The sequence below is a fragment of the Gadus macrocephalus genome, chromosome 22 (assembly GCF_031168955.1).
Source record: "Gadus macrocephalus chromosome 22, ASM3116895v1".
NCBI classification, from domain to species: Eukaryota; Metazoa; Chordata; class Actinopteri; order Gadiformes; family Gadidae; genus Gadus; species Gadus macrocephalus.
Window position 1 is genome coordinate 7,399,589 of NC_082403.1, and position 72,089 is coordinate 7,471,677.

The 72,089-nt window shown below is 44.3% G+C and overlaps 1 protein-coding gene and 1 non-coding gene across 2 annotated transcripts; one reads left to right on the plus strand and one right to left on the minus strand.

Annotated features, from left to right (window-relative positions):
- Positions 1-15,663: 15,663 nt before the first annotated feature.
- On the plus strand, positions 15,664-15,782 carry LOC132451745 (5S ribosomal RNA). Its single transcript, XR_009524198.1, has one exon. It is a non-coding gene; the product is annotated as a 5S ribosomal RNA (ribosomal RNA).
- An 18,167-nt stretch (positions 15,783-33,949) lies between these two features.
- oprd1a (opioid receptor, delta 1a) lies at positions 33,950-47,561 on the minus strand. Its single transcript, XM_060043708.1, has 3 exons — positions 46,853-47,561; positions 38,978-39,333; positions 33,950-38,417 (listed from the first exon to the last, which is right to left on the minus strand). The coding sequence occupies exons 1-3, from the start codon at positions 47,083-47,085 to the stop codon at positions 37,888-37,890; spliced, it is 1,119 nt and encodes a 372-aa protein (XP_059899691.1). The 5' UTR covers positions 47,086-47,561; the 3' UTR covers positions 33,950-37,887.
- Positions 47,562-72,089: the final 24,528 nt, after the last annotated feature.

A 72,089-nucleotide genomic window follows, 5' to 3' on the forward strand; every position in this document is an offset into this window, starting at 1 on the left:
AATATATATATTTTTTATGGATGATTTTTTTCATGACGACCGATAAAAAACGACAGTGTTACCCCTTATGTTTTTTTCATGACGACAGATAAAAAACGACAGTGTTACCTGTTACGTTTTTTTCATGACGACCGATAAAAAACAACAGTGTTACCCCTTATGTTTTTTTTCATGACAACCGATAAAAAACGACAGTGTTACCCCTTATGTTTTTTTCATGACGACCGATAAAAAACAACAGTGTTCCCCCTTGTGTTTTTTTTCATGACGACCAATAAAAAACAACAGCGTTACCCCTTATGTTTTTTTTCATGACGGCCGATAAAAAACGACAGTGTTACCCCTTATGTTTTTTTCATGAAGACCAATAAAAAACAACAGTGTTACCCCTTATGTTTTTTTTCATGACGGCCGATAAAAAACGACAGTGTTACCCCTTTTGTTTTTTTTCATGACGACCGATAAAAAACAACAGTGTCACCCCTCATGTTTCATTTGATAAAAACGACAGTGTTACCCCCCATGTTTTATTCGATACATTTCGACAGTGTTACCCCTTGTGGATTTTTCATGACGATAGATAAAAAATGACAGTGTTACCTATTACGTTTCATTTGATAAAAACGACAGTGTTACGCCTTATGTTTTTTTTCCATGATGACTGATGAAAAACAACAGTGTTACCCCTTATATTTTATTTGACAGGGACAAATGTATTTTTTTTTCATATATATGTTTTTTTTCATGACGACCAATAAAATACGACAGTGTTACCCCCTATATTTTATTTGACAAAGATAACAGTGTGACCCCTTGTTCTTTTTTCATGACAACCAATAAAAAACGTTTTTTTCATGACGACCGATAAAAAACAACAGTGTTACCCCTTATGTTTTTTTTCATGACGACCGATAAAAAACGACAGTGTTACCCCTTATGTTTTTTTCATGACGACCAATAAAAAACAACAGCGTTACCCCTTATGGTTTTTTTCATGACGGCCGATAAAAAACAACAGCGTTACCCCTTATGTTTTTTTTCATGACGACCGATAGAAAACGACAGTGATACCCCTTATTTATTTTTTCATGACGACCGATAAAAAACGACAGTGTTACCCCTTATGTTGTTTTCATGACGACCAATAAAAAACAACAGTGTTACCCCTTGTGTTTTTTTTCATGACAACCAATAAAAAATAACAGCGTTACCCCTTATGTTTTTTTATCCCTGTCGACATATTTGCAGGGATCCGAACCTGAGCTGTTTAGAGTATTAACCTCCAAACTTATCAATGCACCATCAAGACACCGTATAAAAGCCAACACAATGGTTATACTTGACTTTATAATTCGCATGAAGTAGAGATACGAGTCTTCAAAGAGATGACTTCAACCGGACTTGAACCCCGGTCTCCAGGGGGTTAGGCAGAGTACACTCCACTGCACCACTGAGGCGACGACAATTCACAATGACCAATCATCAATAAAGAGGATATACATGACATTAAAATGTATGTGTGTTTTTGTATTATTTCCTTTATGTTTTTTTTTTCATGACGACCAATAAAATACGACAGTGTTACCCCTTATATTTTATTTGACAAAGACAACAGTGTTACCCCTTATGTTTTTCTTCATGACAACCAATAAAAAACAACAGTGTTACCCCTTATGTTTTTTTTCATGACGACCAAAGAAAAATGACAGTGTCACCCCTCATGTTTCATTTGATAAAAACGACAGTGTTACCTCTTATGTTTTTTTCAGGACGACCGATAAAGAACGACAGTGTCACCCCTTATGTTGCATTTGATAAAAACGACAGTCTTACCCCTCATGTTTCATTTGATTAAAACGACAGGTGTACCCCTTATGTTACCCCTTATATTTTATTTGACAGGGATAAATGTATTTTCTTTTCATATATGTTTTTTTTCATGACGACCAATAAAATACGACAGTGTTACCCCTTATATTTTATTTGACAAAGACAACAGTGTGACCCCTTATTCTTTTTTCATGACAACCAATAAAAAAAAACAGTGTTACCTCTTATGTTTTTTTTCATGACGACCGATAAAAAACAACAGTGTTACCCCTTATGTTTTTTTTTCATGACGACCGATAAAAAACGACAGTGTTACCCCTTATGTTTTTTTCATGACGACCGATAAAAAACAACAGTGTTACCCCTTATGTTTTTTTTCATGCCGACCAAAAAAAACAACAGTGTCACCCCTCATGTTTCATTTGATAAAAACGACAGTGTTACCCCCTATATTTTATTTGACAAAGACAACAGTGTGACCCCTTGTGGATTTTTCATGACAACCAATAAAAAAAAACAGTGTTACCTCTTATGTTTTTTTTCATGACGACCGATAAAAAACAAGTGTTACCCCTTATGTTTTTTTTCATGACGACCGATGAAAAACGACAGTGTTACCCCTTATGTTTTTTTCATGACGACTAATAAAAAATAACAGCGTTACCCCTTATGTTTTTTTATCCCTGTCGACATATTTGCAGGGATCCGAACCTGAGCTGTTTAGAGTATTAACCTCCAAACGTATCAATGCACCACCAAGACACAGTATAAAAGCCAACACAATGGTTATACTTGACTTTATAATTCACATGAAGTAGAGATAAGAGTCTTCAAAGAGATGACATCAACCGGACTTGAACCCCGGTCTCCAGGGGGTTAGGCAGAGTACACTCGACTGCACCACTGAGGCGATGACAATTCACAATGACCAATCATCAATAAAGAGGATATACATGACATTAAAATGTATGTGTGTTTTTCTATTATTTCCTTTATGTTTTTTTTCATGACGACCAATAAAATACGACAGTGTTACCCCTTATATTTTATTTGACAAAGACAACAGTGTTACCCCTTATGTTTTTCTTCATGACAACCAATAAAAAACAACAGTGTTACCCCTTGTGTTTTTTTTCATGACGACCAATCAAAAACAACAGTGTTACCCCTTATGTTTTTTTTCATGACGACCAAAGAAAAATGACAGTGTCACCCCTCATGTTTCATTTGATAAAAACGACAGTGTTACCCCTTATGTTTTTTTCATGACGACCAATAAAAAACGACAGTGTCACCCCTTATGTTGCATTTGATAAAAACGACAGTCTTACCCCTCATGTTTCATTTGATTAAAACGACAGGTGTACCCCTTATGTTACCCCTTATATTGTATTTGACAGGGACAAATGTATATTTTTTTCATGTTTTTTTTCATGACGACCAATAAAATACGACAGTGTTACCCCTTATATTTTATTTGACAAAGACAACAGTGTGACTCCTTATTCTTTTTTCATGACAACCAATAAAAAAAAACAGTGTTACCTCTTATGTTTTTTTTCATGACGACCGATAAAAAACGACAGTGTTACCCCTTATGTTTTTTTCATGACGACCGATAAAAAACAACAGTGTCACCCCTTATGTTGCATTTGATAAAAACGACAGTCTTACCCCTCATGTTTCATTTGATAAAAACGACAGTGTTACCCCTTATATTTTATTTGACAAAGACAACAGTGTGACCCCTTGTGGATTTTTCATGACAACCAATAAAAAAAAAACAGTGTTACCCCTTATGTTTTTTTTTTTCATGACGACCAAAAAACAACAACAGTGTCACCCCTCATGTTTCATTTGATAAAAACGACAGTGTTACCCCTTATATTTTATTTGACAAAGACAACAGTGTGACCCCTTGTGGATTTTTCATGACAACCAATAAAAAGAAACAGTGTTACCTCTTATGTTTTTTTTCATGACGACCGATAAAAAACAACAGTGTTACCCCTTATGTTTTTTTTCATGACGACCGATAAAAAACGACAGTGTTACCCCTTATGTTTTTTTCATGACGACCGATAAAAAACAACAGTGTTACCCCTTGTGTTTTTTTTCATGACGGCCGATAAAAAACGACAGTGTTACCCCTTATGTTTTTTTTCATGACGACCGATAAAAAAACGACAGTGTTACCCCTTATGTTTTTTTCATGACGACCGATAAAAAACAACAGTGTTACCCCTTGTGTTTTTTTTCATGACGGCCGATAAAAAACGACAGTGTTACCCCTTATGTTTTTTTTCATGACGACCGATAAAAAACAACAATGTTACCCCTTGTTTTTTTTTTTCATGAAGACCAATAAAAAACAACAGCGTTACCCCTTATGTTTTTTTTCATGACGGCCGATAAAAAACTACAGTGTTACCTCTTATGTTTTTTTTCATGACGACCGATAAAAAACGACAGTGATACCCCTTATGTTTTTTTTCATGACGACCAAAAAAAAACAACAGTGTCACCCCTCATGTTTCATTTGATAAAAACGACAGTGTTACCCCCTATGTTTTATTCGATACATTTCGACAGTGTTACCCCTTGTGGATTTTTCATGACGACCGATAAAAAACGACAGTGATACCCCTTATGTTTTTTTTCATGACGACCAAAAAAAAACAACAGTGTCACCCCTCATGTTTCATTTGATAAAAACGACAGTGTTACCCCCTATGTTTTATTCGATACATTTCGACAGTGTTACCCCTTGTGGATTTTTCATGACGACCGATAAAAAACGACAGTGTTACCCCTTATGTTTTTTTCATGACGACCGATAAAAAACAACAGTGTCACCCCTTATGTTGCATTTGATAAAAACGACAGTCTTACCCCTCATGTTTCATTTGATAAAAACGACAGTGTTACCCCTTATATTTTATTTGACAAAGATAACAGTGTGACCCCTTATTCTTTTTTCATGACAACCAATAAAAAACAACAGTGTTACCCCTTATGTTTTTTTTCATGACGACCGATAAAAAACAACAGTGTTACCCCTTATGTTTTTTTTCATGACGACCGATAAAAAACGACAGTGTTACCCCTTATGTTTTTTTCATGACGACCAATAAAAAACAACAGCGTTACCCCTTATGGTTTTTTTCATGACGGCCGATAAAAAACAACAGCGTTACCCCTTATGTTTTTTTTCATGACGGCCGATAAAAAACAACAGCGTTACCCCTTATGTTTTTTTTCATGACGACCAATAAAAAACGACAGTGATACCCCTTATATTTTTTTCCATGACGACCAATAAAAAACAACAGTGTCACCCCTCATGTTTCATTTGATAAAAACGACAGTGTTACCCCCTATGTTTTATTCAATACATTTCGACAGTGTTACCCCTTGTGGATTTTTCATGACGACAGATAAAAACGACAGTGTTACCCGTTACGTTTCATTTGATAAAAACGACAGTGTTACGCCTTATGTTTTTTTCCATGATGACTGATGAAAAACAACAGTGTTACCCCTTATATTTTATTTGACAGGGACAAATGTATTTTTTTTTCATATATGTTTTTTTTTCATGACGACCAATAAAATACGACAGTGTTACCCCTTATATTTTATTTGACAAAGACAACAGTGTGACCCCTTATTCTTTTTTCATGACAACCAATAAAAAACAACAGTGTTACCCCTTTTGTTTTCTTTCATGACGACCGATAAAAAACGACAGTGTTACCCCTTATGTTTTTTTCATGTCGACCGATAAAAAACAACAGTGTTACCCCTTATGTTTTCTTTCATGACGACCGATAAAAAACGACAGTGTTACCCCTTGTGTTTTTTTTTCATGACGACCCATAAAAAACAACCGCGTTACCCCTTATGTTTTTTTTCATGACGGCCGATAAAAAACAACAGCGTTACCCCTTATGTTTTTCTTCATGACGACCAATAAAAAACAACAGTGTTATCCCTTTTGTTTTTTTTCATGACGACCAATCAAAAACAACAGTGTTACCCCTTATGTTTTTTTTTATGACGACCAAAGAAAAATGACAGCGTCACCCCTCATGTTTCATTTGATAAAAACGACAGTGTTACCCCTTTTGTATTTTTCATGACGACCAATAAAAAACAACAGTGTCATAGATCGCTAACTAGCAGAGAGTTGTAAGCACTTTTCAGTGGAGGAATTGGACTTCCCAAGTAATGTTATAATTAAAAGGAGCAAGTAAGTTACATATTAATTTAGTCTTTCGGCCTGTAGCATATAAACAAAATGAAGCAACTGTCCCATATTTCTAACTGCATTTGAAGTAGACATTGAGACTCACAAAAAATGGACGCTATAGGAAAGTGATCATGATTTGTCTCAATAACAGAATAACAACAATGGGTCAAATAGCAATGGCTGGTGGAATGGCCATGAAGTAGGTCTGTATATGCAGTGTAAGCTTGTCCAGGCCCTGCAAGTCAGGATGTAGGCTATGAATCTGAATGAAAAGTAGGTAAATAGGTAGTGGCCATCCCCAAAATGCACCAGAATACAGGAAATCAAATCTATTAAATAAAAATAAAAAAAATGGGGGGGGGGGAACCTCAGACCCCCTGTCTGTTACTGTGCCCCACCAACATGTTTGATCGCCAGCCGCCACTGAGAATGACCAATAGAAATAATTCTCTGCACAATTTGAATTGTGTTTAAATATGCTACAGTGGTCATTTGTCTAGCCAATTCATGTAAAACAATGAGGGTTTTGATTGACCCGACCCGGCCCGCCAGGTCGGGTCGGGCCTTTGATCGAGCGTTTGTGTTTTTTGGGTTTTTTGTTATCATTGCTTTATTTATTTACAGCTAGCTGCTGTGCTTCTGCTGTAGCAGCATGTTCAACGCTTTGGACGTTGTCGTTCCTGTCTGTATCCTCAACATTAGCCGTAAAAAGTGTGTCATCTTTGGCAGCGCTGCCAAATACTTACCGGCGTCTTTTAGCTATATTCTTTTATATGAGCCGCTTGGGTAACTTTATTTCTTAACCCTTTTCCTAACCCTTAATTGTGTTTAGACTCGTCTTGCTTCGTCTCTGTTTGTGTATTAAAATAAAGAAGAAAAAGGAATGAACTTCTTTTTTTTTGAGGTTGGTTGGGGGCCCCCCTACTATGGGGGCCCCAAGCGGCCGCGGCTTACGCCTCTATGGTAAGACCGGCACTGCCCCTCCCCATTCATTTAAATTGAACGCTACGCAAACCAAAACAAGCAGGCTCACCAGCGGCTTGTCAGCAGCCCTTTAACCCTTCCTTAAACCCCTTATTCTTATGTGCTGTCTTGTGACACCTCCGCACAACCACCTCCTCCAATCAACGCAACATTCATGAAAAAGCACCAAGGTATTACAGGGGATAGGATGATTGGTCAGCTAGCATTGGCCTCTACCATATAGCCTCTTGGCAGCCATGGCACTGCAGGGGGGGGGGGGGGGGGGGGGCACACAGAAGGAGCTCATTAGCTCACTGTGCCCCCCACCCCCCCCCCCCCCCCCCTGCAGTGATAACCCAACTGGCAACTGCTTTCCTCTGTAACATGTGTTATTCGGGGGGGACCAAGTTTTGGCCCCAATTCCCCCCCCCTCCCATTCCCCGCTCACAGATTGAAAGCCGGTCAAGCATCGGGGAACGTCTGCCGGTTTTTTATTAATTGGGACAGCGGCCGTGGCAGACAACAGCAGCCCGCAGCATACGGAGCACCGCACTGATTTTGTGTTCTTGGTCGCTTGCCTCGCTAGTCGACAAATGAGCCAGTAAGCTGTGAGCCAGATTCCCATTTATTATGCCTCTCCATGGGGGAAGCATATGTCAATATATGGTCTCTCTCTCTTAGACAACACCTCATCAACGCATGACGAGAACTCGTTGGGAAGCCTGACCGTAAAGTCAACTGAAGAGCACCTTGTCAGTTTTAAACATTGTTCGATAGGGGAGCTTTTGTTTTGGCTGTACAGCGTGAAGTCAGCCGGGCCTTTGTACTCGTTCGGTTGGCTGTTTGGTAATTCATCTCTCAATCTGTTTGGTGACTCTAAATGTATTCCCTAAGAGCCAGGCTGTTATATATACATACATATTTAAAATTCTGCAAGATGGATTTTCAGGGCATGTGGACTTTAATTCATAGTAATGAGGGGTGATTGTTTGGTAGTATTGCTGGTTCAACTCTCTTGCCCAACTTGGCTGTTGTGAACTAGTTATGAAATGAAACACTATCCCAGCCATAATGGAGAAGCACATTTTAGCTAAATTAAGGTTTGATATGATTACTTATAGCATAATTCCTCATATCATAATCATAACGTTTCCCTTGGAAAACCTGGCCGCATGCTAATGAAAATCGAAATTATCTTTTTGCATTATACATGCCCCACAGCAATAACTACTATCGTTTAGATCTGGTTTAGAAAAGCATGGTTTTGTGGATTTCTTCAAAGTCCATTATAGGCATTGTAGGCCATTACTTTACATCTGATATGCATGGCTTCCCTGAGAGGAGCATTTCATTACCATGTAGGGGATTCAGAGGGGTGAGGGCGGGAGGGAAGTGCGTTCGTTTTTAATAGAGGCCAAAGGATGCTTGCAATGAAAGCAAATGCAGGATCAACCAATCAGAGAGCAGAGAGGCCCCCTCACCGAAGGGGACACAAAGTAGCGAGCGGGGGACTAGTATTGCTCAAGATTCATGGCAGGAGTGTGACACCATTGTATGGATGGACAACGTATGAAGAAGTCGATAAAACCAGAAGAAGTCTGAGTCTTACTGTCTGAACTAAGGGCAACCAAATGATCTGGCCCCTTTCTTATGTGGACCGCTGGCAAAGGCTTCCCCTTGGCAGAGGAGGGAACACAAGAGGTCTTTGATCATGTGTCAGGCCCAGTTGGACTTCCCCGACAACAACAGCTAAGGAAGAAAACCTGATGAGTGGGGGGGGGGGGGGGGGGGGAGAATTGACAGGAAAAGTCAAAAGAGCAAGAGCTGTTTGGCTTAAAGTAACTTTCTGGCTCTCACTTGCTTTCTCTCTTTCTTCCTGTCTCCCTCTCTCCCTCTCTCTCTCTCTCTCTCTCTCTCTCTCTCTCTCTCTCTCTCTCTCTCTCTCTCTCTCTCTCTCTCTCTCTCTCTCTCTCTCTCTCTCTCTCTCTCTCTCTGGCTGCCCTCTCTGCCTTTACGTCACCGTGACCGCGCCTTCCGTCCATCCGTCTGTCAGCCAGACATCCCCCGGGAGAATTGGAGGGAAGAAACCGTCGGCGCGGTCTGGTGGGGTCAGGGTGGGAAGCCCGGAAGTTAAAAACACCTTTCCTCCTATTGAGCTGTTTGTCTTCTGAACTGTCCCTTTGGTTCCCTCCCTCTCCTCCTCTTAATAATAATAATAATGGATTGAATTTATATAGCGCTTTTCTAGACACTCAAAGACGCTTTAAAGTGAAGGGGGAACCTCACTAACCACAACCAGTGGTTCTTGCTGAGCGACTGCATGCTGAACGGTTTCTGTCGTGGGGGAGGAGGACAGCGTTTGAGACATCCCTCACCTTTAATTCCCTGTCACTTCGGCTTTCATCCGTCGTGATTTGCAATTACGGGTGGCAGCTACGGTGCGGTGCTGGAACCAGATAGGTCGCCGAGCGTTCGAGGCCATGGCAACCATACGACAACGGACACGACGATGAAGTGTGTGTGTGTGTGTGTGTGTGTGTGTATATATAATCAAGGTAAATAGACCTTGATTATATGTTTAGATATTATTATTTAGTGCTTTTCAGACCTGTGGCCACTCAAAACGATAAACAATTATTGCCTCACATTCACCCAAATGTGACGATCAGCGATCAGCTGTTAGGGTTAGGGGTCAACATAGCATAGAAGGAGCCGGGGATGGAACCAGAAACCTTCTTATAAGCAGGCAACCCGCTCTACCTCCTATTGCACCACCACATATGCCTATCCTAAGCGATTCATGAGATGTTTAGTGCAGGTATGTATGTGTCCTGGTATCACACCCCTTCCTGTCAGTTTGATGAATGCATCGCTTCCTTTTGAAGAAAATACCAAAATATAGGCTGACAATTTCACCTTGTGCTTTTCTGAATATAATGCACATACTGCGGTACACATCGCCCTATTCCTTTAAGGTTAACTTTCCTCCAAAAGCACAAACGCTCAGCTTTTTATCTTATATTCTGGACTTTTTTGTTCCTTTATGGATGAATAGGGAGGAGGGCGACATCGGGTTGAGGAAGATATTGAACGACGTGTAGCACAGGACAACATGTGGCCATCGAAGCCCGGGGTCCTGACAAAGGGTGCTGCCCACATGGTTCGCTTGCTTGTGGGTTGAGCCAGCGACAAGCCGTCCAATTCCAATCCAAACAGAAGTAATCCAGCTTCACTTGGGGACCGATCACTCGCTTCTCTTTCATTGGGAGACACCTCAAACCCAAAAGACCATCACCCCGTCGCCTCTACTGATTTGAAAAGTTGAACCAAACATGGCGTCGCCTTTAGAAAAGAAAACAATTTGAACAAAAAACGGGAAGCAGAGCAAGAGGAGAGACAGTTTGCACCCATGGCAACACAGTGAGAGTCCTAACGACTCTGCGGTTGAGCCCACTTGATCTCCTCGCTAGACATCAAGCAGACGGCCGGCCATCTGCCAGCCATACGTTCAGCGCCGGCGAGGACCGGGTTCGTCTGGGTAGCCGGAGCGTGCGGTCCTAAGGGCGCCGATAGCACACAGACGTTCCCTTGGTAACAACGCTGCGATGGCCGCTGACTCACGGAGCTGTCACGAACAATCAACAGAAAGCCAAGAAAGGCCAGAGACATGAAAGTTGAACCTGTATATCGGTCATGTGTCGCCTTCAGAAATAGATCCCAGGGCGTAAGACACCGGCTGGTGTGTGAGTGTGGGTGGGTGTCTGTATTTATGTGTCTGGGGAGTGGGGAGATTGCGGGGGGGGCGACATCAGCGAAGTATGAATGGCTACCATGTTCCACGTCGAAAAGTGCGGGCAGCCAAGCAGTTCCCTTGAGAGGGAGAGAGAGAGGAGCGGAGCAGAAGGTCGAGCTGAGGAGAACAGCTCTCCGAAGACCAATGAGCTGCTTTCAAAATGATTTAAGATAAATTCAAACGGCTGGGTGGAGATGACATTTAAGTAGCCGAGCTGTTATTTAACCTTTCCGTTAAGTAACCCCGTTCTCTCACATTCAAGGCGCTGAACGGGAATTTCCATTGAGTGTTATACTTCTTTAAAGTTTCAATGTCTCAACAATGATGACCTTACAGTGCACTAGCCAGCTAGACACCCAGGGGAAATGGCAGCGACAATAATACTAATGTTGGCTTATGTGTGAGTCTTTTTAGATGGAGCAGTTGTAAGGTGGGGGGGAGGGGGGGGGGGGGGGGCTGCCCGTGTTACAAAGACACACCAGGGATGTAATGGTAGGCCATCAGCACTGTCAGGTTTCAAAGCCTGTGCAGTCCTTTAAACATAAATGGCACGCATGCACAAGCAAAAGCACACGCAGACAAACACGCAAACAGCCACGCTCTTAACTTGGCACAGTTTCTGACTCGGTTTCACTCTTTATCGATACCCTCCTCTTTAGATATGTACATTTATAATTATATATATATATATTTATTTATAATGATGCTGTATATTCTCCAACAGCATGTCAGCCTCTCGCCTCAATGTAATAAAACAACAACACAGTATAGCATGAAAGTGTTGCGAGTTTCATTGTTGTACAGTGTCCTTGAGTAAAAATGAAATGTGCTTCCAAATGCTACACATTGCTATTACTAGTAATAGATAGCTTTTACTACTGGTCTTGCTCTGCCAGCTCCTGTGACAAAAGACTTTTCATTATAATGAAAAGTTTTAGTGAGCGTGCAGAACCTTTTTTTTTATTTCACAGTGTAAAAGAGATTCATTGGAAGGTTAAAGCCTTCAAACCCGACAAATGGCCGCCCAGTAACAATATTTACAGCGCTCGTTAAATATGTAAATTCTAACAGCAACAGCCATCATCAAAACCCACATTAAAACCAGTGGCTTAAGGTCAGTGTGGGGAACATGGGGGCTGCAGGGTATAGGAGACCCCCTTGCATTGAAAATACCCATCAATGCCTCAACAGTAAAAATATTCAAGAAATGATCTGTCACTTCAATTCTCACCGATATATATATTTTTAAAGCTTACTATGTCAAGTAATCATTATACAAATTGCAAAACATCTGTTCACAACTATGAAAAGGTTTCCTTTTATATTGTCATTGAAAACATTGTTGTTTCTGCTATCGCCTTGTTCCATTGATTGAGCTGTTGTACACAATCCAAAGGTTTTATGGGAACAAAACAAACATATGTGTTAACTCTCTCTCGGACCCATGCCATCATCAACCGGTGTCCGAACGGAGCTGCAAACATCCACACATCCACACTCCTTTTGTCGTGACTTTGAAGTGCTTCGTTTTATTTTGCTGACTTTGACGTCACTAAAAATAATGAACTTGAGTTTTGAGCGGAGAAGAACCACACAAACTGGTAAAGGCATAGGATTCTACACATGTTTTCTCTAGATGACTTATTCTAGTCTTATTTTAGTGCAGTAACAGTGACAAATAGGAAAATTCCCACTCGCAACAAAAATGTAAATCGTGTAAAAAGGCGTGGAGCCCGCCAGATTACCCCGGCACAGGCCAGCGCAGGAACCAAACGGGTGGAGGGCACCTCCCTTCTGATAGAGCTATCAACGAGCCAGTCGCTCTGCTGAATGTTAATGCAGGTAATTTAGTTTGATCACGCCAGCGCCGGCTGTGAAACATTACAGGCCGTCGTGCCTCTCTCCAACCATCTTGTCTTTCTGAAGAGGACTTGAGAAAGGCTTGAGTAGTTGATTTCCCGATGGAGATAAAATTACCGGCAGCCCCTCGCAGGCCCTCAACTCGCCTAATAACAACTTTGCCGTTTGGGAGCGGCACCGATTTTTACCGTGAACTTCTTTTGGCTTCTCACACTCTCTCAGCCGTCGATAAGATTGGCACGAAATCAACGAATCAAGGCCGCAAAACCAAGTCAGCGTGGAGTCTCTCACTCGCACTAACAAAGAATGACAGCTCTGCCCTGCGATGAATTCCTAAACACCGTGCTGTGTTACTTTGATGGAATAGTGTTCAGTACCGCTGCAGAGGTTATGATGACGTCCTTCACATGGATTTCAACAACGCTACTATTCTGATCGATGGTCGTCCGTCGGCAGGTTGATGAATAAAGATCTGCGTTGACCTTTATAACCACTGAAAGAGATAACAGATATCCCATCCACAAAGAGATCCATAAGCCCGTACGCAGTAACGAGTGTGGTCCCTCCAACGGGGGTAGCCTATATATCTTGAGAGAATGGGCGGGTGTGGAACGTGGCTGAGCTATATAATATCAACCGCTTCTCTGCTCACTATTTAATCTGTGATATAAATTGCCATTGAAAACTTCACAGACGGACGAGGACGGCGGACGTGATAAGCTCGTAAATTGTGTGGTGTCATACAAAAAGCGGCTGCAAGCTGCCAACATGAGGGAAGAGGGCTAGCTAGATGCGTTTGTGTGTGTGTGTGTGTGTGTGTGTGTGTGTGTGTGTGTGTGTGTGTGTGTGTGTGTGTGTGTGTGTTGTGTGTGGGTGTGTGTGTCTGAAAAGATTTCGGCTGGATGGCTGGAGCTGAATATGGATAAACAGTAGGGGTAGGCTTATCTCAGGAGGTAGAGCGGTTTTACTTGTAATCCGGGGATCAAACTAGGTTGCTAGTTTGATCCCTGGCTCCTCCTAACGAGGTGTCCCTGAGCAAGGCGCCTAACCGTAACGGTGAAGGTGTGTATGATTGTATGTGTGCATGAACCGTTGTGAGTCGGTTTGGATAACATCCAGACTTGACATGCTTCAGTCCAGCTGGTCATGACATAATCACTTTCCTTTCAGATAGTAAGTACTGATTCAGCTGCCAGTCAGCAAAGATCTTTGCCCAGATCTACTCTGGGTTTGGAATGGCAAAGGATGCAACATCAGTTTGTTTTAGGATCAGCAGATTGATCGTAATACTTTGTCTTTAAGCATTAAAGGATGTTTAACGCAACAGACAGTATTTGAGAAACGAGCTATGGTATTCAATTATCATTTTACATGTGGTATAACTGTCAAATGAAGTAATTCATAATTAGAATAAATATACTCGTGATGAAGCACTTAATAAGGACAATAACAATAACACCCACGCACCCACATGTTCTGATTCGGCCAAGCCACAATAACAGTAAGACGCCGTGGATAATTAAGGCCAAATCACGTGTATAATATCGTGGATAGTTAAGGCCTATTCACCGGTATTATATTGTGGATAATTAAGGCCCAGTCAATTGGACCATAGATTGGGCTATAGTGGAGGTTGACTGCATGTTCAACAGCAGGTTCGGTCCAGAATGCAGATCCAATAGCCCTCTCTGTTTTGCAGTAAGTGTGTAGAAAGATTATTTTTATTGTCTGTTGGCTTGATTACGGCTGTGGCATATTTATATCTACCAACCAGCCGGGTGAGGAGTTGTCTTGATCTCTATTTATTTGTTTATTTGCTATTGATTAGATACCTGGGTGACGATAAAAACATTCTGGTGGCGGCTGTTGTGGTTGAAAGACTTCTCCCTTGTCAGGATTTCGGTTTGTCGTAATGAAAAGTAAGAAACCAATGATAGGAACTGCTCAACAATTAAAACTCTGATAATAAAAAAAATACAGCAATCTAAGCTCAGAGTTGACGTAAAAATACAGCAGAAAAACACAGAAATGTCAACAAGATTTCCCGAAGAATCTCTCGTTGTAGCAGTGCAGTTCAAAGCCCAGCATCTGAAACGCACTTGAGACAGTTGGCTTCTGAGTGGGTCTCAGATTCACTCGAGGGCCCCTATCAGTGATGTGAAACCGTCATCCTGTCAGCACCCTGGGTGGATGGGAGAAGACAATGCCCTGCCTCAAGTGGAGATGAGAAGAGCAGACACACAGTTGAATAGAAAGGGCGTCGATCCTTAGCTTGTTTCCACGACAAGTATGTAAACTAAATCAGTTATTATGTAATTATGATTATTTAGTTTGCATCCATATCTAATCAACCTAACTCTCTCTACAGCCAACAAAGAAAATGGTTGTAATGACGGAAGGGAGTCTAGACGGGCAATATTTAAACCAATCACACAACGGGCGTATGCTGTGGTTTTGCACCATCCAATCAAATCATGAAGGATGAAAAATTAAATACATCACATGGGGGCTCTGTTTCCTCAGACGAACCAGGCAGGTAAGGTAGGTTGTATGAGAGAAGTAGTGAACCTTACAACACCTCCGCAGGGAGTGCACAGTTAACCACAGAATCAATCTTGATTGAATAGTGGTCCGTTCTTGTCTGGACGGAATCTCTCATGGAAGCGTTGTCAAGGCATGTTCTTGACTCATACACTGCACGCACCGGTTGGTATCAATTTAGAGCAAGAGTGTCTCCTATTCCGCCTTCTCTGAAACACCTTCATGCTGTGCCTACTTCTCATGTTTCTACTATTCCTTGTCCTTGCAATTCTATTATTATGCATAATTGTGACTCAATCGGCAAAGGAGAGGTAAACCCATTCTGTATACTTGTGCAAACTTGGGATATGACGCAAACCACATCTGTGGACGTATCTTCAAAGTCCGCAGTTTTGTTCTGTGCTAATATCACGTTTTACGTTTTACTAGCGGCCATACCACCCTGAACACGCCCGATCTCGTCTGATCTCGGTAGCTAAGCAGGGTCGGGCCTGGTTAGTACTTGGATGGGAGACCGCCTGGGAATACCAGGTGCTGTAAGTGGTGTCGGGTGGTGGCCAATAGGTGGCACTCTTCCCTCTGGCCCCTTCACTCATCAATCCCGATGCCCCAGTTCAGTGATGGGGACACTGTGAGGTGGAAGGTGCCGTCCTTCGGAGGAGACGTAAAACCGAGGTCCTGACTCACTGTGGTCATAAAAGATCCCAGGACACTTATCGCAAAGAGTAGGGGTTTCCCCAGTGTCCTGGCCCAACCAGGCTCTTTCAATCTGGCCTCCTAATAATCCTCCTGTACAATTGGCTGACTTATCAATTCCCTCACTCTCAAGCTGGTGTGTGGTGAGCGTTCTGGCGCAGATTGGCTGCCGTGCATCACCCAAGTGGGTGCTACACACTGGTGGTGGTGAGTTAGGTCCCCCCCTTCTGTATGCGTCTTTGGGTAATTGAAAAGCGCTATATAAATATAATTAATTATTATTATTATTATTAATACATCCTATTATTAGATTAAGGATGCAGCTTCATGTTCAGAAAGATGCATGGGTTGGAGGAAATGTGCATTGACATTCAAGCCAAAGGGCATAGGCAGTAGTGGCAGGGTAGACAGGATTGATGGCGATGTGCTGAGCTTTAACATTCCTCTCAGGTCCCAGGAGCATTGTTCTGTGGACTCGTATATGTTTCTATTATTTTTTTTACCTTCCTTACTTTCTTACTCCATATGTGTTCACTGTTATGTACCACCAACACCAACACAAATTCCTTGTCTGTGAAAACCTACGCATGTGAAACTAATCTTTATTGATACAAATCCATACATCTGTATACTAAATTGTAATATATAGTTGGTGCTATAAAATTCATCCAGTCTTTCTATTGTTCATTGCGTAGACTCTATATGAATAATACATTGAGTGTGTCTGACGTGCGCTGGAGTTATAAAATACAATCTGAGAAAGATGATATTCCAGTGACTCATGGACCAATCTTTTCAGTGCAATCCTGCCATTCTCACAATCAAGGCTGTACTCTACCAGGGGAGAGCTGTCTAGTGCATCTATATTTGGCCGTCTCGCTCAAGAAGCTGGACTGTAGAAAGACAAGGTATAGGTAGGTGCACGGCCGGGACTGCAATGGAAATGAGGAGAAGCAATTATTCTTTGAAAGCTTTCGTGAGGTAATTTATTTCTGCTACATCCACAGCTTGTAAAAAAACACGTGATAATAATATTCCATTAGTCCAGGGCTATTCAACTCCTTTCTTAGAAGGGCCAGATATTTGGAATTGAAAAATTAAGCATCTGGTAAGGATGCCCACTGGGCGCCTTCCTTGGGAGGTGTTTCAGGCACGTCCAGTGGGGAGGAGACCTCGGGGAAGACCCAGGACTAGGTGGAGAGATTATATCTCAACACTGGCCTGGGAACGCCTCGGGATCCCCCCGTCAGAGCTGGTCAATGTGGCCCGGGAAAGGGAAGTCTGGGGCCCCCTGCTTGAGCTGCTCCCCCCGCGACCCGACCCCGGATAAGCGGATGACGATGAGGATGAGGATGAGGAAAAATTAAGCAGGGCCAGAAAAGAGGAAGAGTAATTACCCTATTTAAGCACTTACATGAGAACATAGAAAGCCACACTTACTGTTTATTAAAAATCTGTTTATCCAACACAAAATAGGGCAGTCAGTTCATAGATCTATGTTATTCTTCAGAATTATTATCACTCAGAGATTAGAGATGGAGAGTATAACAATTTGAGAAAAAGGAGGGATAGAAAAATGAAGGAGAGAATAGAAAATTTAGAAAAATTAGCCACAAATTGTCTCTGATATTTTTTCCCTCCATCATTTTTTGAGGTATAGATATACCGAATTATTCGCCGATATTTTTTGGTTAGACCAAAATTACGGTATTTTATACCTTATCATCGGTTACTACATCTTCAAGGACCACTTGGATGCCGACTTTCAGTGTTTTAGAATCTGTGTAGGGCTTCTTGTTTTTATCCAAGAAGGCCTTTGACCCAGAGGGAAGCTATTGTCTCCTCCCTTGTTCCGAGGTCGACCGGGCTGTTATAGCTATCATCTGACTTCTGGTAATTCACAGAGAAGCTCTGCACTTAGATTCGATTCGCATCCGAACATCGTATAGGTTCAATTGAAGTTCAAGTGATGCAGTGCCTTCTCAGATTGTATTATTTTCTTCTGCCTTGTGGCAGATCAAACACATGGGCTTTAGTCCCACACAACTAAATAGATATTGCACAGTCCACTCTTGTTGAATTATTCATTTTCCTTGCATAGCTTTAGCCTTTTTGATGTGGACAACAACATGTTGGCGCGTGCAGAGAGAGTGTGTTGGTTCATTGGCGGGTTGGAAGGGCGGGATAAGGCGTTAAAACGGTTTCCTAATAGAGGAAATGGACCGGCTCTCGTTCTTGCTCAGAAACAGCTGATTATTTACGTTAATGTGAACAATATGGTGGCCATCCGGCCTGCAGGCCGCCAAATGAATAAGCCTGCATCGTTTGGTTGGACAATTGTATTAAGCGTCGGCAATCACTCATTTATTGAATAAAATGGTAATCCACCTTTCTTTGGCAAGAAAGGTGTATTCCTGCCAACGTATACACCTTTTGTTGGTGCTCTCTAAAAGCTCTCTAAAAGAGAGCACCCTCTTTGTTGGGGTGCTCCCTGCTGTAGGATTCAAAGCATAACATACAGATGACAGGTAGGCCTACAGCATACCAATATTTTCGTAAGCCTCATAGCATAATTCCGATAGAATTGGATAGAACACCTTAGCTGAATCTGCAGTGATTGTCAACAGTGTCAACAACTAGCTATGTCCATCAGCTTATATTTTTGCATGTTAGCATCCGACCTTGACTCGCTTTAATGTACCACATCAAGTTTTTGCCCACAGGGTTTCTCTGTGTGTTTGCCTTTTAAAAGTGCTGACAAAGGGCTTACTACTTGCAAACCTCCCTCAGCGATATTTTGCGACCATTTACGGTTCAAACTAATTTTCGGAACTGCAAAGGAATTAGAGGAAGTCATTCAAGCATATAGTACTGCTGGACTAGCCTATTAATACTCAAAGAAGGAAATGTACTGCAGGTCATCCTTAATGTATTGAAATTTGAAAAAATTGAAAAAAAATGATTTGAAGGTAAATTAAGACATTGAAAAGGAGTTTGGTGTAATTGCCTGTCTTGCTTGTTAAGTTATTTTTTCCATCTTGGGCTTTTTAACATAGGCCATTAATTTTAACAGCGAAAACACTTTACCTCATCCTTACCTCAGGGAATGATTTGAATGCATTACGTTTAATATGATGCTATTTCTAAACCGCATTACATGGTTTGGTTAAAGGCTTAATAAGGCCACTTTCAAGCTCACTTTTTGATGGTAGGCCTATAAGGTAAAAACTTCATAGTGATGTGTAAATAATTTGCAGAGAAGTTGGACAATTTCGGTAATTTGTCAGCGATTTGTATCTCTGCCAATGATGCATGATTGAACATTGATTCATTGTTTACCCTCCCAGACAACTCAGCCCGGCTCCATAGTGTAAACCTTGACTTTGATTAGGCCAAGCCTGATGGCTCATGGTAATTCCTCCCTCCTGACTAATTCATGGAGCCCTGATAAGACACAGGACGTTTTAGTCCCGCGTGGCTGCAATACATTATGGGGGATTTTTAGTTGTATTCCTCACCGGCCGATTCTAAAAATCGTAGGATTTAAATGAATACATACATATTAACATATTAAATACATATTAACGCAACCCACAAGTTCACAGGACCAATTATTTCATTTTGTTCAATTAAAAAATATATATATTTAGGAAAAAATCTTTATTTAGGAAAAAATGTAATCAGCTGACCAGAATGTTGTTCTAAAACGATCTATTAGTCACAATCTTGACATGTATTTATGTGCAAATCATTTGTTGCCGATACGCTTGCTGCCACGTCGTGGTTAGAAATCAACCCAACCTCGCTGACGATCATCAAAGACACAAACATCGACGTCAACAGGAGTGAAGATCAAATTTAATCTGCTGTTTGTGAGTCAGACAACCCAAAAAACATGATTGCTTTTGGTCATTTTGTATTTTATTCTGACACTACAAAAGCAGTGGAAGTAAATGAGTTCTCAAAGTAAAAACCCCAACAAACAAATACATGTCAAAACTAAGCAAGGTGTTTATAATAACTTGAACCTATTTCTGAGCTTGATAAATAAGGCCCAGTTGATAGCCAAAGTAAAGCAAAGCAAGGTTTTTTTGTGCAATACGTTTATTCAATCAATATTGGATTAGGGATGATTATGTAACGATTCCTCATCACAAGACATGAGGGGATGGGGGAAGCATGCTTTGAACTGAATATACAATTACTCTTGAATTAAACCAGTAAATGCTAAATTATATGAAAATATATATTAACACAATAATTATGGAGAATTTACATATTGATACATTTCACATTATGCTTGTGAATACAAAATAGCTTCTAAACATTCTAGCTGAGGGTCATGACATTGATTTGTATATCAACATTTCAAGTATGGTATCAAACTTACAATTATCTTTTCTCACTGCCGTTTTAAATGTCATATTTGACAATGAATATCTTCCCTTCAGGAAACATCAACCGATTTTAGAGTTTTCTTAAAATTCTGTGTGTGTGTGTGTGTGTGTGTGTGTGTGTGTGTGTGTGTGTGTGTGTGTGTGTGTGTGTGTGTGTGTGTGTTTTTGTGCATGTGTGATTAACCCACAAGCCCCCCTGTGTGTGTCTGTGTTTTCTCTTCCCTGCCGTTGTTGACGAGTGTGCTACTTGTTCCGTGGTTGATCACCAGGGGTCCCTCTGCAAACTACTGAGCTGTGCTCAAGCGAGCGTGTCACTAACTGTCGGCTAATTGGAGGAATTCCACTGCATGCTCAATCGAGACTCATTAGCAGCCCATAGGGTGTGGTCCCCATCCCAATTATTTTTGTAATATGCTTGCATTCACTCATGAGTTTTGCAACAGCAGAAGAAACCACTCTTGCAAGTTATCATTGTAAATAAAGGTTAATATACATTTTTTTTTATTATTTATTACTCGTCAAATTATACGTTGCTTTCTATTTTCAATAAACGGGCATCTTGAGTTTAAGTGTGAATAGAAAGAGCATCGCTCTTTCTATTCGGCAAAATGTCGCTTTGAAGCCAGCTGTCCTCTCTCCGTGTGATGCCTCAAAACTGAAAGATGCTAAAAGAGACTGAATGGAAATATGAATACAACCTCATTATCGGGAACATGTGAGAAAATGAAGCTTCTGCGCTCATTCCATGATGGCAATTTGAAATTCAATAAGCAAAACATGTTTAAATCAAACCACCTGCCTTTTAATGATGTCGTCCTCCCAGAAGACTTTCATCTTCATGGCTTGAACCGACACCTATTTATTTTGATATGTTTTGCACTGCAAATGGTCTCTTGGCTTGTACATTCTACGTCCGTTCCTCTCATTACATCACCTGGGCTTTGAGATTGGCTCTCAAAGAGAAAGATCAATGTGGAGAGATAGAGAAAATGGGAGAAAAAGACAAATCAGTCTGAGCAACACAAGAAAAGATGCACTGCCCCTCAGGTGATTTCCTCCGAGCAATACACTTTCTATCTTTAACCTGTCCTGTGGGCTTAATTTGATCCTTGAGCACAAACAGGTTCACACTTGTGAGCTAATTTACCACTTAACATGCAGGACCAACTCCGAAGGCACTTTTTATTATTTTGTGTACGAGTAGCTATTTATAATTGCTACATAGAAGACCAGGACTTTGAGCTTTCACCAATCTCATAAGCATTTCATACATATATCCTAGACATTGGCAGCATGTTGGCAGGGGGGATGGACAGGATATTATAGTGGCTAGTATGTCGGAATCCCAGACGAAACGCTGTGTGTTTGATCCCAACGTCCTCACGCTTGCACACATCCTCGAGCAAGATGCTCAACCTCTAGCTCCATCATGACATCTGAGTTGTCGTTATTAATTCAATTAAAATAATAAAACTGCTTCTGGAGGAATACTAAGCAGTAAAAAGGCATGCCAAAGAGTGTAGTTAATCTCCCACGACGGTGCCTCTTTGAAGGTTACAGTGGACTAAACGTAGTAGGAGGCTGATCTAGCCATCGTACATCTGGGTGGACTCACCCATGTGTGATGTCACAAGAGGGTCAATTGGGAAATGGCTTGTAATGGCCGAACCACATCACACCTGGTGGTTAAGTTGGGGTCCATTAAAACAGGAGAAGATGAGAGAGCTTCAAGGGGGTCAGAATGAACAGTACAGTAGTCCCAGTGAATTCACGGGAGACCCGAGATACAGGCTTCGATTCGGAAAAGATCCTAACCCTGCAAGTCCTCCGATATTTCGCTTGTGGCTCAGATAGATTCCTCCTGGATCTTAATGAATAGCCAAGGGTTTGCTGTTCTAAGTAGTAGAAGAAGAAGAAGAAGAAGAAGAAGAAGAAGAAGAAGAAGAAGAAGAAGAAGAAGAAGGAGGAGGATGAGGAGGAGGAGGAGGAGAAGAGAGGCCTTAATTAGTGGCGATGGTATGTATGGAGTGCTCTGGGGGAAAGGGATTTACCGGTTCTACCGGTGGCTACGCACAGTGTTTAAAACCCCTGGCCGACGGCCTACTCATTGATCAGGCCAGCAGCCAACATCTTACAGGGGCTCGTCAATGTGTCATTCCATCGAGCAGCTCCCAAGTCAGTGTCTGGCGATCGCTCTGATTAGTTCATTGAATTTCTAGCAGCTGCACAAACCTCACATGAGGTTTAACCCCGATAAATACGAGAGTGAGAAATACATCCCAATACGCAGTGGCCTTATAAGGCCAGGGGCATGGGGAGCCATATTGGTACAGCACTGCAATGGTTTGAAGGGTGCGGAATGATCCGCTTAAAGGTTTGAAACGCGCTGTGATGTCGTTATAAAGAAACCTTTATTTTCTCGTCTGTCGCTGAGCAGTAGGCCGCAGGACATCTGTGGCATGGCAGACGTTTGACGGAGCGTGATTCAATATCCTGTGTGCTTTTATTTTCAAGGTCTTTCCTGACTTCAGAACCAAAGGATTCAACTCTTCGATATATAGCAAGGAATGTATTTTATTGGTGTTTAAAAAGGGCGTTTTTACGGACTGCGACAGCAAATGTATCCAGATAAGATGTTGCATCGTACTAAAGGTCATATAACAGGATGAAGCCTTCATCACTGATGACATCCTCAGCTTTCGAATATGAAAATAATACAATCCACATTTTTTCACATTGAATTACGAAAATCATAGACGACACAGGATGCTCAACGACCTTTGTGACGCATCCCACTTCCACAACCTTCATCCTCCAAGTGACACGTTTCCTATAATTAACAAGGTGGGAACCTTTAAAAGCATTCTTGTTAATAAACCAACCTTTGGTCCACTGCATAATGGTGGCCTTACAAAGCGTATTAATTAGCAGATTTGTGAAAAAAAAGGAAACCTGTCTTACATCCTTGCCCTACTGCAACCTTTAACATTTGATGTCGGGGTACAGAAATAGAATCCGACTGGCATTTGTGCCATATATGCCACATATATTATTCATATTTAGTGACTTCTTTTGTGTCTTTGCTTTTGATGTCTAATATAACTCTTATCAATACCATACTTTGTGCTTCAATTGCATCAAGTGTGCGTTTCTCAGAGTGTGAGGAGTACTATAGGGGCTGGTATTATGCATAAATTATACCATATTGATTTGGGTTTGAGATAAACAACAACGTTTGCCAAACTTCACTGGAACCCACAGGAGTCTGCATCTATTTATCATCTGCCTCTCAGCATTAGTCACGGTATACATTCAAATGAACTCATTAAGCTTGTCAATTTTCTCGAGTGGGGGTAAAGGTAGCCGACAAAATACAGGGCAGAGATGTTAATGCTTTTGATGCGGAGGGAAAAAAACAGAGCTGTCACACACAGGGTGCTTTGAAGTGAAAGAGGATCTATTAAGTCTTTTGTCCGGCATGCATTTATCAAATCATGCATGATAATAGCTTATGCAAACATAAGGGCGTAAAAAAAACTGATGAGGTTTAGAAAAAATGTCAATCCGGTCACAATCTGTCATTTCTACTCGATTGCTCTAGAAATGGAAACCGAAGCAAGCGCAAACAACGCTAGAGTTCTACACCGTATCCCCCCCCCCCCCCCCCCCCCATATTCTGGCGGATAGTCAATTAAAGCATTTTCTTTTTAGACACAGATCGATCAATCCTGGACTGGCATTTCCTTGTTAAATAATTCACTTCACACCTCCCTTCCTTGATTGCCTGTATTTGTTGGGTTTAGTGGCTTTCCTTTGTTCAAGAATTTCAAGCAATACGTTCGATTAGGAACGCCCATGGGATTAGAAATGTATACATATGTATGGGGCCCCCATAATGGTATACACACACATAATCCATACTATCGATGTGCTACGGGGCTGCCTTTGATGAGTGCTCCTGTACTGTGGCGCGTCTCCATGACACTTGAAGAAGCAGTGGAAACAACACACCAAGCAGCCTCACTGAATGCCTTGACTTACATACATTGAAAAATCACTTCCCATCAGGAGAAGCCTTAGCATCGGACTCATGTCGGACACATGACCTCCCCTTTGTTTGCTAACAACGTAACTTAATGTAGGTGTTTAGCTTTTTATGTTACCATTATGTTTGTCCGTTATGGCGTCCATTACACTCCTAACCATCCCCAGGTGGAGGGATCCCCGTCTCTGCGTTGCTTCTCGAGGAACGTTCCTTGATCGTTAAGGGAGTTTAATCCGTAAAGCACTCCGAGGGGATAGGGTGAGAGGCTGTGGCCTGTGTAGCTTGATCTGAGCATCGGTGATTAAGGGCTAACCAAACAAAATGGACGTGACTTGATCCACTTGAATGGAGGCCTTATCTCTCATCTCTTCCATTTGTAGCCCCCCCACAGTTTGTTGGTGCCTGCACAGTGTGTCCTTCCCCCCCCCCTCCACTAATACTTATATTAGTTGGGGGGGGGAGGGGGGGGGAGAGAACATCATGTCCTCCACTGCTAATCATAATAACAGAGGAGCCCCCTCATTGTCATCTGAATAGAGGTAATATGTGATTACACCTGTTGACCTATTGCAAAACGTACAATACCCCCGCCTGCGCCACTACCTGCATGCGTGGCTCATGTTTGGAGCTGGCTGCAGGTCTATTTGCGGTCTGTTTTTGCCCTGGTCGCTTGATTTGACCGCTCGAGGAAGGAGGGCGTCCGAGTGCTCTTTTGAGGGAAGCGTTGTGCTTTACTTCACTAGCAGCTTAGCAGCAGGTCTGCGTTAACTGAACGCCTGTGACACTTCACAGTCTTTGTTCAATCATTTGGTCCACTCAAAGCCACCCAAACACCTGCCGCCTGCGCTGGCTTTTTGCAAAGCATTAGTGGCTGACATTAAAGTGCTTTCATGAAGGGCCTTTTGGCTGGCAAATGTCAGCCGTCCTTCTCCTCATTGAGCCTGTGAAGAGCTCATGTCGAGCCCCCCCCCCCCGAAATAGCTGACCCGGCACATTATCGAGCAAACACCCCAACCACCCCTAGCCCGCCCCCGCTGTGAGCAAGTTGACATTTCCTGAAACTCATCAAGGAAACTTTATTTATATAGCACTTTTCATACCCGAGGCAGACTCAAAGTGCTTCATCACAACGAACGTGAGGTTTTTTTTCACCAGGGATGGCGAAGCCCACTTTTTATAAATACTGTAATTAAATTTTACTCAATATTTAAATTCCCATGTTATTAAAACACTACTACAAATGAATATTTGTTATTAACATGCCATGAAGTGCCCATCCATCCAGTGTCCATCCAGGCCCATTCCATGCCCTGTTATTTTACACTTGTTAACAACTTTCGGGATAAAGGGGATATCTATCTATCCTTCTAGCCATCTATCTATCTACCTCTCTCGCTATCAATTTATTAATCTCCATATAGATGATAAACAGTGTAAACGTGGAAAATGTGGCATTTCCATAATTAGTGTACACAGCACAGACCTGCCAATGAAGCTCGTAATAAGCTCGTTTAAATAGCGCTCTGAGTGTAATTGAGCCGAAAGAATACAAACTCATATTTGTCAACTAAAAATGAGAGCTGCCTCAGAAAAGGAAAAAAAAATAAATCAAATTAAAATTGTATTTTTTCTTTCATGTTGATTCTGAAGTGGGGGATCCCTACTGTTGGAGCCAGTGGCGTGCAATTACTGTTGTGCATAGTATTGCAATTAATGTCACAAACACTTCAGAGTACTGACATTTTGCAGATTGGTGGTGATTTATTTGTTTCATTTTATCACAGCTAGCCTGTAGTCAGATAAGGTTGTTGTTGTTGAGGTAGTTGTTTTTTGTTGTTGTTGTTACTAATTATAATTAGCAATGTCACTAGGCCTAAAGGAACTAAAAACGATTATTAGTTAGTTATAATTCCAACTAAAAAGTTCCCTGTTTGAAAAGCACGTTTGTGCAACACATAAGTGTGTACCAACAGAAGAATGACACAGATCTCATGGAAAGAAAGAGCAGGATGTTGAGGGTGTCAAAACAACAATGGCGCTGAGTCTGTCTGTTGATGAGAGAGACGGACCCAGGCGGCGAGCTGCCACTCTGGTGTCCTCTCTCGTTAAAGTGGGCCTTGAATGGAACCAATTAGGAGCTTTACTGCTCCTGCCTGTCTCGTCAGGGCGCGTGGTCGGGCCGACGCCGTGATCCCTCTGAGACCGGGCCACTATCTGCAACCAGCCCCCCTGATTAGCTACTGCTGCCACGGCAACCATGGGAGGAATTTAATGAATGAGGACACCTTATGTGGGTCTTCCTAATGGGACAATAGCAAAAGCAGACAAAGAGGACCTTGATTGTTGGTACCGATGCCTTTCATGACTGAAAAATAGCTTATGTTATGTTATATTGTGCATGTATGTATGATGATTATGTATTCATCTCTGAGCAAGCTGCCCTGGACAATGGAGAAAGGATCATTTTGCCTCAGGCCTCCATGTCAAGAATAAACAATGACAACTGAGGGGAAGAAGAGTAGTAAAAACATTGTTTTCTTTTTGACGCTCCAGATTGTTGACATTTCCGCCGGCGTTGCGCAGTTGTGTGTGTGCGTTTGTGTTACGCCGTCAGACTTGAGAGATTTCGGCGAGAAGAGACGAAATGGTGGCTTCTCTTCTGACAGCACCAAGTCGTAAGAGATGAGACAAATGTATCGGCTTCTTCAACAGGCAGAGAGAGCGAGATAGTTGCAAGGTGTTTTCACTGCTTAACTTTCCCATGGGCTGGTATCTGCCAAAAACACGTGCCAGTGTGTGTGTGTATGTTAGGGTGAGTGTGTTTCCTTGCGTGCGTCTGCGAGTGTGTGTGGTAATGAAAAATGCATCATACCGCCGTCACTGGGAGGTAAACGTCTGCATGAAGACGCAAACCCTGCTGTGAAGAAGCATGTTCATACAGTTGGAGGGATTACTTTTATATCAGAGGGGAAAACGAGGAGCGCTGAAATACTCTCAGCATTTGTTTCATCTGCCGGGTATTGGAAACACACTCAGCAGACTCCCCTGAACGGTACCACTTCATTTGTCTGGGATTGATAGCTGTGTAAAGCTGAAAACAACCAGATGACTAGACAGACATGTCAAGCGTTTTTCTCCATTTCACTCCAATTTTCTTCCCCTTGGATCTCCTGGGTCTTTTGCTATTAAAATGCTATTCCTTGAGAGAAAATGAAGAGGATGAAACACACACTCTCCTTTCCAATTCCTCTGAGAACACACGCTGGTTGTTGACCTCAAATCAAGAGCGGCCTGAATGCTGGCTGAATCGCCTGGCTGGGTTAATTCCTCGACACAGAATCTCATTCTTCACCTCCAATACTAGCCAGCACACATGGAGAGCCCATATGCCATAAGGGCGGGGAAATCTGTCACCACTGCAGACGGTTTTGGCCACCAGGCTTAGCTGCTGGTCAGCTCCCTGGGAGGCTGCCAGCTAGTAGTGGTCCTACTAGCGCACGCAGCCAGAATGCACCTCCTACCGCACATGTGTGGAAGTCTGATAAGTCAGGTTGCAGAATGGATCCCTATGGAAAGCTTATTGTTATGTTCCAGAGGCTGCACAGTGTATAATAGGCTTTAGTTATTTCTGAACGCCCTCATTGCATATCGTTTGTTTCCATCTGTAATCCATCTTGAAGCACCTGGTGGTGCGCTGGACTCGTTCAAGGAAGTGGCCGAGACGATCATCTTTATTCATTGTAGATATGCAAAATGAAAGGTTACACTGAAAACACGATCCATAATAATCATTTAAGTGTAATTCCGGCGCAAATTGAAACCAGGATCTTTGTTTTGGCATTAAAACCCATCAAATAAGCCTTCCAGATACCTTTTTCATTGAAAATCGAGTATTATAGTTTGCCGGGCGCAATGTTTGGCGTCCATGTTGTTGACTTGGGGCAGTGTTTCGCTTCCAAATCCGCATTTTTGAACCACTAAATAGCACCAAACCTCTGCAGTAGCATGACTAGGGTCCCTACACATAAAACGAAGCACAAACAACTTAGTTTGCAAACCCGGAGTTTATTTAAAAAGACAGTTTAACAAGCATTACCGGTAGGTCCGTGTTTACAGGAAGTCCACACAAGTCGATTGCCGAATTCGCCGGAGTTCAGTTCAAGGAGGAACGTTTTGGAATTTATAATTTATATAATATATATTTATAAATAATATATAGCAAGTGTTGACACGTAAATTAAATGAATTGCATATGTAAGTTACAGTTACAAAATAATTGTTCGCTACAATCAAGCATGGCACGTTGTTGACGGAAGACGCACTGCACACGTGATTGACGCATAGAGTGAAGGACAGCTCAAGCACCGGAGAAGACGACCCATCCAAGTCAAGAGAGAGATGGGTTCGTCAATTCCAACCGCAATTATTTGTGGTGGGAATTGACGTGGTCCGTAAATTCCCACCACAAATCCTTATGCACAATAAATCAAGGTTAACCCACCTGGACAACTCACAAGATCATCTTTCACTTCCTCGAATAAAGTTAGGGCTTATAACTTTGTTTCTTGACGCATCCCCCCCACACCAATTGTGAACAATAATATAACACGAAAAATAAGCGAACAACTTTACCTCAAGTCTATCCGTAGCCACTTGCCGCACTCGAGGGATTGCATTCCTCTTCAATGAAACTCCTTTTGGGTTCTTTGGGTCAGCAGCTCTTTTGGGAAGGATGAAGTTGTCCTTATCAAAATGAGCACTGCAGACACGGTGATCCTTCTGCATTAGCGTCTTGATTGGCGTCTCAATGTCCATATTCAGAACAATAAGCCACTGGTCTACCAGAGATCGGCCATTGTACCGCAATGGCAGTCTATGGAAAGTTTCTGGAGTGTAACTTTTCATTTTTTTTTCGCAGCCGGGAAAACACTAACACGAACCATCTCTCTCTTGACTTCAAGCTGTGGATGGGTCGTCTTCTCCGGTGCTTGAGCTGTCCTTCACTCTATGCGTCAATCACGTGTGCAGTGCGTCTTCCGTCAACAACGTGCCATGCTTGATTGTAGCGAACAATTATTTTGTAACTGTAACTTACATATGCAATTCCTTTAATTTACGTGTCAAAACTTGCTATATATTATTTATAAATATAAATTATAACAATTATAAATTCCAAAACTTTCCTCCTTGAACTGAACTCCGGCGCATTCGGCAATCGACTTGTGTGGACTTCCTGTAAACACGGACCTACCGGTAATGCTTGTTAAACTGTCTTTTTAAATAAACTCCGGGTTTGCAAACTAAGTTGTTTGTACTTCGTTTTATGTGTAGGGACCCTAGTCATGCTACTGCAGAGGTTTGGTGCTATTTAGTGGTTCAAAAATGCGGATTTATGGCGCGTTTCCACTGCAGGGTGCGGAACGGATCGGATCGCAAAGGTGCGGGTCGGGTCGCGTTTCCACCGCCAAAAGTGGGCGTGACCCGGACTTTGCCGTACCCGTTCCGGCCCCGTTCTCGGGACTCCTCCGTTGGGGTAGCCTACCGCAAACGAGACGAGACGCCTGAAAGGGTCCCGTGAAATTCTAGCTACACCTCCCCTCCGTTGATTGGTCGACAGAATCGTCACTTCCGGGTGACGCGGGGATAAAAACAAACGAACAGTAGCCTCGAGGTATTCTTTACAATTAACTTGTCGCGTAAAACGCTTGCTTGGGCGAACAAGGAGGTGGAGACGTTCGTCTGCATTCTTGGGGAGGAAGACGTTTTTTACGATGTTTACGTAGCTGCCGCGGCGATCGACATCCGGCCTACCACAAAGGGTACTGTCGGCAGTGGAAACGCGACCTCGGAACTGAGCTGGGCTATACCGCCCCCTCCCTACCGCACCTTTGCGATCCGATCTGTTCCGCACCCTGCAGTGGAAACGCGGCATTAGAAGCGAAACACTATGCCCCAAGTCAACAACATGGACGCCAAACATTGCGCCCGGCAAACTATAATACTCGATTTTCAATGAAAAAGGTATCTGGAAGGCTTATTTGATGGGTTTTAATGCCAAAACAAAGATCCTGGGTTCAATTTGCGCCGGAATTACACTTTAATGAACTCAAGTGCATGAATGACGCTGAGAATGTGAATGTTGTTCCTTCTTCTGCACTCACGCAGTGCAGGAAGAGTGATGATCAAGTCAGGTTCTGCTGCATCTCCTCCTTACAGTCAACGACAATAAATACAATGTAATGAGACCACATGGACAAACCAACCTCACTTTGAGTATGAGCTGTAAATCAAGGTTTTTAATTGTTCTTAGCAATATGTAGAAATGATTTAAAATTCGATGCCGGTAACTTGTGGATAGACGCTCTGCGCTTCCTTACAAATGGGATTTCGTCGAATGGCACAGAAATCAAACTGCTGCATTTACCCTCCCCCTTTATTTAAACACTTTTTCACTCTATCCCTCTCCACCCTACATGTGCAGCTTAGAGCTGCCTGCTACACATGTGTAGGGTGTAGAGGCATAGAGGGAGAGGGAGTGTTATGTACAGTAGGGCTACATTCATTATTGAAATGGTCTCCTTTGGAGACATTTTGAGAGATTAGTTACTTTAAGCAAGCCAAGAAAAGCCAACGTTTTTCCAACCCAATGGGGCAAGCCATAGAATCCAAGCAGGGACAAAAACCGGCCCTAATAATATCCTCATTATCATTACTTCACATTACCGTCAATTACGAAAAAACAAACGAGTTAAGAAAATAACCCTCCCCCAACAAGCCTCCCCCAAAGGTCCACACCTCACTTCGGGAAAAAAATCTCATAAAATATTAATAGCATAAAAAATGCATATCCAGAGCCCTCATCAAGAAGGGGCTTTCGACGTTAAACTAATATCGAAGAAAATTAAAGACCAGGGGCTACAGCCCCCCCCCCCCGACCCACCCTAACTCCCCCCCCCCCCTATGCTTTATTAACCCAACCCTCCTGTTATGATTCAACGTGCATACACGGCACATTTATATTATTCATACTGTTCTGTTCTTCTCCCTCCTCAGGCCCCCCTCCTGAACCCTGCACCCAAAACCGAGCCAAACCAAGACCGAGCCGACACCTCGCCTCTCTCTGCCGTCGCGCACGCCGCTAAGTGTGTGATCTTGAAAGGACATGTCATCTATAATTCATGTCACTCATCTCGTGTTTACAAGTCGCCGTGTGTACGCTTCTCATTCAAAGCGCTCAAGGCCAGCACGGCCTCTCACACATGAATCATAACGCTGGCCGCTGACGACCCGCTCTGCTCGCGTCGCGCTCCATCATGCAAACGATCCGTCGCTCATTGTTTCAAGAGGACGCTTCATGGTTTCGGAGTGATGAGTGCGGGTTGTAACGTCGGAGACAGTGCAGCCGCCTCTTGAGTCTGTTCTGTCATATTGATATTCGATGTAGACTTTATAGACAAATGAACTGCATTGCTTTCTTTTTGGTCTCCGCGGCAACAGGTCTGGTCTTGTGCGTTGCTTTCCCCGCCCAAACAGGGGACCCCTGTTTAGAAGTATATTGAGAAGGGACAAATACATTGTACATTGTCCTCATCCTCCTCATCTTCAAACAGCTGATCCGGGGTTGGGTCGCGGATACATTGTACATTGTTTCATATAAAATATATAATAGATGCCATGCATACAGGGTTTCTAGTCAAGACTAATTTGCAACCCCTGTCACTGCTGAAGTCATCTCCGATACGGTGTGACAAGGATATCTTGATGGGTGTCTGCAAGGCAAAGGAAACCTCCATAATTAACATCATAACACTTCAGCTACTCTGCCGTCCGCACTCAGGTGGTGAGGCGGTTTGGCCAGTTGCCATGGCGACTGCTAGACGCCGTCAAATTTTCAAGGGAAGACGCAGGGCTAATTTTCTGATAGCAGGCCACCCTCTGTCACACTCTAGATATAAGAGCCAGGCTCGGAGGGAATTAAGTTAAAAGCCCGTGAGGACGGCACTTTTCTGTTTTGATTCCCCGATTCTGCATTGAACCAAGGTCATGCAAGACAGATTAGTGAATGGGGCTTGTATACCACACAATGCATCAGTGGATTTTTTCGGGTTGGCCATCATATTGAGAGGACTCAAGAGATTTGTAATACTGTAAAATCCTATTACAACGTAATATACCGTAACTTAGTCTAATGAAAACATTTTTGTGGTCGCATGAGAAACGCTGTGGCAGTTTCAAACACAACAATGTCTCCCCCTAATTCTTTTACGATTAATTACTCAACAATAACCAAAAAAGCATGACTATTAACATAATTGCTAACTTTCCAGTGCTCCTGTGCTTCCAACATGGAGGCGGTCATTGCGATGTGAGGTAGAGATGAATGAGCCTTATAGGACATATCTTACTGACACAGTGGTGTATAACATACCATAAGTGAGTCAAAGTAAGAAAGTGACTGGAAAAAATAAAGTCAATCTTAAGGAGATAACTTAGGTAGTAAAAGTCATAAAGTAGCTCAAATAAAATGTAGGAGGATGTCATGTAAATAAATGTCTGTTGAGTCAATATCAAGCCCCGAACAAGGTAACACAATCATGCATACGGCTTATGTTGTTGCCATGGTGACTTGTATAGATATTTTATTTGTGAACAATGTTTAATTGAACTACTCACAGAGACCATTGATATAACATTACAGAACAAGATATGAGCAAATATGTTTGCACAAAAATAGAATCCATACAATTTGTTGTCACATACACATATTTATTCATTGTTTATTTCATTTATTTTAATTGATAATCTTAGTTTGGCATGTTATTGTTGATACAATCGATGAACTGGCTGAAGCTTATTACAACGTAGGCTAGGTATTACTGCAAAATCACTGTTCAATTATATAGAAACCACAATGTCCTTATGAAGTCATTAGTACCTGAACAGAACAAAACAACTAAAACAGGCTTTTTACAGATTGTTGTTACACAAACTTCCCAGTGTTCATATAGAAACCGATATCATCTATCAAGAACAACAGTGATTATCAAAAAGTAATGCAATATTACACGCTATGCAGGTTAAAGAATGCGATGTAAGAAGTTAAAAAGCTGAAAACTAAAGATGTATTCCAATAAAGGTTGAATCAAAACGACATAAAATAATGAAACAGAAACTTCTGGAAATATAGAATATATACAGCAGTGAGAGCCTGCAAACCTCCCAGACAGAGCTCCCACATTGACAGCCCTCTGAACCAAGTCGGTCGTTACATCTGGGCGAATATCTGCGGCTATCTTTCCTGCTAATGGTGGGTCCCACATCGTTCCAGGGAGCTCATTCCATGATGTGTGTACAGCCACAAACCAAGCCGGTTTCTCTGAGCTTATGCTTTCTCATAAGATCAGTTGTGGGGGAATCTACCCAAGCATCTTTTAAGAGGTACTCATGTGATGAACAATCAAATACACTTCCCGATATTGAGATGAATATAAATGTTTTTTCACTCTTGTTCTGGGTTTTATGGTGGCTTGATATCATCATGTCATCATATTATGTCATATCATCAGGCGATAATCGTTGAATCAATTTAATTATTTGTCATCCATTATTGTTACACATATGTATTCTCGTTCGGTGCACGCCGATTATCTTGAAAAATGCGGCAGGAAATTATTATTATCTGGCGGCCTTCTTATGACATAATGTGGTTTGGCATGATACGTCAATTAGGCTGAGGACAATAGTCACAGAGCAATCGGGTCTTATTTTGTATTATTGATGTAATCATGTGGCTTCCAGCATTCAACAGCTCCTCAGTGCATCACATAGGACACAACAACGTATACAAAGCAGCTCACCTATAGTTAACCTTTAAAAGGAACCTTTCATGAAACATATCAAATCGGTCCCTCATTAGCTAAAGAAAACAACGCAAAGACAAAAACAACAAACAGAATGGTTCAGCACTTGTCATGGAGAAGATTACAGGCTGAAATGATTAGCTCATCTCATTATTATTCCATAATTTACAACTCCTTCCTTGTTCCACTAACTGATACCCTTTCTTGATGCAAGAGCAGCAGTGATACAATGGAAAGGTTTGAAATATACGACAGACAGGCGCTTCAAAGAGATTAACAGAGAAGGCGTCTTATGCGCATCACAAGCCCTGCAAAAACCCAAAGTACTGCTTACTGGCTCCGTCTTAATCCTCTCATGTCTTCTGTCAGTCTCTTCTTTACGTGATGAAAAGAGAAGAACCAACGATCAAAGGGTCCATTGTGGACGTTAAAATGTCGGATTGGTTTGTTCAAGCCTGTGTACTGTACGTGTGATGTGGAATAAGTGACAGTTGGCCAACCAAGTGCCTTTTTTGATCTTCTGAGGGCCCCTAGTCACATCCTACTTGAGGCCACTCACATATGACTTATCAAACCCATTTTCTCAGCTTTGATTAATTCTAATGTATTTATTTAGACATATTTATTCGCTTTTTTCATAATTGTCATTGAGCGCTTTTCTCCCGACTCCATTCATCGTGGCCTAAGCCAGACAATCTATAGGCGTCCTGGGGGGATTTTCTCTGTGGATAGATTGGCAGAATTGTTGCACATTTTAAGATAGAGGTTAAATCAGTCATGGGAATCCATAAACTATAGGGATAAACTTACTCTACACAGCCCAATGCAGAGGGAGTCACCCCAAGGCCAAGACTGGGAGTCTCACATTAAGTATTGATTTAACTTATTTTCATTGATTTTGTCCCTGCGTGACACATACACATACTCTTAATTAAGATTAGTTTCATCGTTGCTGTCTATCGGCGCACGTAAGCAGATAGCAAGCGTAGCCAACATCTGGCTCATCTCTCTTCTCAGCATTTCAAACATCAGAGGGGAATACAAATGAGAAGTTGGCGGGGATTCAATTTTGATGTACTTCAAATGCACTTTCCTAATTCGTTTCGGAGCACTCTGGTGACATTTTTGACACCAGTCTCGATCTCGATGTGAAATACAGAAGGAGATTGTTGAGTGTGACCCACATGATTGATTGTTTGAACGTCAGTGGGTTGAACATTACAGTTCCCGTCACAGTTGGGAACGCACAGTTTAGAAACACATCATTTCAATAGTGTCTTTGATACGTTTGCATCAAAAGGCAAATTAGTCCCAGGGACGATTCCCTTCTTATTATCATGCCGATCGTTCCAGTGATTCGCTGCTGGATATGTCCATGAACAAAGCTGTAGCTACAATATTCACCACAGCACTCGACACAACACTGACGAGAATGAACATTTTTGCTACGCGCTATTTCTCTCCTCTGGTATGTGAAGGTATCCTCATGAGTCACGCAAAGCTACTGAGGTGGAATAAACCTTGTTCATAATCATTTAAATATATTTTTATTCAAACGGCTTGGCAGATAATTGGCAAATTTGAACTGTACCTTTAATTGATAATAAAATTTGTGATTCAGGCATGAACATGCAAACTGATTTTAATCACCAGAGTCTTCAGAGACGGAAGCATGTTTATGGGCACCGCTGGGAACAAATGTAAACATCGATCCTGCTCCGCATGAGGTCAAGAGCTCTCTGTTGTACGTAGCTTTGAATGACAGATACTTGACTAATAAAGTCTAAACTAAAACAGCAAAGCGAATCAGGACCACTATGAGCTTTATAAACAGACATATTTTATCGGGCTGGCTTATCAACATGTTTGAATAAACACTGTGACTGAAATATATTGAAATGCAGAAATAGTTGCTAATTGAGGGGAAATGCTCCATGGACCATTAAATCTGGATCCAATGCATTTATATTGGCTGTTGTATTTGTGTGATGATTCTCTGTTAGTTGCAGGATGACCGTGATCATGTCAGCTACATATTCAGCAGTGTTTGTATGACGTTTTTAAAGAGAAAAAACCTCAGTGAAGCGTATTTGATTACAGAAAACATTTGTTAAGATCAACAGTTGTTAAGACGCTAAGTGTGTATAGGCTTCTATTGATGATCTTTGTGGTCTTCCCCATGTGAGTCCAGTGTGTATTCTTTGTCTTTGTGGTCTTCCCCATGTGAGTCCAGTGTGTATTCTTTGTCTTTGTGGTCTTCCCCATGTGAGTCCAGTGTGTATTCTTTGTCTTTGTGGTCTTCCCCATGTGATTCCAGTGTGTATTCTTTGTCTTTGTGGTCTTCCCCATGTGAGTCCAGTGTGTGTACCCTTCGTCTTTGTGGTACAGCTGGATATTTTACAGTTGTTTCAAAAGTCAAATGTAAGATGTCTCCATCGCCACGTCTCCCCCGGCGTCTTGATTGATGCTTATGTGGTCCAACAGCTCTGCTTGCTGTCACCTACCACCCCCTCACCCCTCTCACCCCCACAACCCCCGCCCGCAGAGTACAGCAGTGAGAAACACCAGTCTGAGAAAAGGGGAATCCACTGAACACTTTTAGTTCAGTCCACCCACAAATGCAGGGAACCTTAATAGACAATTACACCCCCCCCCCCACACACACACACACGCACACACACACACACACACACACACACACACACACACACACACACACACACACACACACACACACACACACACACACACACACACACACACACACACACACACACACACACACACACACACACACACACACACACACACACACACCTCTGTCTGCATTTTGTTCCTAGCAAGGCTGGCTCTCCTATTCTCCTGGGTTTCAAGGCTGATGTTCCATCCATAGCTTTTCAGGATGAAGGCAACAGGAAAGGAACGGGTTCTCTTATTCCCTTGATGCAAAGTCTTTTTGAATCCATTATTAAATGATGGACCATGATGAAAATGCTCTACACGGGTTCTTTCAGAAAACGCATTAGGTCGGGGCGATTAGGCGATTCTTTGTAGTTGTTTTGTTGTTTTAAGTCAGTGGCTGCAATCGAATTGGCTATGCATCTATTCAGCAGGAGGAAAGAAAGTCAGTCCATCTCACTCACGGGCCGCTGTTGGAAGGTCCTGTTTTCATCCAATAGACATTATCCTTTGTTTCCTTCATTACAAGACCCTTTCTTCCATTACTTTGTTTCCGACCAATAATGAGCTCTGTAATGTCGCCTTCTGTGTCATTGTTCTGGGTAACGAAGAACCCTCAAGACAGCCCTTTCATTCTCCGTCCAGGCCTTCACAGTACATTTCCAGCTCCTAAAAAAACGACCTCCATTCTTCTTTGCAACCGGAGAACTTCAACTCTTTATGAAAAGACGATCAAAGCAAAACCCCGTTAATCATTGAAGTTCCTACACTGCTCCTCTCCACCCGGTTGGAACGACTCCCGAATCCCAGACGGGAAAGAGGATTAGGGTGTGGGCTGTTGGCCTGCTTCGCCCCAAACGGCGGCAACCTCAAAACTCGGTGGTGGAGATCAGGGTGATCTCCGACTGCAGGTCCTGCTGGATCCGCCTGGCGCCGCCGAAGCCGCCGGAGGAGGCCGGCTCCATGCCTAGTCACGCCGGGTTCTTCCGGGCGTCCGACGGGGCGCACACTGACACGGGCTCCCTCGGGGCCTGGCGGCCGCGGCCCAGGCTGCGCGGGTCGGCGCCGGGCCGGCAGGGCACGCAGAAGTCCCGGAAGCAGCGCTTGAAGTTCTCGTCCAGGAAGGCGTAGAGCACGGGGTTGAGGCTGCTGTTGGTGTAGCCCAGGGCGATGCACAGGTGCCACACGGCCACCACGAAGGGGTTGCGGTGGTCCACCTCCACCAGGGTCTTCACGATGATGAAGATGTGGATGGGCGTCCAGCACACGATGAAGGCCGCCACGATCACCAGCACCATGCGGGTGATGCGCCGCATGTTGCGGTCCTTCTCCTTGGAGCCCGAGAGCAGACGCACGCTGCGCAGCCGCAGGATCATCAGGCCGTAGCAGCCCGTGATCACCATGACGGGCCCCACGAAGGCGAAGATGAACACGCAGATCTTGGTGACCGTGTCCCAGTACCAGTCGGGGTCGGGGAACTTCAGCATGCACAGGGTTTTACCTGGAAGGAGTGGGGGGGGGCAATCAGGGCGAGAGCAAGGGAGGTGTGTGTGTGTGTGTGTGTGTGTGTGTGTGTGTGTGTGTGTGTGTGTGTGTGTGTGTGTGTGTGTGTGCATATTTCAGAGGGTCTGTGTGTGTGTGTGTGTGTGTGTGTGTGTGTGTGTGTGTGTGTGTGTGTTTGTGCGTTTGTATCAGAGTGTGTGAGTGTGAGTGTCTATGTGCACAAGCAACACTAAGCACAAAAATCGGGAGATGACATTCTTAAGATGTCTATACGCGACAAGGGAAGATCAAATCACAGTTATCACGCAGGCCATCATTTAACGTAACAGCCCGGGCATTGTGAAATGTTAACAATCCCCGAGACGACGACGACGAGACAGACATCAGGAAGCGTTTGTCAAATCAAAGTCAGCTTCATTGCCAATTCCAACCGACGTACAAATAGAATGATAAAAAATGTGTTGGTCTCTGACCCACTGTGCATTAAGTATAAAACGATCAAATGAGGTAAAATGAAATAAAATTCATAAGTAATATTTATAATCAATAAATTCTCACCACTGTCCGTCACCTTGGTGACCGCCATGACCATGATGGGCACGCCGATGGCCGACGACAGCACCCAGATCAGCACGTTGATCAGCTTGGCCTTGGCCGGCGTGCGGAAGCCCAGCGCGCGCACGGGGTGGCACACGGCGATGTAGCGGTCCACGCTCATCATGGTCAGCGTGAAGATGGAGGTGAACATGTTGTAGTAGTCGATGGCGATCACCACCTTGCAGAGCACCTCGCCGAAGGGCCAGGTGTTCATCAGGTACTTGGCGCTCTGGAAGGGCAGCGTGCTCGTGGCCAGGGCGTCCGCCAGCGCCAGGTTGAAGATGTAGATGTTGGTGGCCGTCTTCAGCTTGGTGTACCTGGTGGGTGGGAGGGGGGTGGAGGGGGTGGAGGGGGTGGGGGGCGGGGGAGGTGGGGGTGGAGGCGTGGAGGGGGAGGGGTGGGAGGTGGAGAAGTTCGGGGTTGGGGTGGGAATGGAACGTTATTGATTTGAACTGCTGTCGCACAGTATCCACAGTAATCCACAGTAATATTTCACTACGGCCGGCTCCCTTGAACAGAAAGGTACTTGCATGTGTGTGTGTGTGTGTGTGTGTGTGTGTGTGTGTGTGTGTGTGTGTGTGTGTGTGTGTGTGTGTGTGTGTGTGTGTGTGTGTGTTCAAGGGAATTCTGGTCCCCCTTCCATTCATCCGTAACGATTATTTCAGCTCAATAATTTCCCACGGATGTAATAGAACCATGAGAGAGGTTGTTAGCCTACATATTGATCTAGCAGCGGGTCATATTTTACCACAGCAGAACGCACGCGGGGGCCTCGTGAGAGCCCGCGTTCTCTCTCTCCTGTCCAACGGCAGACGCCTTAACGACCCAGGCACAGCTCAAGCATCCACTAAGGTACAATGATCCTGGGACACGCACACACACGCACGCGCACGCACACGCACAGACACGCACGCACACGCACAGACACGCACGCACACACACACACACACACACACACACACACACACACACACACACACACACACACACACACACACACACACACACACACACACACACACACACACACACACACACACACACACACACACACACACACACACACACACGTGTGCATGGCTACAGTGCCTCTGCCTCTGAGCAGATGTGTGGTTGCAACACATGTGACATTCGGATTGCATTCGGATCAGGCTGCTGGCTCCCCGCAGAGCCCAGGGGAACCGGAAGGGCTTCAGTTTCTTTTGAAGGGTGTATTGTTGAAGGTTGTTCCTGAAAGACCACACACACACACACCAACAATATTGGGAACAAGTGTTAGCAAGAGGCATGCAAACCCTGCTTTATTGCTTGAATTGGCCTCAGGCAGCAGTATGGCACCAAACAATGATTGTTCACCTTCTTAAAAAATACACTACAGCCCAATAAGAACAGCTTCCAGGGGGGCTGCTCTCGTACGCTATTATAAAATAATGCATCAGGCGGAAAGTCATTGTCTCGTGTTTGGCGTGGTTGCAAACTTAAACCTGTCAAACATATCTGTATGACAGCTGCATACATATCTGTACATTGTTTTAGATTTGAATTTTTTCTTTTTGACCATTTTGTGTATCTTTTTAAGGCAACATTTCAAAGGTCTCAGATAAGTGTTTTTTGGGAGAGACATGTTGAATAAATACATCATATTTTCAAACTCAAAAGTAATCGTTTGAATAATCGTGATTTCAATATTGACCAAAATAATCGTGATTATGAATTTTTCGAAAATCTAGCAGACCTACCTGTCATTGTATGTCAGAAACCAGTCAGTCTATGCCACGGTGTGATACAGCGTGACCTACTCACTTCACAGCTGTACGTAAGAGAGGGAAGATTACTTTTTAAAATTGCTCATTTTGAAATCCTGCAGAGAAATAACTGGTCTCCCTCATTGTCAGAAGAAATACCCCACCACCATCTATCAGCCCTCATTTTGTTTAAAACCCATTGAATCTGAGAGATCTTACGCAATGCATTTAACAGATAAAGGGACCATTCTGACCTAGTTATCCAGCAATCTAATTATTTTCTCTGCCACAATCACAAATATAATTGTCATATCCTAACTAACGCATTCATGTTCACAGCTACAATGGGCTTTTTTAAAGTCATTTTGGGCCAATTGAACATTTAGAATCCAGCAATTGTTAATATCATTCATGAAGCACTGTTCATCCTACAAGCGATAAGAGGAAAGGCAGCTATATACGCACAAACAAACCATATGCTCATATATAGATATTGAATACCCAACACATTAATATTTATAAAAGCACAATATGAAAACTGCTCCTGCTCCATCAGTTAGAGTCTTCTCATCTCAGCAACTCCCCCTCCCACCACCTCCAACACCAAAACCATTACCACCACCAACACCACATGAGGTGCAACAACACAGCATGAAGCCCAGCAGGAGTTTGGAAGAAAAGATCAGAAAATAGAAAAAGATAAAAAACCTCTTAGGGACGCGATGATACGGGAGGTGTTCACAAACGACTTCCATCAGACGAAAGAAAGATGGCTCAATAGTGCAGGATCACTACTACATACTTTGAGGCGTAGGTGCATTTCCCAGAGAGTTTGTTTCATTCCCTTGGCAGATTCATACCCATAATTGAGCTGCATTTGGAAGCTCCCTTGTGACGAAGTACGAAGATCTGTCACGCAGACAGCGAAGACTCAAGGTGTTTAAGTCCTCTTAATGGAGCGACGTGTGCTGGGGATGACCAAGAAGGCTTTGAATGAATTGCATACTATGCATAGTAGCGGAGGATTGTGGAAGACAACAGGGAGTATAGCGTCTTCGTTTAGACTTTTTTATCATGTGACAGGAGTCAAACCAGGACAGCATTTGGGACCGAGAGGCGAGTGTATTTTGGAGACGGGGCTGAGCAGGCAGTAGGGCTGAACATAAAAAAAAAAGAAAATAATCTTTTTGCAATTATTTAGACCAATATTGCGATTGCGATTTAGCAGGTGATTTCCATAAGTTCCTTATGTTCTGTATTAATCACTAAACACAAGCAATAAATCTTTCTAAAGTCTGACCAACACCACATTGGAAGCAGTCAATAAAAACTGCTCTTTCCTTTAGGCCAGGCCTATGTGTTGAGATTAATTGATGCATGAATTTATATTATAACATCTTTATTTAACTATTGAATTGGAAAAGAAAAATAAATACAAATCTTACTGATCTCCAGTCAGTAACAGTAACAAATCACTTCTATGTTTTTTTAAGATTGCAAATCACGTCCTATTACATCGTGACGTCGTTTTCCTTTGATTAATGGTTCAGCCCTAGCAGGCAGTCCTTGTTTTTCTTTCGGGCGCCTCCAGCGCCGGCCTGGTTCCCCAGATAGGGTGCATGATGCGGGCCCAGAGGGCAGCCCCCCCCTGGCAGATGTGGCGGGGGAGCTCCACTCCCACCTAAACACCGTGTTCCTTTCATCATGGACAGCACAGATTGGGTTTATGCAAATCAACCCAATCTGGGCTGATTTGCATAAACCACCACCTGATCTGACGGGGGAGGTGGTGGTCGTGGTTGAGGTGCGTACGGGTGGAGGGTGGTGGAGGAGGTGGTGATTTGAAGCACGCTTCACTGCACCTCACCCCATTAGCCCGCCTTGGGGGCTGTGCGGCATGACTGTTGGCACAGTGTCGTGAGGGCCGTAAGAGGGGCGTGTGGCCCTTCGGTCTGTCCCCCACTTGTTTGATGGCTGGCGATGACCATGGGCACAGGGCTCGGATGTGGACGTCCTAAACCCCCTTCACCCCCCTATAGCCCATCAGAAACCTCCTCAGTCATCATGTTGAGGGATGTGAGTCCACGCCTCCATTCGTAGCTCCCGCTACCTCACGTGCTTCTGCCCAACAGATGAGTACTTTCTCCTTTCCCCCATCCCCCCCAAACAAACCTGGTGTCTAGGTTTCAGCGATGAGAGACGGGTGGACACGGCAGAGATGCAGTGGGTCCGCTGTCGTGACCACTTTACTAAACCAGCCCTGTGGCCAGCCGTCACTGACCATGGCACTTGGTCGATCCCGCGATAAGTACTGGTCAATGGAACGTCGCTGCACAGCACGCCGCCTCGTTGATCAGCGTCTCCGTGACCGACCGCACCCCGACCTCCATCAAGTGTGGCTGTATGGGCAGGATTTACGTTCAAAAGCACCCGCAAACATTTTTGCTATTCTCTATTTCTGAGTCAAAATATCAGTATAACAACTAGGAGAATGCCACTCTGTCATTCGAAATAAACGACATATCGTGAATAAACGTTGAAACATTTACTTAAGATTTCTGAGTCACGTCAGATCCATTTTCACCTGCAATGGTGGAGAAGACAACAACTCCCCTGTTCCCACGCTTCTCATGACGTCATCAAACTGCGACTTTTGTCATTGTTTTAATGGAGATACCCCTAGCGGCAGAAATTACATACCATACCATTGACATACATCCCTCTGAAAACCTATATCGCGAATAACGGGAAGAGGAGAGGATTATGTCACTGCAAGGCGAATCCAAAATAAACAGCTCGAGCGTGTCTCGCAAAGCCAATAACATTTGTTCACACATACAATGTGTTATTAGTGCCTGCCTGTTAACTGTTAACCCCCGTTCCCCTTTGGCCTTTGCGGTTGTTTCGGAGCAGAAAATGAATTGCGACAGGCATGCCTCTCTCGCTCAACTTCCCTTCGTCCGTAGGCTAAAATATTTTTGGGGCGGGCGTGTGTTATAATTAATCACATGGCTGATTAGTCCTCTCTCACCCAGAGAAACCAAATTTCTAGAGGGTCGACCCCACGTGAACTGATTCCCCGCCATTGTGCATTGTCTGCCTTGCTCATCTAACAGTGTTCTCCTAGCCCTGTCCACCTTGGTGCTCTTCTCCCCTTGTTCCCTCTCTCTCTCTCTCTCTCTCTCTCTCTCTCTCTCTCTCTCTCTCTCTCTCTTCCCCTCATCCCATCTCTCTCTCTCTCACTCCTTCCCTCGTCCCATCCCTTTTTCTCTCTATCCTCTTGTCCCATCCCTCTATCCTTCTCTCTCCTCCTCTTTTCCCATCGCCATCTCTCTCTCTCATCCCTCTCTCTCCTCTTGTCCACACCCTCTTTCTTTCACTCTCTCGCCTCTCTCTCTCTCTCTCTCTCTCTCTCTCTCTCTCTCTCTCTCTCTCTCTCTCTTCCCCTCATCCCATCTCTCTTTCTCCTTCCTTCGCTCCATCCCTCTCTCTCTCTCTCTCTCTCTCTCACTCCTTCCCTCGTCCCATCCCTTTTTCTCTCTCTCACCCTCTCCCTACCTCTTTCTCTATATCTCTCTCTCCTCCTCTTGTCCCATCCCTCTATCCTTCTCTCTCCTCCTCTTTTCCCATCGCCATCTCTCTCTCTCATCCCATCCCTCTCTCACTCCCTCTCTCTCCTCCTCTTGTCCACACCCTCTCTTTCACTCTCTCGCCCCCCCCCCCCCCCCCCCCTCTCTCTCTCTCTCTCTCTCTCTCTCTCTCTCTCTCTCTCTCTCTCTCTCTCTCTCTCTCTCTCTCTCTCTCTCTCTCTCTCTCTCTCTCTCTCTCTCTCTCTCTCTCTCTTGTAAAGGTACGTCTACACGTTCCAATACATCCATACTGAGAGCGAGGGGGTCCTCACCACTGCTTTCGGCGTCTCAACGGGTTATCAGCTATGCGTTTTAAACCGTGTATTTCCTCACAGTGGCTTCGGCAACAGCTCAGGACGGAGTTAGCTAGGAACCCGAGCCCCCTCTCTGCTTACTACAACCCCCCCCCCCCCCCCACCCTCCACACCACATCACAAACCCAAAAGGCATCCTTAATAAGTTGACCATGTACGCTGTGGCTTATTTTAGGGGTGAGGGAGAGACCATATGAGATTAGAGGGTGATTAATGTGAGGCTGATCATAGGCAGGCTTATGGGACATCAAAAAGGAACCCCCCCTCCATTAATGTCCTGATGGCCCCTCCAGCCCTGAAAATAAGTGCTTATTCCAGAGTTGTTATTTATTATTCAGCGTCCCGCTGTGAGCAAAGATATAGGAAGCTTGTTGAAGGCGGCTTATATCAGGACTGCATGTGTGTGTGTGCGTGATTATATGCTTTACTATAATTGGATAATGTATGTGTGTGTGTGTGTGTGTGTGTGTGTGTGTGTGTGTGTGTGTGTGTGTGTGTGTGTTTGTGTGTGTGTCAATATATACGTACCATATGGATAATAGGTGTATGTGTGTGTTTGTGTAGGTGTCATTATACTAGAACATGTTGATAATTTGTGTGTGTGGGCGTGTGTGTGTATTAATATTCTGTACACTATAAGGATAATGTGTTTGTGTGTGTGTATGTGTTTATATTCTGTACACTATATGTATGTGTATGTATGTGTTTATATACTGTACACTGTATGGATAGTGTGTGTGTATCTGTTTAGATACTGTACACTGTATGGATAGTGTGTATGTGTGTGTGTGTGTGTGTGTGTGTGTGTGTGTGTGTGTGTGTGTGTGTGTGTGTGTGTGTGCGTGTGCGTGTGTGTGTCAGTGGCTTTGGCCTTTAGGCGAACATCCATATGGAGGACTACATGCCAAACTAGTTTATGTACAACACAAACATCGGGTTTGCAGTGCCGTTAATATGATACATCGGCCAGCCAGCGCCGAGGTGTGGCTGTGGAACGAGATCCAGCAGCGCGGAGCAGTTTGACTCAGTTTACATCACATACTCTTCACTTGTGGAGAGTACAGTTATCCTATTTTGATACTGGAATCTCTCTGAGGAGCAACATCAATCCTAAATGGAGGCAAGATAATATGTCTTGAGAATTTCATTTAGGATAAATCGTACGCACACATACACACACACTCGCTGGAACAAGCACACACACACACACACACACACACACACACACACACACACACACACACTTGCATGGACACACATACACACAGACACACACTAACAAAAATACACCTACACACTCGCACACACTAGAATAACACACACACACACACACACACACACACACACACACACACACACACACACACACACACACACACACACACACACACACACACACACACACACACACACACACACACACACACACACACACACTTACATAGACACACACATATAGGTTTTCCCTTGTCGTCACGAGTATTTGTCCCCCATATGTGATATATGGTATGTGTAGCTTTATATGCCAAATTGGCCACATAATTGGATATTTAGTTCATTTTATTCCAGCACATTAATCATGTCATATTTCGACTCTTCCCTTATGCTCGTCTGAAGTAAAATCAAATGTTGCAGGTTGCAGATTGTGGAGAAGATGACGACTCTCTTTTCGCACGACTTATTACGCGCGTGGACAATCCATGTGCCCAAAGGCGCACACTCACGCATACCCCCAAATCACACATACACCCAAATCACAAGACACTCACACAAATACCCAAACAACCATACACTCAAAAAACAACCAAATCACATGACACTCACAAAAACACCCAAATCACACGACATTCACTCACACATATACCAAAATCACACGACACTGACGCAAACACCCAAATCACACGCTACTCACACAGATACCCAAATCACACCACACTCACACAAACACCCAAATCACACGACAATCCCAAATCACATGCTACTTTTGACAACCCAACTGTAACGCGCAAAACGCATGCAGCGCGCGCTCGAGTCGCTCCAACATTTCCACAACTTCTTTCTTTCTTCTTTTTTTTTATCCATTTGTTCACATTCTCTTAATGAATCGACTCAAACCAGGGTTTGTCGGTGGAAGTGAACCAGTCTTACCTGACCACCCCGTACATCACCAGGATGTTGCCCAGTAGTCCCACCACACAAATAACGGAGTAGAGCGCCGTGATGGATATGGCTATGATGATGCCGCTGGCGCTTCTCACCGGGGTCGGTAGCACGGTCTCGTTACCACCGTAACCCATGACTGACATCTCGTCGGTGACATTGTACGGAACCACGGAGTAGAGGTCCGCAAGATCAGCGCGAGGCACCGTAAACGTCTCCATACTGCGCGCGAGGCTTATTCTCCCCGGCTGCTCTCCGCTTAAATTGCGCGCGCGGGGTCGGTGCTGGGAAATTGCGCTCGAGGGACAATAAGCGTAGTTCTGGAGACTTCGGATCTAAAGGTGGAGCTCGGTTGTGGGGGCGTTGAACGTAGTTCCTCCCCGCTGAATAACGTGTAACGATAAAAACGTAAAAAAAAAAGGGGGTCTGTACAGCTGGAAAAGCGCACTTTATGGAAGTCAAACTAAAGGAGCGCTGGTTCCGGATAACCTTGCCCCTGTTCCCTAATCTTGGTAGCGATGTAGCTGGAGGTTCACTTGTTCACAGCGACTATCCCAGACTTACACCTCCCAGCCCTCTGTTCACGCTCTTATAACCGCGCGTCTACGTCAAGGTTGCGTCGTTCGTGAGAGGAAAAAAACAAAAAACGCGCTCTTATCGAAGGGTTCAGACGAGCCTCCGAGGGCGTCATAAATACAAGGCAAAATAACTATGCCTGTGGCTCTATAGGTAGTCAGGCGGTAGGAGAAGGTGAAAATATCTTAGAATAACGGACACACAACTTAAGGTGTTTTAGATGTAGCCCTTACACACTGTAGGCTATTATATAGGCTTCAAGCCATAAAGTGTTATTTAGACAATTATGCGTGCGAGGCCATCCGACGCACGCACGCACACAAACGCGTACCTGTTTGTGTATGTGTGTTCATCTACGAATCTAAATGACTATTATGTAATAATGTGCAATTTTCAACGTTTTTATTTAGTTGCGTTAATTGAACAACATTGGTGAAAAACGTGAATAACAATGATAGAAGACATATCACTCCCACGACACTATAATCATAGACCTACATGTTAACTACACATAATGTCAGTTTGCTCCATACCTTTGGTCTGCGTCAACCACAGTATTGAACACTACAGGACCGACAGGGGGGATGGGAATTGCATTGGGGGTCTTGCGGCTGGACAAAGCCTTGTCGATCGCCGGCGCGTTCAACCCCACTCATCAGCCATCATCCAGTAGGTCTGCTCCATCCTGGGGGAAATGAATGTCAACCGGTTTCACAACCCGTGCGTGTTGGCATTTCACTGAGCACAATGGGTCGTTATAGGCTGTCGGAGGCTTTGATTATTCTACCTATAGCCCACCCCTCTGTTTCAACCAGAGCCAGCGTATTTACTGGATTAAGGCTGTCCAAACGGCCCTATTGGGTTTATTGACCATGGTGAACGCTAACACATAGACCTGTACAGGCAAACGATAAACTCATTAAGGAAACCAACAGCATGCGTCATCGTTTAGTTTGGAAAATCGACTTAGAAGTTCGGATGCTAAAGCATAGTCTTTGTAGCGGGCCAATCATCAAGGTACTTAATGTGGAGTATCTATGGAAACAGGGCTTGATGGGATGAGATACAATGCATGAAGCCTACATTGCAACGATGCAGTCGAAGGCCAGCCATTAAGTAGGCCAGGCCTAACAAGTCGAGTCAGATGTTCCTGAAACCACAGATGCTTTGGCATTGGTGGCCTAATGTCAGCCTTTCATTTGAGGGGGATATGGCCTCGTCAGCTTATAATTAACCGTTTTGACCGGTTACGGTCGTTAGGAAGGCTGCGAGGCTCATCTACGCTAGACTTTGCTTGATGAAAGCATTCCCCTAACAGAACCGTCCCCTTCAGAGAGCAAAGGGAGCGGAACGTTCTTCAGCTGGGAGCGTTGCTCTGAACGCACTGCAGTGGAGAGCGACGAAGTGGGATCTTTATGGTTCTGGTACGGTGGTTTCGGGGCCAGGTGTGACCATGTTTGATTCAGAGGTACAAGGTAAACAGACATGCACTCTGGAGGTGGTTCACGAAGAATCTCCCACACCCAGCTACACCTTCAGTCTGATAGGGTACGGCCGGAATGGTAATGAAGCCATGACTATAGGGTGCGATTCAGCGAACCAGTCAGAACTGGTGTAAGCGATACGAACGTGCCTTCGAATGAGGTTAAAATGTCAGCTTTAATATCGTGTGGTTTAATGTGGTAATAGAACAATGAATCAACAAGGAATTAAAAAGATGAATATAATCTCATGAAGAGAAAACCTGTCTCTTTCGAAACAGCACAAGGCTGACTGCTTTAGAGGACCACAGGTAAACAACTGTCATAAAAAAATATGACAGAAACCGTTGTTTCGCACAGCTGAGGAGGCTGTTTGACGAGTCTATTCAAACGGTCTACATTTTGCACAGTTTCATCAATACTCCAACTTCCATATTTCAGCCTCCGAGGGCAGGAATCTTTCAAATCATTGATTTGATTGATTTGTTGATTGATCGGATGAATGAATGGTTTCTAGTTATTGTTATATTTGACAGGCATGTTTCGGCACCTTTGTTTGTAACAGCTGTCAAAAGCAATCTCCGTCAGGACCCCATTAGCCTGCTAATCATTGGTGCATTATTCATGGTGATAGCTTCTAGATTACTTCCTGATTTAGATTGAAGCGCATTGCATTGACAGTTGGTCTTCAGACATATCTGCCGAGCCTGAAGCAATTTGTTTTGGCCAACTAAATGCAACAACATCGGAGTTGTCAAGCACTTACGTCGAGATGATAATGTGTCTGGAAGGCACTTTTCAGACATTTCAAGTGATAAAAGCGAGGCCGGGTGAGATTGAATATAATGCGGTGTTACCCACTCATCTCGGGTGCATTAGTTTGCATGTGGACAGCATGTGGATCAGGACGAACTCTGGATGCCCAAGATGTTGTTACAACTTTTTTTTTTTTACATAATATCTGTTTATGGATTCATATTTTGCCTATTGTACAATTTCATTCCATGTTTCTTATCTTTTGTGTATCTAGAAGCTCTCAGGATGTGAACCCTATAGGGCCGAAGCCCTGCTATTCGGTTGGTGCTGCTCTGGGCCCTAACCCCCCTATATCCTTACCACCGGGCTTCAGCTCCACCCCGCGATAAGGACTCACATTTCCGTGCTCTCATGTCAGCCCTTCCCCACCCAACGCTCGTCTGCGTCCCTTTAAAACGCTGCTTGTTGGCGGCGACAGCCGAGGCTTTTATTCACTTTTAGCCCCAGTGGAGGAAGCCATAGAACCACACACACACATGCACACACATACGCACACACACACACACACACACACACACACATAGACATACACACACAAACATACACATACACAAACACACACAAACATACAGAAACACACACATACATAAACGCACACATTCACATACATACACACTTACACAAACACATAAACACACACATACCTATGCAGACACACATAAACACACACACACACACGTAATTATGGATTCATCTTGTTTTTCACAGGGGGGGGGGGGGGGGGGGGAAAGACAATAAACAAAAAGAGCTGCATCAGAAAACCACTGAAACGAAGAGTTGCTCCTTCCACTCACCGCCTCATATAACTGGGGGGGGGGGGGCCCTCGTCAGCACCCTGGGACGAATCAACACTGAGAACAGCCTCTCTCCGTCTCCAGCTCGCCCTGCAAGGTTTCTGCTAGAGGTAGACAGAGGAGAGCCGCAGCCCGTTATAGCACTCATCTTAGGAGTCATCTTAATCCACAGCGACAGCCGGCTTGCCCTCAACCTGCTCTCATTGGCCGATGGATGTGTTTTGGGCAGGCAAGGGGGCGGGGACTGGGGGGTGGGGGGGTTGTGTTTGGAATGCAATTTAGGCCCACTTAGATCTCACAAATGAGCCTGCAGCGATGTCGGCTGCTTTCGGCGCTTACCTGACACGCACACACCCCCCCACACCCCCCCCCCCCCCACACACACACACACACACACACACACACACACACACACACACACACACACACACACACACACACACACACACACAAATACACACGCACACTCACAAATACACTCACACTCAAAAAATACACACACACATGTAGACACACACACGCACACTCTCATTATCAACATAATCTATAACAAGGCGGGGGCATGGAAGTCGTTATTGCACCCACTCCGCCAACCCCACCGCCTCCACCACCGCCCCCCACCCCATCGCCCCCATCACACCGAAGGGATGCATGAGGTGACTGCCGAGCCCCGGCTTGGTCACTGTTATTCTCAGCTCTGACGTTATAATGAATCAGATATGCTTCGGTAAGCTGTTGGCCATCTGTCTATTAGAAGGGGGATACGTCAAACTACGGGATGAATCATAGTCGGGCCGACCTCAAACGAGGATTTGTTACTTCGCTAGAAAGAAATCTAGTCCACAACGTCTTCAATAGTCGAGTTGGGAGACACGTTGGAACATTGCGTTGGAACATTGGGGATTGGGAGGATGTATTGTTCATGAGTGATAACGCAGCATTGTTTTCTAGATGGCAAGGCCTGTAAGTTACAGTGTTTTGTTTCTGTTGGGGTCCTCTGTGTTCAATTTGCGGTGTTATGTTTTGCTTTCAATGAATATCCTGATTGTTTTTTTTGATAACCCCTTTGTGTAATGGCAGTGAGACTATCCAATCATTTGTGGTACACCTTCATGCATTGTGTATCGCAAGAACTCACAATGTCAGGTAAAATAGAACGAAGTAACCATTAAAGATGATCCATAAAAGTAAAATGCAACAGCAACGTATGTTAGTAGAAAGACTACACACCCACAGGTCGCATAAGTGACCTGCTCCCCTTCTCTCTCTGCAATGTACCAATAGCACTGAAGCTAAGGTTAGCCACCAGGATATAGTCACATGAGCAGCGGGAGTAGCTCGTACTAACTAAATGTTACTTTACTGTTTGGAGACAAAACTAGACTTTTCCGAATTGAATCTTTTAAATCTACAAACATTCTTCTAAAATTTTTTAATTCTGATACTGACATGAACGGATGGGGGCATTGCAGTCACATTGTGCAAAGCTAATTTGTCTGAAGAGGTGGTCTGCCGTTTAGAGAGGGCGCTGCACCTCCTCTATAGACAGCTGGGGGAAACCCTGATAAGCTAATTGATCATTGTTTCAAGCGTTTAACCAAGTTTTTTTCCCCACACAAAAGACACAAAAATATAAGGCATCATTGAGCCGCGTATATTAAAAGATATCATATATGATTCGACGATCAGTCAACGAAGGCTCTGGCTTGATGATGCAGATTTGACAATGCTGGATCTTTGTGGAGGACTTCCCTACATCATAGTCTAACATTAATGTGAAAGTGAACTTTATTGTCAGACCGACAAACCAAAGTTACATAGAGGACCGAAATTGGTTTACCTCCAAATACTCCAAATGGGCTTTTAATATATTTACCACACAAAATATAACATAATAACATAATAATGACATGATAAGTCCCACCTGAAGTACTAACAAGTACCACCTATAACAAGTAACCAACAGAAACAGACGCCGCTTTCCAACACGCCCCTGCGTCGTGATGGTGGCGTTCGCGATATTCACGGCCCCGTTTTATTTATAAATCACGATGGCCGGAACACCCCCACACATCCTCGCCTGGCGCCATTGTGTTTTAACGAGCGGCGGGCGACCGGTGACAGGCCTGCCCTGTGGTGATGGCGGCTCCTCGTTAGCCAATAGCCTCCTAGCCGCTCCAACTGTATGCCAATGTTGAAATGCGCAACTTCACAATTTCATCACATACCGCCATGGATTGTGTCTGCTTAATCCCCAGATATGCCTGGTTTGCCTGGAAGGAGGAGGAGGAGGAGGAGATGGCAAAGCAATCAAAACTTCTTCGCACAGTAATTATGATCATCATGCGTGAAGGCTGCCATGGCTGGAATGTAAATATAAAAATGTACAGGATTAATTAATTTGCAAAGTTCAACGGCTGGAAACTCTGGGTTTCTGTGTCTGAGGACTGTGTTCGTGCCTCTGGGGCATGTTTTGTCTCCTGTAAAGCCCGCCCACGACCGGTCACTAATCCCGGTCTGATAGCGGGTGACAGTTCCTCAGCGGGTCAGTCCTCCTCCTCCTCAAAAGGGTTGAATGCCTGATCACACAGACGGACAGACAGACAGACGGACGGAGCAGACAAGGGGGTCGGAGTTGAGGATGACAAGAGACATTAGGTCTATTTGTCTGCACACACACACACACACACACACACACACACACACACACACACACACACACACACACACACACACACACACACACACACACACACACACACACACACACACACACACACCAAAACACTCAAGCCCCCCCCCCCCCCCCCACAGACACACACACACATACACACATATATCTACAAACAGGCATGCACAAACATGCACATATACATACACACAAACACACATGCAGAACACACACACACACAAACCCTCACATACATACACAAAAGCACGTGAACAAAATGTCCACATGCGTGCGCACAATCAGAAGCGTGCAGCCGTGCACACAAACACACACATGCTCCCAGAATAAGTGGATGATCAGAGGTGGCATCAATCGGCCCAATCAAGCGACCATCTCTACTCTGGGACCGGTTAAGCTCCGTGCTGATCGGTGGAGGGGCGGGCCGCCCTGGTCGTTGTGGAGCGATTGCTTCTGCCTGGGAGGACCCGGGCGGCTTTAGTCTGCAGGCCCTCGCACAAATGGCACATCAGGAGGGAGGAAATGTCGGCCGAGAGTGGAAATGAATGCAGCTCATAAAGTAAAGCATCCGACAACAGGACTTACCCTGATTGTCTGCCATAAAAGAGGACGCTCGTGGCCTGTGTCGGATATTTGTTATAGCCTCTAAGAAATGTAAATTACAAAACGGCCACCAGCCGTATCCTCTTTTGACCTCATCTGTTCGCCCTGACTTACTGGTTTAATAGAGTTGTCCCCAATGTATAGTTTTTATGTCCCCTATGCTTTTCTCATTGTTGTCCGTTGTATATTTATGGCTTGTTATGTGGTCCCTGTTGGTGTTGTCATTGTGTTTACTATCACTACTGTGCAGCAAAAACCAATCGCCCCTTGGGGATAATAAAGTCTCCACTTTCCCCCACCCTACTAGAGTACCTCATTTCAACTAGTTCCATTCTCTGGCTGGGGTTCAGACCATGCATAGTCGGGATCAAAGAAGTGCTCAATGTCGTCAAGGGCGTGCTCCTTCGTTACAATGTTTGGAGACGCATTGAAAATCAATAGAGTGCTAGGAACATCGAAATAGCTCCATTACTGGGTTTTTAAACGTCCACCATCTTACCATCAACTTTTAAGATAAGGTTCGTAAAGACAAGGCCTGCATATTAAGTACTGCTCACCAGTTTCCCATTTCCCTTTGGCTATTAATATTTCAAGTTTTATCTTTAGTTGAATAGGTTTATCTTATCTTGTCTTATTTCATTATTTTATCATATTTAAAATTAACTTGTGAAATTCCTAATATATATATATATATATATATATATATATATATATATATATAAATAAAAAGTCTCAGTATGTTTTAGTGTTAGTGCATATGTTCATAAATGTCTGCATGCTATGATTGTCAACATTACGGATTGCAAAGATTGCAGGTAGAAAGCAGGTCATAACTCACCTCCTATCTGCCATGTGATTATATTTGATTAACCGCAGCGATGTGATTACATGTGTTGTGTATGGAGATGAGCATGACAGTGGTTTACTCTCGTTTCGAGACTTTGAAAGAGATGCAGAAGGCTCCCCCTCCTCTCCGTTCAATAAAAACAGCGACCGCCACCAAAGCAGAGGCCCCTGGACTCCCAACGGTCTTATTGATCCCAGTGTGAAGCGGGGTACGGGGTTTCAGACTCTGCACCTGAGACCTTATAACTCAAGCCTTAGGACAATGGATGAAAATTAGCAATTAAGCTAACTCTGGCATATTTATATTGATGCTCTGGCTGACATGTTGATTAATGTGCACTGTCCTAATCAAATAAATTAAAAAATTAAAAAAATAAGCCATGCAGTGAGAGCCATAGACCTGCGGCCAATCTTTAAATGTACAATGTTCGGCCAGTTTATTACTTTTTGCACCTTTTAAGCTATTTCCACTGGATTTTTCTCAGCTGGAGGCACCACATTGAGCATTGCTCCTCAGAGTTATTTTAATAGTCAATCAAGGAGAGGGTGTCTTGCCTGGGTCGGCCTTGGAGATAGCATTTCATTATGTCTAATCGTTTGCTATGAAAGCCAAACTGGCTTCCCAGGAGTGATTACAGTATCTGTTTATGATTTGTATTTCACAGTGTATTCACATTTAAGAAGGAGTGTAAAGATAGAATAGAAATACCTTCTTTTTTTTTTTTACAAAAGCGGCTCAAACCATGAAACTTCTCCCAGGGTACATGAAAAACTTTCCGCTTTGCATCATTTGTGTCCATGATGGAAAATCAGGAGATAAGTGCTTTTTGTCTCCTCTGTGCCTCACAGATGCTTGCTCAGGCAGCCACTTTATAGCATCATCCAAGCAAATGCGTTGGCAATTTCAGAAAGATCCTGCCTCGGGAAGTGGCTGTAAGAGGCCAGCTGTTGTATACATCTGCTGAGTCCCTGTTGTGCTTTCGGACTCTTGAATGAGGGGAGGTCTGTCATATTTGGTTGGGAGTCAATGGACTCCCCGAAGGGAGACGAAAGGCGGTTTGCTCTGAAAGGCTTGGCAGGTCGGGCTGCAGTCTGTCTGTCCGTCAGCTTCCAAGGCTCCACCGGCGGCATGTGGGGAAATGCCAGACGTCACTGGCCGGGAAACCCATTGGACGAGACTTCAAGTGTTGTGGACGACCAGGGTTGGCGATAGGAGGGGACCGCCTGTCCTCCTCTAGCAGCTCTCTCTGGGAAGATCGACGTTTGGAAAACATTGGCCATAGGGCGGCGTGACTTCAAAAGGATTGCTGAAATACTGCTGATACGCTGATGTAGCCTTGGTTGGGTTCCCAAGACCTTTCGGCAGCCAATTTAGCTTTCTGTCAGGCGTGGGACAACATTTGGAACAGCAGTACAATGATGTCGTATAGCTTCCTGGTGACATTGAAATCGTCCTTCTCGTCCTTCAGCGACGTGGCCTTGGGGGATCCCATCACGAGTGGACGGCTCTGAGCACGGCAGCTCACTTCTGGCATTAAAATACGTTTTAACCGTAATTTAACAGTAATTAACCGGCGGCAGGCAGCAACGTACTTCCACGTGCCTAGTCTGACGAAAGGGAAAAGGAGAAGGAGAAGAAGAAATCAAACCAATCCAGGATGAGTCTATTCTTTGGCAAACCAAATCCCCCGAGATGTTTGACACACTCATATTAAATCTCTATTGGCTTTTCGAAATGTTCTGAGGTCTCGGAAAAAGTATGATGAGCGATTGTGTGATTTTGATGATTTTGATTTACTTAGGCGTTGCGCCCCTTTGACGTGAGAATGAATATGTACCTCTGCCAACGCAGAGGACATCACAATAGTTGGCTGTCCTTCAATATGGCAAAGGTATTTGGCCTTATGTTACCCAGACCCCATCCGAATGTGATCCCATCTCAATGGGTCTTGGGTGCTTCCCACCTGCAACTAGGGCTGTCCCCCAAGATGAATGGTAAGGCCAGGTGTGAACAGAGCCCTTTGGTCAGCATCGAGAGGGAGAAAGAGAGGATGTCGAGATACATGGCCATGACTCTAGAAAGATAAATCAGGTGTGAGCGTGAGAGGAACTAAAATGTGGTGAGGAGAACAAAGACATCCAAAACCACGGATGTCAGACTTCCTCCCCCCGAGAAACGCTCTGCCTCGAAACAGAGAGCAACAGGATTCCGATCCACTCTGACAAGAAGAATATTTTGGGTCTATGATTTAATGCATTAACAAACTCAATATGCTGGATGTCTTTCAGACGTGCAGAAATATTAAATTGCTTTTCTACAGTTGAAGGATATGAAGACTGGTTTTAATAATAATATTTATTATGTTCTCCTGGGCAGCGCTCATTACGGTTTTCCATGGCAGCGCTCAAACTACTCCAACTACTCAGTTGAGACCATAGCAGTAGGCGGTTGCGGAGGGGGTTAATGGTTTCATTTTTTTTTTAATAATAAACATTTAGTAGCTATTTCAATTTTTCAACAAGGTTTAAAGATCTCCTATCAGGTGAGGAGCGTTAGTCCTGCGATGCATTTCATCCTACCTTTGCCCAATGTTCGAACCACTTGATTGCTTTGTGATGATTGGAATGATATGTTTGTCCTTGGAAGCTTTTAGGCTGCAGCTCTGCCGTAGACGAGTCGTATTTGGACTGCTGACCAGATCCGGACGCCCCTGACATCCAAGCAGCAATCCTACGGGATATCGTTGTTTTGCTTTTTATGTTATTAAAATAACACTGTAGAAATTAGACACAAAGTGGTCTCCGCTGTCTTAGGCCCCGTCCACACAAAGCCGATTTCATGGCGAAACCGCAAAGGTCTTGTACGGTTCGGCCTTCCGTCCACACGAAGCCGGCGAATCCGCTGATCTAAACCGCAAACTTCTGAAACCACCCTTGGAGGTGGTTTCAAATCTACCCGGTTTCGTTTTGGATTCGTGTGGACGCCTGAAACCGACTGAAACCGTAAACCATGACGTCATCGCCCCACCCCTCGGCCCTCTAGCCAATGACTGTTTAGCCCGCAGAGTCTCAGAACTCACAACAACAAAGATTTCTGAAGCAGCGCCCCATATGGGCCTGGAATGTGAACTACAGCGTTTCTACAGATCTACCCGGTTTCGCTTGACTCCGTCTTTACGGAGATACTCCGAAATCGGATAGATCGAAACCGTAACGGTTTCGCCTGTTTCGGCTTCGTGTGGACGGGGCCTTATGCTGCGTTTTAATATCCATCCGTCTCGGAGGTCCGAGGACGTTGCCTAGCGACACGCACAAACACGCCCCTTTTCCTCGGATGGCAAACTCGCCATCTCGGTTGAACTCAGTGGTGACCGAGCAAAATTCCGAGACAGAATTCAAGATGGATGCGCCCATTGTGACTTGAAGTATGAACTGTTTTCATTGTGCTTGGACCACTTTGGTGGTTCAAATGGCAATTTCAATCACTCTTTTTTTTTTTTTGTATTACTGCAATACCTTACTGCGTCCGTATCTCTGCCTATGGCCTATAGCCTACTTATTTTGGAGCGCCTGGTCCTCTGCCAATGCTACCGCGACAACAGCTTTCCGGGTGGCGTCCATGTTTTCCTCCAACGACCGAGCGAAATAATAAAACGCTCGAAGTGTGGGCGTGGCGTCAGATCCGAGATCCGAGTCGGTTCGCAGAGAATACTCGAACGCAGCATTAGACTCAGGTAGGGAAGATACCCACTACTAATTATTTCTTATTTTCTTACAATACTTCGATTATTTGATCATTAACTGTGACGATTGTGATCATTGAAGTTTAAAATTATCTATTCGGGACTGCATTGACTAGATGTTCATGGACAAATGAAGAAGCATATAGAAATACACTGTTTGTACAGCAGTGTATTTTTATCCCAAGTTGACAACTGTTCTATGCTTGCAGATCGATGTTCACACCTCATCCAACACATCCTTTATCATTCAACACATCGGCCCAGCACTCAGCGCAGGGCTGCTTGGCTTGTATCCACTAATGTAACTACCTGCCAGACTGGTGTTGGTGGCTGACAGATATAGACAGTGTTGCTGGACATTGAGATCTAAAACCCAAATTGCTGTTATCTGATTTATTTTTGCTCTATCCCCAAGACTCACCTCTTTTTATCTGTGATATGGTCGAGGTGAAACATGTCTGCTTACACAAAAACACACTTATCAGAAACCCATTGTGGTATAAATCGATGTATGGAGTTTCAGTAACAAGGAGAGGGGAATGTCATCTCTTACTCTTCACATTAAATGAACGCTGCTGCTGTGAGATACGTTTTTATTTGTTTTTACGTCGAAAAAGAGGTAAAAATGTAGAAAATTGTAAAGGCTATCAACTATGAAGAAAGTTGCAAACCCAAAAATATTTTGAGGTTGGTAGAGTTAAGAAATATGTATTTGAAGCTTCATAGCGGATATTCACCAGCAATATTAAAGGTCATCATCCAAGCTTCATAATATTAAGGAATCCAAAAGAAACCTTAATATTCAATATCCTCCATATCTTGGGAGGGCGGCTCTCCAGATCACAACACACTCATACGTACGGTATACAAAAGTTGGGCTAGCGTGTCCTATTTACTGATAAAATGCACGCCCAGACTCTCAGTTTAGTAAAAGGTGGAATTGCTTTCTGAAAAAAAAAAAAAGACAGATTACTTTCTCCCTGAAGACATTCCATTTGGTTCGGATCCGTAACTTGCTACGATCGGAGGACAATCCGGCCGGAACCGGAGCCAGCTGTGAGACCCGTGGAACGAGAGGGTAAACTGTGCTCTTGTCATGTAATACCTGTGATTGGCTGCCGGCAAGATGTGCAATTATGGACAACAAGCGTAAGTACAAGAAACAATGACATATGCACACACAGCAATATACAGACACACACACAATACACGCACCAACACACACACACACACACACACACACACACACACACACACACACACACACACACACACTCCCTTCAGTTTTGTCATCGAATGGAAAATGATTTTCTGATTTTCTCATATGAGTTAGTGTGGAATAAAGTGGGAGAGGCTATGCGCTTTAGGTACGCCTTAAGAAGCATACGACAGGTAAGGAACCTCATAAACATTATGCATCCATCTCCATCTCACCTCCACCCGAAAAGTATTGAGGGATTGAGGCGAATGCGGTTTCGACACTGAAGAAAATTCTTCTCCACGAGCCAGAATCCCAACAACAGCAATCACCAACCCCAGACACGGGGTGGAGATGTTGACAGCGTCTTGAACGACGGAATTCACTCTGGAAGGACTTAGGAGCACAGTCGCCTCACAGATGACAAATTGGCAGGTGGATACAACTCTGCCACTGCGGGCCTATTGCCACCAGCAGACATCTTGAGAGTTTCGAGCGCACTGCCGCGTCCACAAACATTTTGAAAACGGATGGTCAGATGTCACACTAGAGGCAGGCAATCTCACCCAAAAGAAAATGAAATGGAAATGGATTCTGGCACGCGCGGTACGAGAGAGGGCCGCTGTCAGACATGGCGGTGAGCGATGGCGAGGGGTGCGCACGGGATGGCGTCCTCGTGCACGTGTTCTGCCGCTGGGGAACGAATGCTGCGGATCTGCCCGGCGCTGTATCACCGACTCACCGCCGTCCGTCATCGGAGAGGCGGCGTCGTCAATACGACATAACCCTACACCCACGTGGGCACGCACACACACACACACACACACATGTGTGAACACACACACCCACACCCACACATGTGCACACACACACACCCACACACACAACCACACATGTGCACACACACACACCCACACATGTGCACACACACACAACCACACATGTGCACACACACACACACACACACACACACACACACACACACACACACACACACACACACACACACACACACACACACACACACACACACACACAGAGATAATGTGTTGGCCTGCATCCCATTTTTCTTGCTTTATTAGATCTCAAATGTCGCCTCCACATATGTTCATCGCTTACAGCTCCCCGGCCATCATCGTACTGGCGTAGCCTCGTTTTTCTAACTGCCGCGGGGCTGCACAGCATTTGGGCGACGCCAAATCCATCAACCTGCATTGTGATTTATCCAGTATCACATATTCACGGCTGAATTGGGTGTTCACTGTGGATAGGGCAAAAAGGTAAAACCCTTTGGAAAAGGAAATTACATTGTTGTGTGTTTATAACTTTTGGAGTGCTCTGCATCACTGAGGGTGGTTTGAGTCAACGGCTATGAAGGTACCCACGTCTGACCGTTTTATTGCCAGAATATCCAGATGGTAGGATACTGAAGAAATGTATTTGTATGGATCTCATCTGTAAACACAAGATAGACCTGCAGTGCATGGATTTATGGTGCGTTTTAATATCCATCCGTCTCGGAGGTCCGAGGACGTTGCCTAGCGACACGCACAAACACGCCCCTTTTCCTCGGACGGCGATCTCGCCATCTCGGTTGAACTCAGTGGTGACCGAGCGAAATTCCGAGACAGAATTCAAGATGGCTGCGCCCATTGTGACTTGAAGTATGAACTGTTTTCATTGTGCTTGGACCACTTTGGTGGCTTAAATTGTAATTTCAATCACTCGTATTACTGCAATACCTTACTGCGTCCGTATCTCTGCCTATGTACACAAATATATTGTATTTGTTTACAGCACTTCGGTCAACTACTGTTGTTTTAAATGTGCTATATAAATGAACTTGACTTGACTATGGCCTATAGCCTACCTATATTGGATCGCCTGGTACTCTGCCAATGCTACCGCGACAACAGCTTTCCGGGTGGCGTCCATGTTTTCCTCCAACGACCGAGCGAAATAATAAAACGCTTGAAGTGTGGGCGTGGCGTCAGATCCGAGAGAGGAGAGAGGAGAGAGAGAGAGAGAGAGAGAGAGAGAGAGAGAGAGGTAAGCAGAGGAGACACAACGGAAAGGGAAAGCACAAGAAACACAAGGAATAACTTGTTGTTTTGTTTATCTCACCTTGCATCAGGATACTTTTTGTTGTACTTACGGCAAAGGTAGTGCCAGGCCAACTGCCCTGGGAAAAATAGATGTATTCGAATCTATTTAGACTACAAATTAAGACTTTCGGGACTACAGGCAGCTTCCTGTAAGCCCCACGGCAGCGCTCTATAGTTTATGTTTTTTAATGCTCTGCGTTATTCTTTTTGCTCTTGTATGTGCTGTGTTGCGTCAACCTGCAAGTCTGCAAAGATTCCCACTCCACCACCTGTGTTAAGAAACTGCACCAAAAAATCGAAAGGCCTAGTTCGGCTCAAATATAAACTTTTTTTCAAATTCTTTCTTTCTTTGCTACAAATTTCAGCAATAAATCGGTGGTTACGTATAAGAAGTGACGGTTCGATGTTGTACAAACCGTCTCTGCTGTGTTCCAGTTTCCACAAGAAACTCAATTATGAAACTTCCCCTGCTGTAGGGCTGCTTCTGATCCAGCCACTCGCGTTTATTGATGTATCTACAGTTATTTAATCCATCCCATAATTGTTTCCATAATGGGTGTTGATCAAGACAATTATCCACTGTATTCACCTATATGTTCATTGACAATAAAAAACGTTATTGAGACAAAAGCACTCATGTTGTTGCAGTACTGCGAACCACCTGGTGGGGGTCGTATAGAAATGATCGATTAAAGTGTCATGTTAAAGTGGTACCGTCTGCATCCATCAGCGGAAAGCTAAACAATTTATTCACACCAATAAATCAACCCGTCTGGAGAAAATACATCTGAAAGTGCAGGGAAAATTACAGTCATTAAAATTAAAATGTGTTTTTCAATGAATGGTTTTCAAATGAATGGAAGAATTTGGGAAGGCATGGTTTTTTGTAGCTCTGTTGTTTACGCACCCAAGCACACACACACACACACACACACACACACACACACACACACACACACACACACACACACACACACACACACACACACACACACACACACACACACACACACACACACACACAGTGAACCAGTCTCGTTTTGCTGAGAGCTTCTAGGGGGGAGTCTTTGAGACCCCAGAGAGTGATATTTACATGCAGGGGAAACACTGCCTCACTAAAGGTTAGTGGAGGGAGTCTGACAGTGCCCACTCCCGGGCAAGACCTTATGTCATGTCTGCCTGCCTGGGCTGACCTTCTAAGACACCAACAGCGTTTAGACACCTCTCCATGTCTGATGCCATGTTGTGTAGTCCGTCCATACAGGTCAACTCCAGGGTGGGGTGGGGGGGGGGGGGCAGAGGGAGAGATACACAGAGACAGACAGACAAACAGCCAGAGCTATCTGGGGCCACAGTGGTTGATGTGAGTCAGCCCACCGCTAATGGAATCAATCACCCTCCCCCCCCCCCCCCCTCCTCCCCCCAGCCTCCCCCTAGCTCCCCGTGCTGAAGCCTCTCCTGCCTCCATTAGGTCCCATTAGGGCGCCGTGGCGCACCGTGCCGGCCCGCTACAAGCTCACCTTACCCTGAACCTCGGATACACCTTTCGGAGGGTCCGAAAGAAGGCAATAATGTCAACAAGCGTAAGAGGAAAACTGAAAACGGTATCAACGACACGTTTTGCCTCGCTTGGCTACGTCGTCGTTTGGCGTAAGAGAGAGTATATGTAAACTTTTGCACTGACGGCTGCTATTTAAAACTATAAATATATTCAAATCTATTTCGAGGATAAAGATTCCTGCTCCAGCTCATTAGAGACACAGAGAGAGAGCTGCCCCCCCGCCCCGGCCAGGAGGCACCTGGAGGCCTCATCTCGGACCCAGCCGTCCTCATCTGGGACCCAGCAGTCCTCCTCTCGGAGCCAGCCGTCCTTCCAGACTCCTGGGTAGACAAAACGTCCAGGTGAAGACGGCACAAAGCCTGGACCTGGGAGACCAGGTCCGTTCACGCTCTAATGAACAAACTCATCTGCAGAGTGAGTGGATGAAGCTTTCAGAAGGGGGTTTACGCGGCGTTCGCTCAAAACCTTAACAGACACAACCTTGACAGAACCTTGGTGTTTCAGCTTATCTCCCCACCGGGACATGTTGAAGTGGTGCTGGCAGAGTCTGTGTTTGCAGTGAGGAGGCCCGCCTGGTGAACAGGAGACCCAGGACGGCCCGCCTCCTCCCAAGGTTTCTGAGTCTCAGGAGGAACCTCTTCCTCCTCCTTACAGTCGCCCGCTGGCTCGTCTGTGGCACTAAATCAGTTTGTTGACAAGCCAAAGGAGGTTAGTGGTTGTCATGGCCTGCCGTTCTGATCTACACTCTGTATTATGGCTGGGCCATGTGCTTCTCTGGGGTTTAGAACTGGGAATGAAATAACATTTCTATATAGGCTCATTCAAAGATGCATTTTCTTTGCTCTGTCAATTGATTTAGGGAGCTGCCAGCTGCTTGCCAATTCAGTCTGTGTTTGGATCCTACGTTTAAACACGCTTCTCCATTTGCTGCTTTATCGGACCCGACTCTGAGGGATGTAGCTTTGCATAAGCTAGATAAAGAGCTCTCTGCTATCTCTGTTGCCAATGCATTATGGAGCATTGTCAAAGAGACTTCCCCTTGAGCTTCATAAATGAAACCATTGGAAGAATGAGACAAAACTCATTTATTCAATGATCATCTGACTATAATGTATTCTGATATAGATTTTGGTCTGTTCAGCTATATATTGACATTTAGCTGTGGAGGCATAATTTTTCAATCAAACGACTGGTTTAATATGTATGGGAATATCATTTGGCCTCATGGGGGCCATTAATCAAGTTTTTGACCTCGAGATAGTCTACCCAAGGTCGCAGCTCCACCCAGGCTGATCAGGCCATAGGTCAGAGGTGACCGGGGTGATCATAATGTGTGGGCTGTTAAATTAATCACATGGATGCTTTTGTTTTCGATGTATCCTGCTCATTTCTTTGATTTGTTTTAAATACATTGTGGAATTGTCACGGCAACAAAGGAGGGAGACGCTTTTGGGTGGAACACAAATTATTTCATGATTTGATTGGGTTTTGATTGGGGGCAGAAATAGGGCAGAAATTAAAATTTACCTAATCCTGGAATCCTCTCAAATTTGTCAAACACTTAGCGAAGGATCACTAGTGTCGTGCACATAACAACAAACCGTGTGTTAATAGCATGTTGGTGTGTAGTTTGTGCGACATTTGAGCGATGTGCTTCATCTCTTTCTCTGTCCGCCACACCAACGTCTTTTGCAAGCGGTCCAACGCATGCGCATCAAGCTTCTTCCAGGAAACACTAACGTTTTGATTTGATCTGTACACTTCTGAAAGATTATTCTAATAAAAGATTATTAAACACACATGGCTACGGGTGTTTTTTTAATTAAATCAAATGAACATGACATCAATTGCTTATTTAACCTTGCACTGAAATTGATTCAATAAATCTCGGATTTATTGAAGGTACAGCTACGGGGGAAAATAAATCATTTAAATTTAAGTTGCTGACACAACAAAAAAAATGTCTGTTTGATTGATTCGATCCATTTAACGAAACCTATTTCACACACGGCGGAGTCCTTGTGATCATTGACGTCCATGCCTTCCGTATTTAGCGATGGTCACTCAGGGTGACCTCACACGAAACCATCGGTGGGGAATATCGGTATCGGCATCGGCTTCTAAAATCCAGCATCGGTAGGGTTCTAAAACCAAGTAACTTCGGCTGGGAGTCAAAAACCCCAACCACTAGAATGGGCAATCTTTGTTGACATGAAGCAAGTGTTGTAATGCCAGACCATTCATTTGACAATAAAATAAGTGGTGAATTATTTTAACTTGTACAAATACGCAAGCCTCGTGAGACCATCTATTTCAGATTTTGTAGCCCTTAATGTTAGTGTTTTTTGGGCTCTACTCGGGTCTGCGGAAAGGGAGTGGTTAACTATACTCTTCAGACAACTATGGCGATATTCGTGGTGAAAGATTCCCAGGCGACGTCAGAAGTTATAGGTACTGTTATTGAGGTATCAGAGATTCTGAAGTAGTTACCGTCGGTTGCAATGCTGTTGCCATGCTCCCGCTGCTCATCTACTTTTCCACCATGCAGCATCCTAATGAACTCAAGCTTTGCAACAATCTGTACAGTTGAGCTCAGTAGCTTGTGCATGTGTGTGTCTCTATTTTTCTGTGTGTGTGTCTCTATGTAACAATTTCATTCTGGTGTTGGGGAAAGTTCCATTATAGAACTGTGTCTTACCAGTCACTTGTTCACAGCTTGAGTACTTGCAGTATTTGAGTTTTGTTAAAAAATGTTGTTTTAATGTTCTAATGTAAAGATACAGAGGCACTGTAAATGTCAATCAATATCAATGTGCCGCGAGGATTTTTTATTACATTTATACTGTTTTGGATTGGATGAAAGATATCATTGCAATTTAGTTAGGTTTATTAAATGATTAAAACATTTTTAATTAAAGCTATACATTTTTTATTTGATAAAACGTACAATTTAAATTAAATACATTTCTATACTGAAGAAAATTTATTATGGCCCAAGTCTTAGAAAACGTTTTCAACAACGTGGAAATTACCTTTTGAAGCAACTCATTGTGTTCATATTGGATCATGTACAATATATAAGTTTGTATAACCTCGAATTCTTAAAGTCAGATCAATAAAAACTGTTTTCAGTACAAAAATATGTCTTCTATTCATACAGCCCTCTCCACCTTCCGTAGCCTACACTGAGGAGACTTAGCAGGTATGAGGAACTGTCATCCTGAGCCCCGGTTCCATCGATCACACCTGGCCAGGAACCGAGTGAGCGTGCAGTCGTTTGGCTCTCCAAACTACCATGACAACAGACAGAAAGGTGATGGATCATTTTACATTTAATGTACACTCCCTAAATTGAATGTACATATTCATCATCTCACCTAATTTTTCTATGATATATTCCCCATTTTTACATTCGCTGGAATACAGCTGGCGTTTTACTTTTGTATATACATTACTTGCCAGTCTTGCAATATTTCAGTTGTTTTTTTTCTTTTGAATCCATTCGTATATCTTCAGGCTAATGCCTTCTTTGTAGCGGCTGCTTGCCGTGTTACAGGGAATGCCACTGCTCAGAACGACCCTGAACCGGGCAGAAGGCCAATATATCAATGGGACTCAACGCAACATGCTCGCACCGAAGGGAAGATGAATGTGTTGCTTGATCATGTGTCATCCCATTATGAACTGATTAATGAATGAATGGATGCCATACATTTGAATCCTCAAGGGGGTTCTGTTTTCTATTTAACCTCCAAAACGTTTGATGAAGGGCCGGTCAGGGTAATGGTGTGCACACGTCACAGTTTGTTTGTTTCCGTGTGTGTGTGGGTGTTTGTTTCCGTGTGTGTGTGGGTGTTTGTTTCTGTGTGCGTGCGTGCGTGCGTGCGTGCGTGCGTGCGTGCGTGCGTGCGTGCGTGCGTGCGTGCGTGCGTGCGTGCGTGTGTTAGAAAAAGAGGGAGAGTACAGCTCATCGACCTCATCTTAAACCACATGTACCAACTATCTTTTCCCAAGAAATGGGTTTCCTCTTAGTGGTATTTCAGGACTCTCCTTTCAGAATCCATTAAGAGCCACGTCTTCGCAGAGCAGAAGTCCTCCCTGTTGGAAACAGTCTTATGTAACTCCTTCATCAGCAAACAAATGTCTCCATCAAAACAACATTTCATGAGCCATTAAATCAAGCCAGCTGGTTCAGGTGCTGTTTGGAATTCAGAAGTCATACTGAATATGTTTCAGCAAACAGGGTGTGAGAAGAACCACATCATATCTAAAGTCCACCTGTTTCCTCTATGGTATCCAAAGTCCAACTGTTTGGATGTTATTTGGAAAGCACAAAATTCGAACCATATGCTAAATGAATTGGGCTGAACACTAATCTATCTTTTTCTACCAAATGATTGTTTAAATGCTTTTTCTTGTCCCCCATCATATGCTATGGTTTACTGTTTTGTTCCAGAAGTTATGTTGAATGGTTATGCTCTATAACATAGGCTTTACATGTATGGCTCGTTTTAAATTCATAGTTGCTGATGTAATAACATATCATCTATATTTTTTCTTTCTCCAAAAACGTGCCATTACAATTCTGTGTTGGGTGTCTGTATCAACCTAGGCCAATTAGAATAGACCCAACAATCTGAGTCCATTCATTACAGACAAAGTGTGGACACGGCCACGCACCCTGATTGGTGCATATCCTAGCGACACGCCCACCTCTAGTCCAGTGCTCTCGGCGTACCAATAGCATCCAGCTGCAGCCCTGGAGCCAGGCCCTGTGGGGTGGCAACGGGCCCTGTGATGTGGAAACGGGCCCTCTGGGGTGGCAACGGGCCCTGTGGTGTGGCAACGGGGCCTGTGATGTGGCAACGGGCCCTCTGGGGTGGCAACGGGCCCTCTGGGGTGGCAACGGGCCCTCTGGGGTGGCAGCGGGGCCTGTGATGTGGCAACGGGGACTGTGGTATGGCAACGGGGACTGTGATGTGGCAGGTCGGTTTTTTTCGTTTATATTTTACCTGTTGCGTGTGATGAAACGGTGGGAAGATGAGTAATATGTCCATTTGTCCATGTTTTTTTTTGCTAATATAATTTGTGTTGAAATTATAAATAATTATACTTGAAGAAAATACTTTTGTTTTGAGAATTCTTACCCAGTCCAGTTTTTGCATTGTTAATTTCTCATGTTAAATTTCAATAAAACAATTATTAATAATAATAATTCCTCAAATTACAAAAATGAAATTGTAAATTTTAACCTCGAAAAACTCGACTGGGGCAGCTAGGAGACGAATGTGACACAAAACATTGAAATAAGCTAAAAAAAAAAAGGACCTGCCACTCCACAGGACCCTATTCCCCGGCTCTGGGACTGCAGCTGGATGCTACCCCGGTATACTGTACTCCGTTCAGGGACGCGCCTTGACACCCCAACACCCTCAGAACACTACCTCAGTAAACCGCCATCACATTAACCGAGAGACAAAAACAACACAAAGAAATTGCTTGGGTGGGGGATTTTTTTTTTTCTTTCTTTAGGACTCCCTGGGGAGAGTTATTTCAGGGCTTATGAAAGTCGCGCGGTAGAGGAAGAGGATAGCGCCGGCTGTATGGCAGCTCTGGGAGACATAAAGACCACATTGTGTGGCAGAGCAGAGGGGCGGGAAGGTACGGCGCTCTGAGATTCACGGCCCATCCTCAAGACGGGGGTGGGGGGTGGGGGGGGGGGAAGAGAGTAGGAGCTGAGACGAGTGATTGTTTGGGAGAATGATAGCGAGAGACAGAGAGGAGGGGGGGGGGGGGGGGTGTTAGAGGGGGGTAGAGAGGATTCGAGAGGCTGGTGAAGCAGGTAAACCGCAGTGAGAAGCTGTCTGCCTTTGTTTATCGAAGCCTCGGATCCCGCGGGCCCGGGTCAATAACTCACCCGGCAGGGGCGAGGAATCGGCAGAGCCGGCCACGCTCCATTGGCCTCTGCGCTGATCTGGCAGTGCAGCCGTCACCACAGACACCGGCTGACGGGACCGCGAGCAGGTGATCCCCGCACAACGTCCGTAGAGAACAGCAGACCTCATTTAGCGCGGCCGGTGTGGATGTCTTCCCACTTCCACTTGTTGTTTTCTTTCATTTGCCTTCGTTTGCCACTACTCCTGAATCAGCGGTTCGGTGTCTGTGAAAAGAGACAGCGTAACAAAAGCACTCAGATCCCCTTGTTGGGGAACCAAAGTGGCCTTTGTGAAGCTCTTTCAAGCAGAGTCAAGTGTCTCTGTGTATCTCTCTTGAACACAGGTTTACAGTCTCAAAGGGACACGCTAGTTGCAACCATGGTCACAGAGGTCCAAACCTCGGTAATCTTTGACAATAAGATATATTTTTTAACCTTAATACAACTGTATACCAAATCAGCGGATGAGACCTTCTCAGAGATTAGTAAATGCGTATTATACCACAAGGTGTGAGTGCGATTGGCCGTTACAAGCCGCTTTGAAAATCGGCCTCTTCGGACATCACAAGTGTACGTGTCCACCTAAATATATATAGTGCAGTCTACCATTCCCCCAGTTGGACTGTAGCAAACGTTGCTTAAATATCCGTCATACATCTAGGTGGACACACCAACATGTCAGAAGAGGCAGATTTTCAAAACGGCTTGTAACGGCTAATCGCACTCACACCTAGTGGTCAGATACATCACCTTTAACTCAGTGGACACTTTTTACTTTGTGTCTGCCGGGTGTGACATATGTTGGTGCGTGCGCGAGAAAAGCACAACCCAACTTTGTAAATCTGAGCCCATGGATCTGAAGCTACTTTTCAAACCCGGGCTACGGCCCTGGTTGCACCACATCCAGTTTACCATTCTGGTCCAGTGCCTCCAACCTGAGAGAGAGCACACGTAGGAACCAGCCTTACTTCATACAAACCGTATGCAACCCCCCCCACCTGCGCCCAGCTCCATCTCAGCAACCCACAGCCCCGCCGTCCCACCTGAATATTGAATCTCCCCCTTCGTTTTCCATTGATCCCATAGTCCTCCACTCAAACGTTTGTTTTGGAGGGAGCCCCCCTCCCTCACCCACTCCCCCAGGAGGGGGGGGGGGGGCAAGGTTGAGATAAGAAAACCTTGCGGAGGCACGAAGCGTCGCCCTCCCGTTATCAGGCTGATGAGTCTCCCCCCTCCACACACCCCCGCACCACACGGGGGCTCTCCCCCTCCGCAGAGCTGTCAACCCTCTGCCTCCTTGAAGTCGTTTGACCCACACAAAGGAGGTACCGTTAGACATGTTGTTGCCGGGTTCGAGCGTATCGAGCTAAAATGAACAGCCGTTTTTGTGTTTTGTTGTGTTTTGCATATTCTCTCGTTGTGGGCAGAGTGAAAGTGGCTGCCCTCGGCCCTCGACCCCGGACACCACCACCACCCTCTCGTTCTGAGTGGTGCAGGCTGAAAGGCTTTTGAATGGCTCCTTTGTTCAGAAGTCCTGCGCTAAGGGGAGCTTCTTGTACAAAGCTCACACGAGGCGACAAGGCTCCCACAGGCAGGGGACTCTTCAGGGGAAGCTGAGCTGGCACTGAAGTCCTCCTCATTTCAGATGAAAACCGACACAACAAAGACTTCTTTGAAGACAATATGGGACAACGATTATTCAGATTGGATATGAAAGGTAGTGAATAATTGTGTTGTAAATAAGAATCCTTGTATGATTTTTCATAGTAATAACTCTGTGGGTTAGTTATTAGTCGCTGTGCGGTTCTAAACGTGGTTCTATGAAGAACCCTCACAGTCCCAGTGGTAGTTAAACCAACTCACTGTGCCTCGTGTTTGTGTGTGTCTCCTGCGTGTATGTGTGTGTGTGTGTGTGTGCTTGAGAGTGTGTGTGTGTGCGTTCTGCTCATTACCCCTGTTAGACGAGCCAATCACAGCGCGGGCTCTCTGATGGGAGCTGCGTGATGCAGAGTGGACTGGGCTGATTTGGGGGAGAGATTGGTTATTAGCGCCAATCACAAGTAATTACAGTGCAGCGCGTTGTGAAGGCACAGGAGATCTTTAATCTCAACAGGACTAAGTAAGGGTTTAAAATAAATTGCGTTACACAACACCAACCAATGATGAAGTATGTATTTTATATTTCATGTGGGGAAAAAAAACAATGGGATCATGGTGACAAAGTGAAAAACGGCAAAGAGCCTGAACCTTATGCTTAAAGAGTACTTGAAATTGTCCAACATTGGACCTTTTGGCCTGTCAAACCTTTCATGAATCAAACGAGCGCCATGGCATTTTATTGTCCACGCTAGGGATCTTTGACAGCACCTCTTATTTCCCAGCAGACGTCTGGGTGACCTATTCACAGAGAGGGGGCCAGACGAAGAGAAGGAGGGCGAAGGCGTGACGGTGCCTGGGACAGCCGAACTGGTGGCCATGCATGTCACACTTCATCACAGGACAGCGATGGCAACACACAGGTCACCTCACGCTGTCCGATCACTTTCACCAGTGTCTGTGGGCCTTCTCCCACTGGGCTTCGTTGTCAAAGCACAAAAAGTAAAATAGGATACAGATAGAACAGAAAGAAAATACTCATTATGATACAAATAAAAAATGTTGCACATATTGGAGGAATACTTAGACTAAGATCGATCGATCAATCTTAGTCTAAGTACTCTCTCTCTCTCTCTCTCTCTCTCAGGCCCAGACAAAGAGGTTGGTTAGGAGGAGGTACACCAGCGTGCACCAATTTCATTATTCGCAGCAGCGTTGGGCTATGTCCGAATGGTGCACCAATCAGGAACACCTTTACTGGTTTGAGTACATCTAAAAAAAA

Excerpts from the sequence above, each read along its gene's own strand:
- oprd1a (XM_060043708.1), bottom strand. The coding sequence starts at position 47,085 with ATGGAGACGTTTACGGTGCCTCGCGCTGATCTTGCGGACCTCTACTCC. Across the intron at positions 39,334-46,852 it reads GTGATGTACGGGGTGGTCAG|GTACACCAAGCTGAAGACGG; the intron begins GTAAGACTGGTT and ends CCCACCCACCAG. Across the intron at positions 38,418-38,977 it reads CACCAAGGTGACGGACAGTG|GTAAAACCCTGTGCATGCTG; the intron begins GTGAGAATTTAT and ends CACTCCTTCCAG.